Source organism: the organism of the source record quoted next, unplaced genomic scaffold (genome assembly GCF_019419815.1).
Source record: "Pyrus x bretschneideri cultivar Hongxiangsu unplaced genomic scaffold, Pyrus_bretschneideri_v1 Contig4, whole genome shotgun sequence".
In the NCBI taxonomy this organism is placed as follows: Eukaryota; Viridiplantae; Streptophyta; class Magnoliopsida; order Rosales; family Rosaceae; genus Pyrus; species Pyrus x bretschneideri.
This window is the reverse complement of record NW_025999723.1, coordinates 1,808,912-1,864,673: the sequence shown is the minus strand read 5'-3', so window position 1 is coordinate 1,864,673 and position 55,762 is coordinate 1,808,912. Positions and strand designations below refer to the sequence as shown.

General features: G+C 35.9%; 7 protein-coding genes across 9 annotated transcripts; 4 read left to right on the top strand and 3 right to left on the bottom strand.

The window, feature by feature from the left end:
• Nucleotides 1-13,006: 13,006 nt before the first annotated feature.
• On the top strand, nt 13,007-16,189 carry LOC103958191 (S-type anion channel SLAH2-like). The gene is made up of 5 exons (XM_048565792.1): nt 13,007-13,946; nt 14,048-14,533; nt 14,660-15,437; nt 15,533-15,560; nt 15,659-16,189. Exons 1-5 carry the CDS (start codon nt 13,782-13,784, stop codon nt 16,008-16,010), a joined length of 1,809 nt encoding a protein of 602 aa, XP_048421749.1. The 5' UTR covers nt 13,007-13,781; the 3' UTR covers nt 16,011-16,189.
• Nucleotides 16,190-24,382: 8,193 nt separating this feature from the next.
• Nucleotides 24,383-25,922, bottom strand: LOC103958190 (probable membrane-associated kinase regulator 6). Its single transcript, XM_009370434.3, has 2 exons — nt 24,977-25,922; nt 24,383-24,858 (listed from the first exon to the last, which is right to left on the bottom strand). Exons 1-2 carry the CDS (start codon nt 25,683-25,685, stop codon nt 24,851-24,853), a joined length of 717 nt encoding a protein of 238 aa, XP_009368709.2. The 5' UTR covers nt 25,686-25,922; the 3' UTR covers nt 24,383-24,850.
• A 7,844-nt stretch (nt 25,923-33,766) lies between these two features.
• LOC103958181 (hevamine-A-like) lies at nt 33,767-34,666 on the top strand. The gene has a single exon (XM_009370425.2). It carries the CDS (start codon nt 33,767-33,769, stop codon nt 34,664-34,666), a length of 900 nt encoding a protein of 299 aa, XP_009368700.1.
• Nucleotides 34,667-36,190: 1,524 nt separating this feature from the next.
• Nucleotides 36,191-40,221, top strand: LOC103958249 (G-type lectin S-receptor-like serine/threonine-protein kinase At5g24080). 3 transcript variants are annotated; one of them, XM_009370498.3, is made up of 5 exons: nt 36,191-36,782; nt 37,433-38,787; nt 38,868-39,048; nt 39,224-39,677; nt 39,788-40,221. In XM_009370498.3, exons 1-5 carry the CDS (start codon nt 36,523-36,525, stop codon nt 40,127-40,129), a joined length of 2,592 nt encoding a protein of 863 aa, XP_009368773.2. In that variant the 5' UTR covers nt 36,191-36,522; the 3' UTR covers nt 40,130-40,221. The 3 variants fall into 3 exon arrangements, with proteins under 3 accessions (XP_009368773.2, XP_048420992.1, XP_048420993.1); XM_048565035.1 differs by having other exon boundaries at nt 36,645-36,782; nt 37,393-38,787; XM_048565036.1 differs by having other exon boundaries at nt 36,649-36,782; nt 37,441-38,787.
• Nucleotides 40,222-40,233: 12 nt separating this feature from the next.
• Nucleotides 40,234-41,568, bottom strand: LOC103958182 (hevamine-A-like). The gene has a single exon (XM_009370426.3). The coding sequence runs from the start codon at nt 41,277-41,279 to the stop codon at nt 40,383-40,385; it is 897 nt and encodes a 298-aa protein (XP_009368701.2). The 5' UTR covers nt 41,280-41,568; the 3' UTR covers nt 40,234-40,382.
• A 3,652-nt stretch (nt 41,569-45,220) lies between these two features.
• Nucleotides 45,221-50,168, top strand: LOC103958183 (WD repeat-containing protein 91 homolog). Its single transcript, XM_048565696.1, has 16 exons — nt 45,221-45,353; nt 45,780-46,185; nt 46,269-46,391; nt 46,687-46,828; nt 46,978-47,270; nt 47,374-47,429; nt 47,595-47,689; nt 47,985-48,087; nt 48,202-48,296; nt 48,371-48,433; nt 48,687-48,762; nt 48,880-48,988; nt 49,189-49,301; nt 49,444-49,502; nt 49,621-49,729; nt 49,861-50,168. The coding sequence occupies exons 2-16, from the start codon at nt 45,795-45,797 to the stop codon at nt 49,993-49,995; spliced, it is 1,962 nt and encodes a 653-aa protein (XP_048421653.1). The 5' UTR covers nt 45,221-45,353; nt 45,780-45,794; the 3' UTR covers nt 49,996-50,168.
• A 217-nt stretch (nt 50,169-50,385) lies between these two features.
• On the bottom strand, nt 50,386-53,280 carry LOC103958247 (receptor-like protein EIX2). Its single transcript, XM_048565819.1, has one exon. The coding sequence runs from the start codon at nt 53,278-53,280 to the stop codon at nt 50,386-50,388; it is 2,895 nt and encodes a 964-aa protein (XP_048421776.1).
• Nucleotides 53,281-55,762: the final 2,482 nt, after the last annotated feature.

Genomic DNA, 55,762 nt, shown 5'->3' with positions numbered 1-55,762 from the left:
TATATATCCAATATAATTATATAATAATTTAAATATAAATAAATATTTATTCATATATTATATAATAAATTTAATTAAAACTAAAAAAAAAACAAATTAACACCTAGCGTCTTTAGAACTTGATTTTGCATACAACGAAAAATGTCTCGTGGTTGAGATAATAATAATAATGCTGCATCCATATGTTTACCACTATATTTAGGCAGGAAAAAAATTTAAGGGATATTTTAAGTTGTGTCAGCTAGCATGGGACTCGCAATTTGCAGATTGCAACTGTGCAGCTGAGTTGTAATTTGGTTGGGTTCAACAACCTTATCATTTTTAATTTCTTTTTTCTGGCTCCCTAAAAAGAAATACAGAACTATGTTATAACATTTTCTTATTTTTGGTACATGCTCAATTATTTTCTTGGGCACATATAACTGTACCTACCTTGGTGTGGGCTCAAGTTCTCAGTGTTTTAGTCTGTGTTGGAAACACAGCACGATATATCAAATGTCAAAATATAATTGATTACAGTTTTTTTTTTTTGAAGTTTCCAACCAAGCTCATTATTTTATTAAATTTGATATACCAAATGGTATTCCTTCACCCTAAAAAATCTCCCATTAATCTACACGTTTGGTTGTACATTAATGTCTATTATTAATACATGTTTCAATCAAATCTAGTAATTTAATGGACTGTAGTTCAACTGCCAAATATTTTTCGGAAATATTTATTGATATCTAGTAAATGTATTTTGATATGTAACGCCCTGTAATTTATGGTGTTTTTATTTTTTCAATTTTGGGTGCTTAATTAGCACATCCAGTTCGTAGATCATTGACGTTAATGTGTTTGATCGAGTACAACTATATACATTATCTATATTATTTGTATTGTATGTATAGTATCCAGTTTAGTAATTCTCCATTTTGTGCTTACAATTTTTCCACGATAAATGTGGAGATATTTGGTTTATTTTTTTGTCAAACAATATAATTTGTTAGATTAGTTACAGACGAAATTTGAACACACACCGTCATGCAATGATTCAACACCTTTCAACCACTGTTAAAACAGTACAATATTTATTTGTGGATTAAAATGATATTTACTTTCTTTCTTTTTAAATGATATTTATTTACAAGCTCTTGATTGAGGAAATTTATTTATTCAGTATCAGGATGAGTACATCGTAAGAATTAAGGATGAATTCTATTTTGTTAGGTCTGGGGGATTAAATACTTTAACATTTGAGCTAAAAGTAACCGACGTTGTCTGAATAAAATTTAATAAATAATTAGGTACAACGAAAGACCCCAAAAGTTTCAAAGATTACCTAACAATAAAATGTGAATAAGAATTATATAATTAATTATAATCCAAAAGAATCATATTATTAATAATCTTGTACCCTTTATATTTTTTGAAGTACTTTTAAATAGCTAAAAGCTCTTCTTGTGAAAATTTTATAGAATCAATCCGTATAAAAAATGAAAGTAAATTTTAGAAAGCACTTAAAGTGTTTCGAGCAAGAACCACTATTATGCGTTTCTTGTAGGAAAACACTTTAAGTACTTTTAGAACTCAACATTTTTGTTAAAATTATTTTTAATCATTTTAAATACACTTTCAAAGGAATTTTTAATTTTTTTTATTCACTTACTTTTTCGTACGATTTTTTATTTATATATTTTTTTACTTTCGGTCACTACTTTTGAAGGAACATGACCCAAAAAGTTATTTTGCACGTTTCTACGTTCTTTTGAAGAAATATTTTGGTTTCAGTACACGTAGTATTTAAGCTGCCACTACATGAAAGTGCTAAAAGACTAAAAAGGGGCGGCTGCCACAATAATAAGGTTTTACGTTTTGTTAACTTCGTATATCCATACATTGTTTCAAAAGAAAAAAAAAAAAAAAAAAGAGTTACAACCCCCATGCAAGCTTAATTACAATCCTGAAATCATTTTGATAGATATCATTATAAATTGAAGTATTTGGAGATATTATGTTTGCTTAATCATCAATTTTCATACATTACATAAATAATTAAGGGATCCATTGACTGTTTCTTAATTTAGTAAATTCTCAATTTATGCATGGTGACAATAAACCAGCAAAGGAGGGAGAAAAAAGCTTGATGACATAAATAAAAGTATTAAAATAGGTTCAATGATTTGTATAATACTTCCATGCAAACCATATAATGGACAAAAATTTTGCCCACAAACTCAAAGAGGATGATTTTTTTTTTTTTTTTTTGACAAACGATAGTATTCTATACTAAATTTAAGAATTTGAGTGTAGAGGGGACATCGCATTGTTCTAGTTAATTTGGCTAAATTCAAGTATGTCTAAACGACAATCAACAATGTTCAAGAATATATACGTATATATAAGCTTGCATACGTAGGTTCATGAAAACTAAAATCAATTGGTTTAGTTTTGTTTATTGTTATTTGTTAACATTAATATTTGAAGAGAAAACAATCATTCTTGATTTGAAAATCAAAGTACACATAATGGACGAACGAACAAACAGAGTACAAAACGAATAGATTGCTCAATTAACTAAACGGAATGAAACACTACAAATTTACTAAAATGACTACATAACTTGAAGGGACTACATTTTGTCTAACGTGCTAATAATAAATGAATACAAGCACTTCTAGATACAGTGAACTAAATCTAATCCTAATAGGGAAGAAAACAAACCCTAATTCCAACCCTTGGCCCAAAATCCAAACGAACCCTAATCTCACATTTTTCCAACGTCTAGAACCCTCCATATAAATTCTGCCCGTCCTACTTTTCTTGTTGTGTACTTTTTTTTTTTTCCCGTCAAACTTCTTGTGTACTTCACTGCTTTATTTTCTTGTTTTTTCTGTGATGGGTGAGTGGGGATCCATGTAATGTACTAGTGTATTGTAGCTAGCTTGTTAAAAATGCGAGATTATTCGGACTAGGATTTTCTTATTTTATTTTTCATCTCCTTCCATCCCTTCTGTTCACATTTTTTATTTTGTTTTTTTCTTTTTATAAATAATTAATATAAGATGTTAACGTGACTTAACCATGACCGTTCATATAGAAAGAAAGGGAATAAAAGATAAAAAAAAAAAAAAAAAATAATCCTACTTCAGATTATTTTGTGGCGTCAATTCTCCCATGTACAGACATGCAGGCAAAGACAGTGACTAGTACCGTGGTACGTGATCGTGTGAACTAAAAACTAAAGAAACTGATGGCTTTTACGGTTTTTACTTTTTGGTAAAGTTTTAGGGTTTTTACTTTGTTTGCACATACAATCGCCAAAAAGAAGCGTCGTGGAAAGAGCAACTGAGCAGTAAGAGCTCTTATCATCAACTTATCAACTGGGGCATCATCATATATAAGACCATCCTTCCTCGCAGGTTTTAGGGCAAAACCAATACTGCATATATGTAATACATAGGTCAATTTGTTGCAATAAATGTATTTTTGATATTTAGTTGTAAAAATGATCAATCCCCATTATATCACTATTGTGTTGTTATCATGTTATTATTTATAGCGTTGATGTATCATTAATATGTCTTCATTATTGAAAAAATATTATAAGACGGATGATGTGAAATTACGAGACAAGTCGCATAGATTCCTATGAGCATCCATCTTATCTTTCTTGGTCCTTGAGGGCCTTTACACCTCAGCAGCACATGCTTTGGTTCGCAAATCTTTTGTCAACATTTCCATTGGTGGGTTACACGCAATGCCACTTTAGCTTTTCACTACTTTTTGCCCAAGTATTCACTCAGTCACACACCACAGTCCACGCCCCGAAAAGCTGCTTTCATTGTAAAACAAAATAAGAGAAAAATATATATACAACTGGAATTGTTATTAGGATTTTGAAAATATTATTTTACATTTATTATAAGTATATTTTTCTATAAGTGTATTTTTTTTTCTAATTATAAAAAATTTAGAGTGTCAAATGAGATTTTTAGAATGCTAATAACAATTTCTTATACATTTAGCAGTTATGGTGGTCATGGTCGCGTCAACACACATTCTTTTATTGTTCTTTACAATTCAATAGGTTAATTGCCATTTTCTCCATTTTTTATGAATTTACCAGCTTTATCTAACATTGTGGCATGTTTTTTCATTTAATTATTTATTCATTCTAGATTTGACTATCTTTTCTGCAAAATCTCTCTCTCTCTCTCTCTCTCATGATTTTGCAGTTTGCATATATGGAGAAGTATTCAACTAGTCATATGACTCTGGGTGGAGAACTTTCAACGATGCATATAATAATAACAGAAGCTAATCACAGAAGCTGCCAAATGTCATTAACTTAGAGGTTGCACACAAGATAAACGAGCAGTTATTAGATAAGGATTGTGGTGTAGCTACCATAGATAGTAGTTGTACTGTTTCATTAAACAGCTAATGAGAATTGGAAACTTCTTCTTCTTCTTCGTTCCTGCTGCTTCTTCATTTTCTGCAATTCACTGATTCATAAAACCCTAGGTTCTTTGAATGTTATCATATAATTATTCAATTTCAACTCCTATATATATCTAACAAACGGATATGATTCTTGTCCTCATTGAGACAGCATAGAGTATTCCAAAATATTTGCTGGCCATACAACATTATTAAAGACTTGCGTACTCAAGTGTTTGGCCCCAAACGGCAACTATCCAACTGATTTTTATCTATAATTTGACTCGAAACTAAAACAAGCTATGGTAATTAAAGCTTGAATTGTAATATTGCTATTGACGGTTGCAAAATGATGAACCTGCTAAATCAACATAGTTTGTTAAAGTTTGTTAGCAAGCTGTAATTGGTTTAATTGTCTAATTACTCTGATACTATGTATGTTAGCTGAGGTATAGATATATAAGTCTTCTCAATTATGTTGTACAAATTATTCTGAAATCAAAGCCTTTTTGTGAGATGTTATGATTCACTAAACCTGGTATGTACGTTCTGAAAGTTCGACACATGACAGCAAAAAGTGCGTTAAGAATCTCGAGAATGCAACACTCAATAGTCAAAGGGTTCTATTCTTAAGTATCCTCAGCATACGTTAATTCCTGGATTTAGTGAAAAACGGGTTGGATCAGAGATTTAATAGCAGCAGAAAAATTAAAAGAAAATATTTTATAATGGAATCTTTCTACCTTTCAGAAGCGTAAAAGTTAAAAGACTAAATAAAAAACATGCATGCACAATTTTTCACTTTAGAAAAAAGTATTCAAAGTTCTTTTCCTTGTTGATGTTTTGTTGCATGTCACCTTTCCAATTAACTAAGTAACTATTCTGCTACCCAACCAAAAATCAAATAAAAAACTTAAATTATAAAGCTTCACTCTAGTTAAAAGGCCTTTTTGACTCAATAATATATGTTCTTTCCATGTAGGGAAGTTCCGGATCTTTATATACATGTGGACGTGAATTGGATCTTACACCAACATTAGCCAATGGAATTGCAGATCTGTCAGCTGTGCGTGCCGACAATCAATCCATTTCCTCTGCGCTTCCTTTGATATTAATTGTACCCGGGATGATGTGAAGAAATGACTTATAGTAAAAGTTTATCAATCTTGTATGTTCTTATAGTTCTAAAGAGTACTTCGATATTGTTAATTATTATTTTGTTTATGATGAAATTAATCTCAACTTCTAATATTATAGTAGATAATTAATTCACTTGTTAAGTCGTTAAATGGCCACATTTCTAATGAGTACTTCAATATTTCTAATTATTAATTTGTTTATGGTGAAATTAATCTCAGCTTCCTTTAGAGTATCAAAATAGATATAATTAATTCACGTTTTGAGTCATTAAATAGCCACACACAGTGAGGGGGCGTGTTGAGAGAGTGAATGCCGAATTGGGAATTAAAGGATCTTGTATGTCCTTAACAAAAAAAATACTGTATTACCAAAAGAATTACTAGTGATTAATTAAAGATGATACAGGGTACTTCTTCTTTTCTTGACGCCCAAGTTTGCCTTTGAGTTGGTAAAGCTAAAGCAATATACAATGATGTTGATGTAGGACTTGAGCTCCAGCACATTGGTTTAGTGTATAAGACAATGACTTTAGAGAGAGAGAGAGAGAGAGAGAGAGGGAGGGAGAGAGAGGATCGTGGAGATTTGAGATGCTCTCAGGTTCATGATATAAAACATGATTAATCAAACAATGGATTATAACCTCCAAAGGAAAGAAGCTCATACAAGAGAAAGCACTACACATCATTAGATTTAGCTAAACATGTATTAATAAAGTGGGTTTTATGCATGTGGGTGGAGAAGGCACAAATTAAAGCCACCCACAGTACTGTTAAGACGTAATAAATCTTAATTAAATAATTAGCAAAAAAAATTGCAGACCAATAATTGGCCAGGTTGGCCCAGCCAGGAAATGCCGACTGTTTTTCATTTTTGTTGTTTCTGGTGCCAAGTGACACATCCACACAGAAAGCTGGAACTTAAGATCTAAGTAGGTCTAAAAGGGCGGCAAACAACAATATGACAACCATCTAACTTTTGAAAAGAAAGAAACCTAAAAAAAAACCCTAAAACTTGCATGCAAAGCCCTAAAGAATTCAAAACAATATATATTTCATCAAGCTTAACTATCAATATTTATTTCTTCTATTAAATCTAAAATTCTATTCTTTTAGCCATCTGCCTGCGGTGTGCTCGCGTGCGTCTGTGCATGTTTATGTGCTCGAAATGTAGACCCCGCTATTTTCAGGGCCACACCTAAAAGCAAAGGGGAGAAGAAAACCCATGCAATACAGCCGTCTTTATCAAGTTATGTTACCTGTTTCGATGCCAAGTTGCAGCTGTAGCTTTCAATTAGGAGAAACAACTGTCGAGAATTTTCAACTCTTTCACACCACTTCGATCCATGATTTTCCTTACTACATGAAGTTTAATGGTCTTTAATTTTCTTTCATAGACAAGGAGAAAACGACCATTAAACAATATCGGCTCATCAAGATAAAGAGGGAGACTAGCAAATAATTGTGGATCAACACTATTTATTCTGAAATCCCATTGCAAAGCGGCAAATATATATTTAGAAGTATATATAGTTTATGCGAGGATGCATGTAAAAAGTAAAACGTCCAAAATGAAATAAGGACTAAACTTTATAAGGGGGTTTATAAAGAGTTACATTACTCTATTGTCAATTGTTTTTTATAATAAGACATCAATTTTCTTTTTAGTATTAAAACAGACTCATAAGTTTTCAAACTCTTTATAAACACATACAAGATTTGACAAATTTTCGATACGAACATATTTTCACTTTCTCGGCCGAGAACTAATATTTGATTTATTAGATCTATTGTTAGGGACTGTCTACCAATTCCTTGATCGTACCTGTTGGATGCAAAATCACTGAAAATCGTGTCACTTTCCTCAATTTTGTCTTGCTTGATTGACTCTAAATCCCTGTTTTAAATTAGTTCATGGCAATAAATTAAAGAATTAGTGGTAACAAAGATTGATGTGACAACATTTTACTTGGACACAGAAATTTTGTCGTATATTTGTTTCATTGGCTTCTTGTAGTGCTAACTAGCTAGTGCTTGGTGGGGAAGAAATCATTTGTTTTGGGAAAAGAAATATAAAGCTGCAATTTGACTACTGAACTATGCCAAGTGCAGCAGTCCGGTACTAGTCCTACAAATCAAAAGATTGAGAAGAAGTTAATTCCCACTACGTACTGTGCCTCAGATTCCAGTAGTTTATAATAAGGATGTACTATCCACTTGTTTTTTTTTACTTCTCACACATCTCTTGTTAATTTCTATTTCTTGATTTTCTTCAATTCATCTGATTCGACGATCGAAAAATAAAAGAATACGTGAGAAGTAAAAATAGATGTGTGAATATCACATCCCCTATAACAAATGTCCACAAAGCCTTGCTTCCGAAAACCTACGGCCAAATTAAACTGTTTGATTGGTCATAAAATAGTTGTGAAATAAAGAATTTTATTCTCAACAACAAATGGTGCAACACCATATGCTTGGACACCGAACCCTAAACTCTTTTTTTTTTTTTTTTTTTTTTTAGAGAAAAAAAAAGAGGGGGGGGGGGGAAGGTCAAGCCTTGGAGTAGTCCTGGACCTAAACCAATGAAAACTGAATTTCAAATAGAGTGAATATTAAATAGATCATTACAATAAATGATATTATCTACATTAAAGAAGAAATGAATGAACTTAGCTTCACAAGCCAAAAAAAGGAAAAAAAGGTCAAGACTAGGCCTGGACCTAAACCAATGACAACTGAATTTTAATTAGAGTGAATATTAAGTAGATTATTAATTTTCTTTTAACAAGTCTTACAATGACTAGCAATAATGTGGTTCAAATTCATCTTTGATGTGAATCAGACTTAAAACATCTTCACTTAATCGAACCTAAGACATTTCACTTAGAAGTGAAGAGGAACACTATTATACCTTAGTACTAAGTGACAAGTAAACTAATTTTTTAGACCATGGAAAAAAAAAGGTCAAAGTTTGGAGTAGGCTTGGATCTCAACCGATGATCACAACTGGATTTTAACTAGAGTAATGTTAGGTAAATTAATTTTTTAAACCAAATTTGTAAATTATGTGATGTGTCTCAATAGGAAATAACCACGTTACAACACTTAAGTAATATTCCAATCATTAACAACCACGTTATATAATTTACAAAATTTGATCTAAATAGTTGGTTTCTCTGATATTACCCAATTAATTAGATTGCACTATGTTTTATAGAGTTTATGCTGGCCTAATGTATAATTAAAGAAATTGATTAAACATGACCAACAAAAGAACAAAAGAGAAGAAGATCATGGCAATATTCTTTAGATTCTGTCACGTTAGATCCAATCCACACCATCTTTTATCTTGCTTAATCAGTTAAACATAATGTCATTAGCTCCACCCCAAGAAGAAAAAATGGCAATATGTCGAATGGCCTACTATGGAATCTAACCTAGCTATAAAAAGTAGCCACCGTTTGTATGTACTAACATTGGTAAGAACTTGGTGGGCATATACAAAATGATGTGAGACAAGGCATGAAGGTTTCCTACGGTGCTCTCTAGACGGAGCAGTTCTGTCATCACACACATATGCATATGCCCGGTGACCCACAAGGTTATGCTCTGTAGACAAAGCTTGTGCCCTTCTAATTTTTGGCCAGGGAAAGCACGAAAGGGTAAATTTTTTTCTTCTGGTTTTGTGACGATAGGAAATACATGCTTATATTGAATTGTGCCAAGTCAGTTGAGAGCAAAGCAAATATGTTAAGTATAGAATGAATCTACCACTTAGTATTACGATCTAATAGTATTTTTTCTTTATTTGTAAGTTGCAAGTGAGAGGTCTTAGGTTTGATTATCGCTAAAGGCAAATTTGAACCACATTATTGTTAGCCCATTGTGTAGCTAAACCCATGTTCATTCTCTTAGTGTAGATAATATCGTTTATTAAAAAAAAAAAAAGTATAGAATGAACCCAACAATAAAAAGAAGACAAAATTAAAATGTAATTAGCCCAAAAAAAAAGAGGACCCATATATATATACACAAGTGATATTATAGTTTAAACTAATTTGAATTATGGGGAGTGAGATTTAAAATTAAGTGTAAATGAACAATACATCTACTCTAGCCAATATGACTACACTAATGTTTGCATGATTTTACTTATTTAATTGCCTTAAGTAGAGTGTTAGGTAGCATTTGGGCTTAAATTTTGGGTCAGTTATTAGATTCATTAACCCCATTTCATTTTCATTAGAGATTTAGTGGGCTCTGTTTCCCTTTGGGCATAAAATTTGGAATAAGTTTTTCATTTGACTTTGGGCTTCAAATTTGGGATTAAATCTTAGTTTTGAGATGGAGTGGGCATGCAAGTTGGAATAATATGTTAATAACAGACGCCAATTGCACGGTTTGAACTTCTCACCCTCTCACCACCCATGCAATAGGATATCTCATGATTTCCGGATTTTGCTGTATTTTTTTAATTTTTAATCTGACATAGGCAAGGGGCAATAAATCAGACGAGCAAATTTACACATTAAGACAAGTTATTGGATTGATACAGGTTTAGATGTATTAATTTTATAAGGCTAAATTGGATTAATGGTCTCCGTGGTGAGAGGGTAATCGGAAGATAGTCTCTTCAATAAAAAAATTCAGATTTAAACCCTCGTAGTGAACTCTGTTGGAATTTAAATCCAAAATTAACATTTATGTACCCAAAATTAACAATCCCACCCTCCCCCCCCCCAAAGATTTCATTGAAGTGGTGGAGGAGAGATGGGTCTCTCTCTAACACAGTTTCCACGGTGTCCAGCTCCCCAAATTGTACGGCTCGGAACAGCCCATGTTCGTCGCTCTCTCTGCAACTCAACCCCTGACCCTTCTCTCTCTCTCTCTCTCCTCCCTCTTCTCATTCTCTCTCTACATTTGGAAATACATAAATGTGAAACCTTTCATTCGGCGAGCAATGGAGGCCACCATTCTGCCTTCAGGTGAAGGTGGCTCAAAGATACTGCTGAATGAAGTGCTCCATTGACTCCATTGATAACAGAGAAACAGAGGTTCAAAGACTGGAGCCCAGAACAGTGACGGTTTTTTGGCGGAGTTTTGCAATCAAAGCAGCAACATTCTTACCATCAAATAAATGGCACCAAAAAAATCCAAATCCATCTCCCATCCAAAAGAGAAACCCATTTTCATGTTTCTTCAATCTGCCGCATCCAACAGAAGAAATCCATTTCCGTGTAAATGAATACCACTATGTATTTTGGATTTTCATCGCCAATTTTCTCCTCCTATTGTTTATAATTGTAATATTCATTTTCATTTTCATTTTGCTTTTTGCGAGCAGAAAATCACAATCATTCTGTAATCTGACAATTGAAGAATCTTTCTTTGAAATCATTTTTTCTCAAATGGGCATATTTAGGGAATTCACTGATTAATAGACAAAAGATCTTTGAATGAATTCGAAGCATGGATCAAGGAATTCATAGCCTTGGATAAATAAGTTTTTTTTCTTTTGGTTATGAAGGTCGAATGGGTTAACAGATAGATGAGAAAAATGTTAATTTTAGATTTAAATCCTAACAGAGTTCACCTTAGGTTTAAATTCGATTTTTTTCATCACGAGAGCTATCTTCTAATTATCCTCTCATCACAGGGACCATTAATCCAATTTAGCCATTTTATAATGTAACCTTGGATTAACTTTAGCTGTATTAATTAGTACTTAATTCATTCCGGTCCTATTTTTCCGGTTAGTATCCGTACCATTTTTGAATTTTTTTAGAATACGCCAGTTCAGTATTATTATTATAAGTGTGTTGCATCCCCCACCTCCTTAAAAAATATATTACTATTATTATTATAAAGATTTGACGTTAAGAAAAAAGTATCAGTTGTCGACTATCTGATCTAATTTTTTTATGTTTTTATTCGGACTTAAGACCGGCAACATAAGATAAATTTTCACAACTGGAGTTTATGGCAAAATGGTTAGAGAGAGACCTAGGAAGATTTGGAAAGAGACTATTTGAACATATAAGATGAGAAAAAATCGGTTAAGATAATTTGGACACGTGAATCGAAAACTTATAGATGTTCCAGTTAAAAGATGCAACTATGAGATGAATGATTAGGGCAGAGAGGTAAAGGAAGACTTGGAAAGAGTATAAAAAAGATATTGAGTACTTGAAGCTAACAGAAGCTTTGGCACAAAATTAAGCGCAATGGCATTCCAAGATTCATATAACCGATCACACTCAGTTGGATAAAACTTGATTATTGATGTATGCCAGTTCAATTATCAGTCACCAAGTATTAGTACTTCTCAGTCACCAAATATTGATTTAGCACTAAACTAATGTTAATCTTGTTGTTCTAGCTGTATGTGGTGACTCTTTTTTCTACTTGTACGGTCCCTTTTTTTTGCGTATTTTTGCATTAACATTTGACTAACAGCTGTTGATTTTCTGATGAAAATTCTTAAGACACAACCTCATACATCCCACTCTCCCTCACCGGTGCCGGACCTTCCTCCCCAGGCGGAACCACCGGGATTATCGAACCTGCCAGCGTCCTTGAACCGTATCAGGCGATATTTCATAATTTCACGGAATTTTTGCCCCAGTAATTAGCTAGCTTGACTTTAGGTATTAAGAATTAATTAACTCCAATCCCAGTTTTGCCGTGCATTGGCAACCATGTTTGAATATATATATATATATATATATATATAGTAATGTTAGAGAGACTAAATTTGCAAACTAAATGATGTGTCACCAATAGGAATAAACATGTTTATCAACGTTTAAGTAATCAACTAATCATCAACTTCCATGTCTTTTAGTTTTCAAAATTTTATCTTCAAATTTAATCTCCCTAACATTACCCTTTTAATATATATTTGGGAGTATCTTAGCATAATTACCAGTCCGCGCCACATATTATTTGAGTGCTAAATTAGTGTTCATGCTGCTGTTCTTGCTGTCTGTAGGGACTGGTGCTTCTACTTGTGCGGTCCTTGTTTGTAGCGGATTTTGCATTAATATTTGTCTAACAACTGGTTCGATGAAACCGGATTCCGATAGCTGACTTGCAAATACAACTTGTCGCTAAAATACAAATAAAATTGAAAAACTGCATGTACTTCCGGTGTTTTGTCATTTTGCCATGCAATTTTATACGATAGCAGGTTGACGATTAACGGTGCGAGAAACCTGTGGAAAATATATCATATGTTTGTTTTTTCGTAAATAGTTCAGTTTTGTGCGAAATAATTTATTGGTTTAATATGTTTGAGTAGCTTACGTGTAGGTTGGCTCATGTGCAGGATTCGTAAAATCTGGCTTGAAAGTGACTCTTCTAGTGTAATATCTTGCTTTGCTTCTGATTTCTTCTCTCCTCTTTGATCGTTCCTGTTGTAGCATGTGTTTCTGATGCTTTCATACATTTCGAGAAGGGAATGCACTTACTGACAAATTAGTCAATTTAGGACTTCTCTTGTCTTGACTTGTTTGGCAAGTCGCTCGTCCTACAAAGATTCTTCATTTTCTAATTTCAAATTTCTTGGGCATGTTGGCCTACATGGTTTATCTACCCTTCTTGGTGTGTGATTTTCTTTTTTACCTAATATTTTTGGATTCTTTTTGTTTTGCAGCAGCTTTTTATCTTTTAGGTTTTATTTTGAAGGAGTTTGGTCTTATTCCCTCCCTTTTTTTGGTATTTTCCTTTTCAAGAAGGGTAAGATTTGTCCCCGACTCCCCTCTCTTTTTCTTTGATTTTTTTTTTTCTTCAGGAAGGGAAAGGTTTTTTCCTGAAATCTGATTTTCTTGCTTTATGAGAAGTAAGATTTAAGTCCCATTGACAAAGTGTAACTTGTCTTTTTCATATCAATAAAATTCCCTCAAGATTTAGAAAAAAACGTGTAGGTCGGCATCGGTGTAGTTTTTAGCTTGGTTTGACATATGTGTATTTACTTGTAGTGCAATTAATAAAATGAATTTTTTACTCATGAGTCGTGAAACATTTTTTTTCACATTATTTATTTGTTCAACGTTTAGTATAAAAAACTTGATATCACATTCAGAGCACACCATGTTTGATGTGCCTATATATACATGATAAATTGTTAATTACACTGCACCAGGAAAGAGTGCTCATCTGTTTATGTACTGCAGATTTAGCTGCATTTCTTAATGTTTTCTGGTTTAATTTTTTTAAATGATGGATAAAAGCAAAATTTTGGATACTGAGAAACAGAATTCTATTGAACTTCCAGCTCTCATCAAACATATATCATCAAATGAAGTGGCTGGCTTTGATAATGTTGAGGAGACTATATTTCTAAAGCCAATTGACCTTCAACCAATAAATCCATCATCTAAAGTAAGTGTATCTTCAACTTCGTCTTCGTGTCGACCACAAAGACTATGCATGTATTATTTACATAAATCTATTCTAATTTATATTATGTAATATTATGCCAGGGAATTGAAACGGCTGATTTAGAAAGCATAGTTGATGAATCTGAGCCCCGAATTCATCAAAGCGTTTATTCTGTTTCTATTAGCATGCCACCATCACCAATGGAAATTCATTTACAGAACAGCGAAAGGATGATATTCAGTGGCGAAACAAGTTTCAACAATGGAATTCCAAATTCTTCCGCTGAGACTGAGAGTGCTGGCAGCGAACTGCCAAAAGTCATAAAATGTCACTCTCAGCCAATACTTCATAGCTCTGACCTTGAGGAGGCAGTTAGCACAGGATGTATTTCTTATCATCCAGGTATTGAAAGGTTGAAAGATAGAAGGTTTGATACTTTCAAAACATGGTCCTGGAAGCTTGATAGGCAGACACCAAGTGCGGCGCTAGCAAAGAATGATAATAATGCACAAAATGTAGAAATTGAACGTTTGCCTGCAGACCGATACTTTGATGCACTCGAAGGGCCAGAGTTAGACACCCTTAGAGTATGTAATGTGTCTTTCGTATACTGCTCTTTTTTTCCAAGTTATGATCTTCAATATTAATTTTTTCTTTTCAACTGTCTCTTGTTTTATCATTATTTTTCTCTCAACTTTAATTTGATCAAACAGGATTCAGAGGAAATACTTCTTCCAGAAGACAAACAATGGCCATTTCTTCTCCGGTATCCAGTTTCTTCATTTAGCATATGCCTCGGTGTTAGCAGCCAAGCAATTTTGTGGAAGGTCCTTCCTACCTCATCCTCCACAAAATTTCTACACTTAAGCTTAACACCAAATCTAGTTCTGTGGTGCATTTCTGTTGCTCTTGTAGCTATGGTTGCTTTTATATACCTTCTAAAAGTGATCTTTTACTTTGAAGCAGTTCGTCGCGAGTATTTCCACCCAATTCGTGTCAACTTCTTCTTTTCCCCATGGATAGCCCTCTTGTTCTTAACTCTTGGAATACCACCTTCATTTGCTAACAAACTGAACCCAGCTATTTGGTACATTCTTATGACCCCAATCTTATGCCTCGAGCTTAAAATCTATGGACAATGGATGTCAGGAGGCCAACGTAGGCTTTCAAAGGTAGCCAATCCTGTTAACCATCTAGCAATTGTCGGGAACTTTGTGGGAGCATTGCTAGGCGCATCAATGGGACTAAAAGAAGGACCAATTTTTTTCTTTGCTGTTGGGTTGGCTCACTACGCAGTCTTATTTGTAACTCTCTACCAGAGGCTTCCAACAAATGAAACTGCAATCCCAAAGGATCTTCATCCTGTATTCTTTTTGTTTGTTGCAGCACCAAGTGTAGCTTCCATGGCATGGGCAAGAATCCATGGCTCCTTTGGTTACGGTTCACGAATTTTGTACTTCATTGCTTTGTTCCTTTATCTCTCACTGGCAAGTATAACCTGAACCTTGTTCCACTAAAGGATTTTATTTTTATTAAGACTAGTAATTTTAACATTTTTAATCCTCCTTTGCTGTTTGTACAGGCAGTTCGGGTTAATTTCTTCAGAGGATTTAAGTAAGATGCCACTTCCATTCATTTCTATGGCTAATCGGAAAGTAAGATTGCATATTTACACTTCAAGTTTCTAACATTTATTTGCATTTGCTCTATAGGTTTTCTTTGGCATGGTGGGCATATACTTTCCCGATGACTGGTGCTGCCATTGCAACCATCAGGTACTCGAACGAAGTCACGAATCCAGTAACACAAGCTCTGGCTGTCATACTCTCTCTCACTGCCACGATCATAGTCACTATTCTCCTCATAGTAACTATATTGCATGCCTTTGTGCTCCAAGACCTCTTCCCCAATGACATTGCAATTGCCATCAGTTATAGAAGTCCTAAACAAAACAAGAAGTGGTTCCACCTCAGACATGGAAACTCGGACACCAGGGACATTGACAAATTCTTGAAGTCAACAAGAAGTTTAGAAAATAAAGATTTAGAAGATGCCAAGCTATGAAGTTTGAATAACGATTACTTGTATGATATAAAGTCCACTACTCGAACATATAAATATGGTATTAAGTCCATGCTCGAACATGCGAGGAACATAGCTTCGAAATTTAATAGTTCCCGTGAACATATGTCGAGTGAAAAGCACATCTTAGTTAGTAAAGTAATAAGAGTATGTTAAAAATATGATTGCTGAATTGTACAATATTGTGAGAGAAGGGTGATGGTAATGTAGTATGTAGTGTGTGTGTGTGTGTGTGAGAGATAGTTTTCTGGAACCGCAAGAGAAGAAGGTCAATGATTTTGCGTAACCAATTGTATTATTGAAAACTAGCACCTTGCCACATGTGTCTGGCAATTGACTTTTTTTTTTGTCCGATAATGTATTATCTATTATTTTGTTTTTTTTATTTTTTTAACTTTACTTGTTTTAGTCATTGTTTTTTATTTAAATAAGTGCGTGACAATCAACGGTGGAGCTAGAAAAATTTTACCGGGTGGGCTAACTTAAAAATTTAAATCTTTATAAATAAAGAAATTTGATACCGTATTTTTCATAGTATCAGCTAGCTTAGAAAAAATTCACAAGGTGAGCCAAAAAATTTTGTGATTAAACAAATATGTGTTAAAATTAAACAAATCCAAACTTGTACATGTATAAAAAGCGATGAGAAAAATGAATTAAGAAAAAAAAAATGGTTTGTTTAAACCTAGATAATTCGAATTAGTGACTAAATATATGGTGGGCTACATTCGAAAATCAATCAAAGTTTTTTTTAACCTAGCTCCGCCAGTGGTGACAATTGGCATTTGTGTGTTAAATCAAAGTTTTTTTTAATTTTTTTTCATAAGAAATTAAGAAAGTCAAATTTTTTACTAAGAAAGTCAAATTTTGTTTTTTGTTTGTTTGAATTTTTATTTTTATTTTTTAAATTGAATGAGAGGAAGAGAGTGAGAGAACATGGGAGTCGGTAGAGAGGGAGAGCGATTTCTTTTTAATTTTTAATTTATTTAATATAAATTAAATTAGAGATTCATACTAAAATCACATGTAGATAAGGCTTAAACAAAAAAACAACAAAATTTTGTTTTGTAAAATTATGTTTCTGCCCTTATTATTATTATTATTTTTTTTGTTGTGATAGAAGACTAAATAGTCTTTTTACCTTCTTTTTGGTTGATAAAGATGGTTCTATTAATATACAGTTTAAATATTTTTTATTAAACCACCCACTTTTTGTTATTTTTTTCTTAAGTTTAAATTTTAAATTCATTAAAAAGGTTTTTAATTAAAATTCATTCAAAATTAATATTTATTGAACTATTTTAAATCCTTTAAAAAAAAAACACTACTTTAAATCCTTTTAATTCAATTGTAATTTTGTGATTTTATTTTTTGAAATCCTAATAGGTGAAGGACGAAGTCTCACTGTGTGTGTGATTTCCTTTTATTTTTTGTGAATTTGTTTGTGAATTTGTTTTTTCTTTTGAAATCACAGCGGGAGAAGGGCAATTTGTGAGGATGTGAAGGTAAAAGATTCTCATATTGGTGGAATGAAAAATCTTGCAAGGGTTTAGGTTGGGCTACTTCCCATATTACCAATTAATTTTATAGTGTAATCTCAATTTCTTCATAATTTTGAGATTATGAAAGCTTGATAAGGATTTGCTTTGGCTCTACATATGTTAAGTTTAGGCCTTTTATATAAAATGGAAGGAAAAAATTGGGACTTTTGATGATGAAAATTTTAAAAAGTTTGTTGACAATAGCCGTCGAAGCAACTAAGTCATTTGATTCTGGTTGTTTTGAATCGTACTAGGGACCTAGGGTTGTGGAGAAAAACTAGGATTCGTCAAAGGTTGCATCTTCATCACGAATAGGAATATACTATACAAGGACCTCTGATGCATCATCATTCGACAACCATGCCAGTCTCTTGCTGCCGGATTTCTCCCCTTTGCCCCGCCATCCCCGCCCTACTTCTCCATGCTAATTGCTATCCACCAAAAACCCTAGCTTGCTAGGTTTTCCGATTTCTTAAGTTTCGTGTGCTTTGCACTTTGCAGCAAAAATCATCCTTTTAAAGTAATTTATTATGTTTTATTTCTCTTCGTGTGGGCCACAACGCGTACGCCAGTAGATCATGGGTCTAAAAAGTCCGGTCCTGAACTGGGGTTACCCAATTGACACAAATTTTTTTACATTTGACGACATAGGACTTCATCTCGTTTAACATGGCAAGACGAGTAAATCTTACCATTTTCCCGTCATATAAAGGCCTTTTGGCCGAAAGCCCTCATTTATGATAAGTTCTAAATTTTTGTTATTTTTGCACTGGTAAATTTTATTTGAACCCATATAACTTCTTTTGACACTCAACTTATTCTTCACACCCATATTACTTTTGATTAAATTCTCAATATCTCTTTAAACCCAACTTACTACCTAAACTACCCTCACAAACCAAATTCAATATAAATTTATCTTTACACCCATTTAGAAAATAAAGACCCAAAATCAGCATTCTGCACCCCATTCTATTCGGTACATGTCACTCAATCTTTTATGAAAATAGCATTATTGAACAACATTGAACGACACTGCCAGCCAAGACATGCACTTGAAGTGTTCATTTTTTTCCTCATCACAATCAATAGAGACAAATATGGTCTTAAACTCATCTTAAACTTTTTGCCTTCCACTCTAAGCATTTCACAAAGTCACGTTCTTGCAATGCTGAGGGGTAAGAGCCTTGCAAGGCCTACACTAATTTGCAAAGAAGTAGAGGCACAGTTTCTTCTCATTACATGACCATAAGGGCACCTAATAATCTCGTACCAAAACAAGATTATGTTTTAATTGTCATAATCAAGATAAAAATTTAAACTCTAAAATTGAAGGCATATTTTTCTATGCTATGAACCTACTTGAACCTCACATTCCCATATTTTAATGAAATCAAAACATTTTCAATATCCAACAACTGAATTAAATTATGAAAAATAATATTGATTGAAATAAGAGACAGAAGGGGAAGCTTTTAGAGACTACATATATTTGTTTCACCAGATAGATGGACCTCAACACCTTCAAATTCAAGAACAGTCACTATATTGCTGCTATGCACTGCCATCAAAACTGCACACAAAGTATAGCCTCTACCCATGCACTGCCATCAAAACTGCAAGCAAAGTATAGCCTCCACCCTTCACGAATGAAACGAGAAGAAAGCATGACATTCGCACAAGTAGCTAGACTTTAAAATTTTAAATCCGATATATGTTTCTGCTAGTAATTATGCTTTAGAAAATGTGCTGATTTTGTTCCTAAATCTGTAAAAAAACTAAAATCAAACAATAAAAAAACTTGCAAAAATCGATTCATACTTTAGTTGGAGGATTTAAAAACTTCTAAATCACCATCCATCATTCAAAAAGAGTTTTTTTTTTTTTTTTTTTTTTTTTTTTTTTTTTTTTCCTTTCTCTGTGAGATCGTCTTAGGTTTTAGTTAGAATGAATGTAGGTTAAAGATTCCAAGATGGTAGGGTTTGATTATTGGGTATGCGTTTATTGATAAATTTTAGTTTTATTGTTCATTTCATATTGTAGTTAATGGTAATTATGCAATAGGGTAAAAAAGACAATTTATATTCAAAATTTAAGTTGGGTGTAGAAATAGGTTCTATGAGTTCAAATAAAAATTTCTTTTTGCATTTTGTTTCCATTTAGGGATTCCTAATGATGGTAGGGTGTGAGGTCGTTATAAAAGCAACTTTTTCTTTGCTATTAATGTTGTTATCTTTCTATTATAAAGGGAACTTTAACGAAAAACTCCCGGTACTATTCACTTTAACGAAAAATCACATTTTTACACTAAAAAGTCAATCATGTTACTATTCACTTTAACCTTTATTTTGTCCTTATTGTTAAAACTCAAAGTTTTCAAGTTCTTTTCATTAGTTTTCCTTATAAAGCAATAAACTTTGAGGCTTCTTTCATATATTTTGATGACAGGATTGGTGTTATTTTACATGTGAGAAAGTTAAAACAAGGAAGCACCATTTAACTAAGAAAAGTGATTGGATAATTGGTAATTCACGGATTAAAAGATTATTTGTTGCTGATATATCCTGAAACTGGATGTTATGGACTTTTTCATGTTGTTCAGATTAACGTTATTACTTTCATTTAATGTGTCAACTTTGGAATTGTAATACATGAATTCAAAGAAAACGACGAGATTTACAACGAGTCTAGTCGAACTTTGGGTGAATTGTGTCGTTTAATGTATTTAATTTGGGTTTTAATATTTTAAGATATTTTTGATATTTTGTATTTGTTTAATTCCTTTCCTATTTGGATTTCTAGGGTTTGTAGGGTGTAATTACATTATAAATAGGTTATCGTGGCCTTAGGTTTGTAATCTCATGTTATTATTTATTCAAAATTCAAGAGCTTTTCTCAATTTTCTTGTGAATTCCAAAATACTATCCAAGGATCAAGGATGACTGTTCGTGATCCCTTTTATCTATAGCTTTTGTTATGTCAGATAGATTTCAAACTTTTATGTTTTAGGATTCCTTTTTACTTATTACACAAAGTCCGTTGGTATCAGAGCGTGAATTTTAGCATATTGGGAGTGACTAGTGCTGGTTTTGCTTACTCAATTACATTCTTTACTCTTGATAATGATTTCTCACGTAAAACAAATGGAGCACTTTAAAGTTTTCAGCTCTTGTTAAATTACAGAGGCAGATGCATGAAACCAAAGCTTTTGATTTATGTCCGCATCAAGTATGTACAATATTATTGTTCATAATCTGCTTTAATTTCTTGTTCATTTGCATTGAATTTTAATTTGTGAAAGCCTTATCCCACTTTAACTGGGAGGAAGAGGTTCATGCACGCACTCAGTCTCAGTAGAAAACAATGTGACAAGTTGAAACGATAACGCTGCATGTAAGGGATGAAAGCTACATGTTTAGGGAATTGAATCCCAAGAATATCAACTAATCAGTGGGAAAGGAGGACACTGTCCATGTTCTGTTCACAAAAAGAGCGGTCAAAATTGAGTAGGGTTTTTTCCATTCCTCCATATACTGACATCTATATATGATTAGAATCTTCCGTGCTGAGATGGCTACATTCATTCTTTCTCTGCTAAAACAATCAAAACCAAGTTAATTGACTCCCTTGACAAGGACGCTGCCCTACTTACCTTTGCAGAAAACAAGGTCTCAACAAATACATAAGAAGTTATATGCATTTTTCGTTGCGTGTCACAAGGATGCATGTAATCTTAATATATACTTCCGACATACGGCATATAAGAAGTTTCTGGTCCCCCGGACTCTCTCTTATTATCTTAGTTATGAGTTATGATGTTTCCCTAAGTTGTTCCCAAGAAGCCTTCTTGTTTATAGGGTTTTGGTAAGTCATCAAACTCTTTACACTTGTTAGAACTTGTAAACTAATCATAGTGTTGAAGACTGACTTGTCTCTAAGCCCTAAAATTCGTCAATGATCTCTTAATAAGTTGAAGAGTGTTATGGTCAATTGTACGCGAGGATTGGTCTTAACTGTTAATGCAAGTGAACAACAATGCATCATCAACTTAGTATTACTCTATTAAGTTTTCGAAATAGTACCTCATTGAGAATGTGAGGCTCTTGTGCGTATGGAATTTTTTTTTAGGACATAACCACATAAATGTTAATCATCCACATCCTCAACTTGAGACTCGATGTTATGACTTGGGCTAGTTGATACAGTGACTGAAGGAAATAGCAGCGACAAGTAGCATGTATGGAGTTTTGGTCCCCACAAACGGCTAAGAGGAGGGGCCTAGGACCCTGGGGTGCTGTAGCAACAAGAGGAAAACAAGCTATTCAATGTCGTGCTTCCTTGGCCAACAAGGAGAAAAATCCAAAACGACGACAGAAAAATAAGTAGAAAGAAACACAGAAGCAATGTCATCCAACTTTGGCATTTCTTTTAGGCACATTTTGTCCGTGTCCCTTTATTTATCTTGCTTTGGTGACATATGCATGTGACAAACTTCTCATCTCGTGCGTCTTATCCCCATTTCTCTTACCATCCTACCTCATTACGTACCCATTGGCTAGTATTAGACCACACTCAAAACTCAGCTTCTTCAACTGATTGAAACAAATGGGCATGCATGTGCTTAAAGGGGACCAATAAGTTTTTACTCTTACCATATTTTTACTGTAAAATGTTTAGTTCAGTTGGTCAGGTTAATGTGTTTTGTTCGTCTATTGAACTTGAGTTTGAATTCTCCATTTCGTAAATAAGGATATTTTAAAATAGTATCGCTTTATTAAAAAAAAGAAAAAGAAAAAAAAGCTACCTATCTTTTGGTGTTCAATGCATTCTCCATGACTATGACGATCTCTCCAATGTGAAATTAATAATCAATTCAATCAAATTAATCATCAAACTAAGCATTTTGGTCTGTTTTTGTAGCAGCATCACTACAATATATGAGCACAAATATCACAAATGTATGCTACAATATTATTGGTTTATGGGTACAAGGGAAACCATGGATATGATTATGTTGCAAACAATCCATATGGTTTGGTATGAGGGCTGCGTGAAGAGGGGTCTACCAGACTATTGATTACTTCAAATGAGTCCAAAAATACATTCCATATGTCTCTCAAAACTCAACAAACTCTATGTCATGTTACCTCTTTCTTTCTTTCTTTTCCTCACAATAATACTTTGCCTCTATTACACGTCTCTTCACCACAGCTTTGCACCCCGAGATAAGAGAGAAAAATATACGAAGAATCTTTCTATTTTTTAACAATTGATGCACAACTTTCGTTTTATTTTTTTTAGGTTGGAAATCAAAGTTTTGATTAAGACGCAAAATGTGAATTATGAAGAATATGCAAGGACGACCAGTCGTCATATCCAATCAAATTATTCCTATATCAAAATCTCTATCTGTTTATTGTTCTTTACGGTTCCACAGGGGCATGCTTAACAAAATATTCTATTTGGCTGATGATCAGTTGGTCTAACGATATCAGTTTTGTGACATCCCACATCGTTCAGGGGAATGATTCTTAAATGTATATTCCTATCCTTACCTAGCACGAGGCCTTTTGGGAGCTCACTGGCTTCGGGTTCCGTAGGAACTCTGAAGTTAAGCGAGTAGTGCGCGAGAGCAATCCCATGATGGGTGACCCACTGGGAAGTTGCTTGTGAGTTCCCAAAAACAAAACCGTGAGGGAATGGTAAGCCCAAAGCGGACAATATCGTGCTACGGTGGTGGAGCGGGCCCGGGAAGTGATCCGCCCCGGGCCGGGATGTGACAATTTGGTATCAGAGCCTAACCCTGGTTGCGTATGTACCGACGAGGACGTCGGGCCCCTAAGGGGGGGTGGATTTTGACATCCCACATCGCCCATGGGAGTGATCCTTAAATGTATATTCTCATCCTTACCTAGCACGAGGCTTTTTGGGAGCTCACTGACTTCGGGTTTCGTAGGAACTCCGAAGTTAAGCGAGTAGTGCGCGAGAGCAATCCCATGATGGGTGACCCACTGGGAAATTGCTCGTGAGTTCCCAAAAACAAAACTGTGAGGGAATGGTAAGAGTTCCCAAAAACAAAACCGTGAGGGAATGGTAAGCCTAAAGCGGATAATATTGTGCTATGATGGTGGAGCGGGTTCAGAAAGTGATCCGTCCTGGGCCGGAATGTGACAAGTTTCCACTTGTTTGAATAAAACCTTGAAGGTACATGTAGGAAGTTCGACAGTATGTTATAATGTATCATAGCTTGCTGTAGACAGATTAATGATTTGTTATAAACGCATCTTTGTAAATATCAAAGTTAAAAAAAGAAATGGTAATATTTTGCTTGTTGGCATTTATAAAATACTAGAAGCTCCCTGATGTTAAGAGCAACCGTTTGAACGGAATCGTCGAAATCGTCGCCGTACGCCACTTTGTATTAAGTGAGTAACAGAGATAAAAGTGAGAGGAAAGAGAGAGAAGGGAGAAAGAAGAGTTGAGGAGGGTTTGGTTATGGTTGGCTTGTGATTTGAGAGTTTTAAGGTTGCAGAGAGAAAGCGAAGAGCGAGAGTGAAGAGAGGGGGAAGCGAGACGAAACACCCAGAAGGAAGAAAACTCTGTATAAATGAAATTGAGTCGGTGAAGACCCACGCGTCACTATTTTCTCCTCACAGCAAACGAACCGGCGAAGTTGAAATAACAAAAAAGAAGCAGGGGTGAAATTGGAAGAACACTGTTAATGAACACTGTTTTTTGTGTTGGGTTTAGTACAAGTATAATATAATGTGTTGTGGCACGTGGAGTAGAAGGAGAGAAAGGACTGACGAGGCATTGAAAGGGCAGCAATTGGATTTGAATTTCATATTTCTAACTAGAAAAGATTATAATTACATAATTGAAATGAAGTAGATGGATGTCGCACCAAATCTTTTGGTTCTAAAGTCCGGTGGCCTGCTCCATTCTTTAATCATATTTCATAGAATTTGAATTGAACAAAACCAAAAAAACCCGCTGTAAATTAAGATTACAGGAACAAGGAATTGTTCATGGCCACCATCCTCCAAAAAAAAATTAAAAAAAAAAAAAATTATACAATATATATATCTTTTTTTTTTTTTTTTTTTTTTTTTAACATTATCATCCAAGAAATATATATGGAGAGAGTGAGGAAGATGACAAAGAACAAGTGGCCGATGATCTTCTGGACTTGTGACCTCTCATTTCCACTCTTCCATGTGAATTCTTCTTCCTCTCCCTTTCTTCTATTAATCACTGCTTTGTTCACATCCCTCAATCCATTTATTTTCCTGAAATTAACAATGTTTCAATAGATATTAGTTAAGTGGCTCATTTTTTCTTAAAAAAAGAGAGAAAATATGAGACTGATGTAAAAATTAAGTGAAAAGAAAAAAGTAACATATATACCTATGGATCTTTTGCAATGGAGAACTGCCTCATAGATTGAGCTCTCAGAATCACAAGACATCCGCCAATCATCGGCTGAATATGCTACACTTATTCTTGGGGATTGACTAGTTTCCGATGAATGCACCCTGCAGTTTTTTACCGAATGGCTCCTTTTATCAAGATTTCCACCTTTAGGATTCGCTTTGTGATGATGGTTGTGGCCACCTCTAATCCTTCTATACAAGGGCCTAAGAAAGTTCAAGTACTTCTCGAATATTCGTCGTGACAATCTTCTACACCTCCTCAATGATTTAGAGCAATCTCTACAATTATGATTATCAGTTGGAGCAGCATCTTTTTGTAAATGTGAAGGGACTGGAGTGAAATTTGAGGCCTCGTCACAATGATATGCTTCCATCTTCATTAAGGACTCAACAGAAAGAGGCAAAAGGTAGCCGTTGGAAATGAGTTCATCGGCATGAACTAGGGTAGTGAGAGGCGATTGTGAAATGGCAGCAGGGAAGTCAAATTTGAAATCCTGCTGGGAATTCATAAAGAATCTCTGAGAGGGTGGCATTGTTGGGTCCATTTCGATGAAGGAAGATTCATCAGACCCATCAAGCGAGGTTCTGAGAGAGTTGTCAAGGCTCTCCAGAGAAGCTGGTTTAAGGTTTACTAACCAACTGTATGAAAAGCTTTCAATGGAAAGAGGCTGGGACGCTTCCATGGCTTTCAAACTTGTATGAGAAAGATATGAACATATAAAGAGGCAGGAGAATTTACTAATTTCTAGCAGGCCAGGCACTCTTACATGTGGAACATATCTTTTACTGCATATATATACATTAATATCCTCCCTCTCTCCTCTCCTTCTCTCTCTCCAACGATTGTATATGTGGTTGTCTGGCAAGAGACACTGAGTTTTGATAATTACGAAAAGAGAAAAGGAGGAAAGAAACAGAGAAATGTGAGCCCCCACGCATCTATAATGTAGTGTCTGCTTAAGTAGTTAACCCCACTTTTCGTTTTAATCATTTTTCTTCTAAAAAGTTCACAAAGAAGATGGCATCTTTTTACATATGTTTATTTTACTTTCAAATTAAATAAAAAAAATTACAAACAGGTTCATGCATGCTCGATTAATTTCTAAGCCGGATTTGATTACGAGCTTAATCAAAATAAGTTCCTAAAAGTAGAGAGTAATTACAGTAAGATATTTGTGTACAAGGCAAGCAGATTCATGCATGTATGTATAAGCTCCATTATTTATCCAATTCCAACCTATATTCTCTCACAAGTCATTCCCCATATTATATGTATTTTAGAAGATATAAAACTGTTTAGCTTTCTATTCTTTGTCATTCTCTAATTTTGAGGGTTTTTTTTTTTAATTTTTTTATTTTTTTTTCTGGTCGAGTTTTGATGATGTTATATTGTATTTATCAAAAAGTTCGCGCGGGAAGGGTTTAGACCAGTTTTGAGAGGATGATTTCAGCATGTGATGCTCACTTGCGAACCACCTCAGCACAAAGCCGAACCTAAACAATGTATAATACTATTCTATTACGTCGCAATCATTATATGCTGTATGCAACCATAGTGGTGTTCTGAATACAAAATTGGTTTCGTTGTGAAAAAATTATCAGTGTCTCAAAGATGTAATTAGGTTTTGTAGAAAGGGCTGACCTGTTATAATTAGCAAGTATTCTGGAGAGATATTACCATACTACTGACCAAGGATGCATCCCCTCTTTTTGGCTGTCTCATCATGTGCTCAGGTACCTAGTAGATACGTATCATACATTGGACCATGAGCATGAGGGAAAGATAAACCAGAATGTGAAGTGTTTCCTTTGTTAGGCTCAATACACCACACCTAGCTAGTAAAGGGAAAACGAAAGAATAGAAAAGTTCAAACATCGTGATTGCCTACGACATCTATGTATCACACTATTCAAATTTAATGCACAACTTATGAAATTTCTTGCAAACGTACCTCGAAGGGAAGGGATGTGTAACCTTCTATGTACTCGAGTTTGAATTCTCTTATTGTAGTTTAAATTAGAATATTATTTATATATATACATACAGTCCTTTTCCACTGAAGGATCTCTCAAAATAAGCTTATTTGAGGAATTCTTTGTAAGAGCCACTCTACATCATATTTTAAGATAACCATCTATTTTTAAGGTCTTCTCTCAAAAATCATTTCTACAAAAAATCCTCAAATTCGAAACCATTTGACCTTTGGACTATATATATATGGTAGTCTTAATAGTGTTTCTTTCAAGAACTATATTCGTTTATTTCCTTCACTACAATTGAATGTCTTAATGATTTTAGATTTGCATAATTTTTTGCAAGAATGATTAGAGAATGATGTATTAAAATATAAACAATCTGAATCGTTGGAAAAAGTTACAGAATAAGCACCACAAGATATTCCTTAAATAAAATTAATTATTCGAGGATGGGGGAATATATATATTTCTTGAGTAAATTACATTTTCATACCTTAGGTTTGGAGCTTATTTCAAACAACATCTTCAAAACATTTCACTTTCATACCTTAAGTACTATTTTATTTCAAAATAATATATCCGTTACATTTTCTATCTATGGATTCGTTAAGTGCTGACGTGGCTACCAAATGTGTGCCACGTGGCAATTTTTTTTTATTTTTTTTTTTACAAAAAAAAAAAAGGGTAAATTACATTTTCATACCTCAAGTTTGAAGCCTATTTCAATTCCTTACAATATCTTCAAAACATTTCACTTTCATACTTTAAGTACTATTTTTTTCAAAATAATACATCCGTTACATTTTCCATCCATGGATCCGTTAAGTGCTGACGTGACTGTCACATATATGCCACGTGGCAAAAAAAAAAAAAAAATTAATTTTTTTTTTTTAACCTGAATTTTCTAAGAAAAAAAAAAGCCATTCCCTTCCCCCCAGCGACCCACATCCCCGAAGAACCCAAAAACCTGAAGAAGAAGAAGAAGAAGAGGGAGAAAAAAAAAAAAAAAAAAAAAAAAAACTGCAACCACCCCCCCCCCCCCCCAAAAAAAAAAAAAAAAATCCCCACATGCAAGAAGAAGAAGAAGAGATAGAGGGAGAAAAAAAAAAAACAAACAAACTGCAACCTAGTTCGTCCCTACCCCCTCCAGTTCCCCACCTGCAACAACAACAACAACAACAAGAGGAAGAGGGAAAAAAAAAAAATGCAACCCAGTTCGTCCCCCAACCCCCTAGGACCCTGTGACCCACCTCCCTTGCACAGAGACCCCGAATCACACCTAATCTCGAGTGGTTTTGCGGTAGATTCATCTTGGAGAGTTTGAGATGATTTTTGAACTGGTTTTGTGGTAGATCCACCTAATCTCGGGAGGGATTTTTGAGGGTGGGTGATGGGGGATGGGAGAGAGGGGTGGCTCGGGTGGGATTTTGGGGTGGGTGATGATGGATGGGAGAAGGGGGTGGGTCGAGGATGGGTTTTTTTTTCTTATTTATTTTATTTATTTTTAAATTCAGGTTTTAAAAAAAATTAAATTTTTTTTGTTTTTTACCACATGACACACATTTGACAGCTACGTTAGCACTTAACGGATCTATGGATGAAAAATGTAACAGATGTATTACTTTGAAATAAAATAGTACTTAAGGTATGAAAGTGAAATGTTTTGAAGATGTTGTAAGGAATTGAAATAAGTCCCAAATCTGAGGTATGAAAATGTAATTTACCTTTTTTTTTTTTTTTTTTTTTTTTTTTTTTTTTTTGAGAAAATTCAGGTTTAAAAAAAAATAAAAAAATATTTTTTTTGCCACTTGGCACACATTTGGCAACCACGTGGCATATATGTGGCAGCCACGTCAGCATTTAACTGATCCATAAATGGAAAATGTAACGGATGTATTATTTTGAAATAAAATAATACTTAAGGTATGAAAGTGAAATGTTTTAAAGATGTTGTAAGGAATTGAAATAAACCATAAACCTGATGTATGAAAATGTAATTTACTCATATTTCTTTTACTCTTAGCTATTAAGATTGAAGGAAACAGAATATTTTCTGATATCAGTACTGGCTAGGCAAGCACTCCCATGGTCCTCTACTTTAACAACGAAAAGTGAAATCCTACACACAAATGGAAGGAATCAAACAAAGACCATCGTCATAAATAGCTCAAGTTTTCTGGTAGAGGAATTCTCAAGCTTTTTCATCCACTACTAAACAGTATCTTCTCATGCTCAAATTAATTTTCAGAGAAATTTGCATCCTTTTGATTCAAAACTGAACTATTTTAATAAAACAATTTGCTACGAAAGTAATAGAAGACAGGGGTCCCCAGGGCTGTCGGAGAAAGAAATCGGACATGAACCCAGGATTTAGTGACAACCCAGAAAAGGAGAGTGACTTGAAACCAATTGGTCCCCCTCTTCTGTCCCCCTTTCAAGACAATTAGCAAATGCTAAAGATTCCAAACATTCAAAAATATTATGGTAGTTACTTCTGTGAGAATACTCATCATCAATCAAAATTTCTTTAGAAATTAATTAAAATGATCATAAATCAAATCCCAATTGTTGGCTTAATCAAAATTAAATATCAACGACATATCAATCAAATATCGACGACATAACGGTCAAATATTGATGACTTAACAATCAGATATCGATGACACACTAAAATTGGAATTTGAAAAATGATATTACTGGCCAATTTCCAAGACCTCTTTTTAATAATTACAATAAGATCGCTAAAGTACACAAATAAATCAACTTGTTTGTTTCTTCTTTGTAGGCAATGCACTGACTCCATACGCCGCAGCACAAGAACATCCTATATACTTTTGGTCCCAGTACATTGTAGGGAAGGGATTAACTTAAAAATCTCATATCTGCTTAGTCAACCTCTAAACCTTTTTATGTGTTTAATTCCCTCAAATCTTTATTTGTTAAGTTCCCTCAGCCTTTGTTTCCTGTGTTGGACTCCAAATTTCCGACATTTTAAGTTGTAACAGCAAAGATGAACATTTAAACATCAGATCGGTTTGCAACAAAAAATCTGGCACAAGAACCCGAACTTTTCAATCACAAACTTAACTCGCTCGGGATCTCAAAAAAAAAAAAAAACATAAGCGATCGAAAACAATGGTTCAATTTTGTATACACACATACACATAATCCAGAACAGGTAGGAAATTTTCAAGAAATGAATCATATAGATACTCTGGTCTTCAAGAAAAGAGGAAATTTTCAATTTTGTATACACGCAACTTAGCCTACATCATGCCTTTCAATTTTTCCACATGACAGTGGGTTATTTGGATTGAGATACCGCGAGAGTAGCATTCCAGTTACATGAAAGTCTTTTTCCAAGGAAGGAGGGGCATATATAGCATATATTCATCAACCAGGTAACTGGAAAGTATTATCAATAAAAGATATTTCAGTCCGAAAACAAACTAAGAATATCCCTGTGATGAAAGAATTAATAGAATTAATGCTTAACCTGTACATTGATCTTTTCTATTCGTGGAACTGTTCACGATTATGCTCCAAAAGTACATCTAAAGCCGGAAAACTACAAGTACGTACCTGAAAACATGGACGGCTTGAGACACAATCACTCTGTTGACAGGAGAGAGCGTAGAGTTTCCCATGCAGCTCCACAAGCAGGGGTTGGATGCTCCCCGTTCCAAGTAATTTCCCAAAATATGATTTCCGCCTCCAATTTTGATCTTCGAATTGGGATCCAAAGTCGGATTGGTCTCAAGTCCATAAACTTCCTTACTCAGAAATGGTCCATATGGATTGGCACGTGGAGAGAAAAAGTGGCGTTTCTTGCCATCGGCAAAAAGAATTTGAGACCCAAATACGACACAACCCAGGGCATAGAATTCACGTAGTGCAATTGACCATTGCCTTTAGAGCAACTAGGGCATTTTCTCGGATTCTTCTTGGCTTTGGAGCAAGTCCAACATTTGGCGCACGATTGCGAACATTAAGGCAGGAATATGATGTCGAATACAAATCACTCAATTTGATGGCGTAGACAACGTAAGAAAAGACTTCGCCCTTGTTGAATTGTAATCTTGTCTTGGCTCAAGACAATTAATCCGGCCCATACACAAAGAAAGATCCATGCACATGCTAGAGAGTTCTAGCAAAGTTCAAGTTGGTGGAAGAGTCTAGAAGAATGGTGAGGATTCCACCAACATGCAAGATTAGTGTAGATAATTCTAGCTTAGGAAAGTAGTGGAATTATCTAGATATCTCTAGCATGATGGTTCCATGCTTCACCAAGGTTCCATCCATACCTATAAAAGGAGAAGACATCCACACCATTTGTAACAACCAAGAGAACAAGTAGTAAGAAGTGAGAGTGTCAAGTAAGAAGTGTGAGAGTGTTTCCTCTTGTACTAAGTTTGTGAGTGAATAAAAATTTTTGTGTAATATTTTGAGTGTTCTTTCTTTCTCTTGCCTATCAATTCCGCTGCATTACATTCTTCTTTGTGAGATAAACATCTTCAAAGTAGTGAAGCATTTTTAAACCCCAACAGCCCTTCCACTCCATGAAACATATATACAAGGACTTGTCGTCCATATTCGACTTTGTTTGTACAGCAGCATCTTCCGTGCCTTTCTTCCGCACGACCATCCCGCCATTGCTGTCGCCTTCCTCCCCATTGCCCATGCCGCCGCCATTCTCTCCCTTGTACTTGCCGCCGCGCAGTCTGTTCATCTTGCTAATTGCCATTCCCAAAAACCCTAACTAGGTAGGTTTTCCCAGGATTTTATTAGGTTTTCTTTCTTTTCGCCAGGGAGCCTAGAGCCCATTGGTCTAAACTACATGTTAACACAGTTTAGTCACCTATAGTCTTGATTTAGGGGTGTAGTCAAACTCGGATTTGAGAGGATTTTAAAAGATTTTAAAATCCTAGTGTAGTCAATTAAAAATTTTTAAAGGATTTTAGAATCTATTCAAATTTAGGTGTAGTCAATTAAAAGATTTTAAAATCCATCCAAGTCTAAGTGTACTAAAAAAATAAGATTTTGGAGGATTTCAGTAAATTGTGGATTTTGTGGGATTTGAGAGCAAAAAATATATACAACCAAGACTAAAAAGAATCCAACCTCACCCCCTAGGATTTCAAATCCTTCCACCACAATTCTTTAAAATCCATATGAATTTTGTAGGAGTCTTTAATCCTATAAAATCCATCACTTTTAAAATCCTTTAAAATCTTAGTTTAACTATACCCCCCCTTAGATTTAGGTTATTTTGATTTTGATACTCCTCCTTCTTGTCCAATTAGTTTCATCCGTGAGAATTGACTTTGGATGTTTCAGTATAGATTTATTATTTAGTAGGTTTGTTATGGGCTCTTGCTTTTAGCCCCATTTTTCAACAAAAAAAGGCTTAACTGGGCGTAATAGTCTTCGTGGTGATGATGTAGTTGGAAGATTGCTCTTGTGGTAAAAAAAAAAAAACAAAAAAAAAAGGATTTAAGCCCTGTTGTGAAGTCTATTAGGATTTAGGGTCAAAATTGAAATTTTTGTTAATTCTCTGTTAATTGTTAGCACATGAGACTCATGTACTAATAATTAACAGAGAGTAATGAAAATTTCAATTTTGAGCTTTAATCCCAATAAAATTCACCACAAGGCTTAAATCCTAATGTTTTTTTACCACAAGCTTAAATCCTAATTTTTTACCACGGGTAATAATCCAATTAATCCTCTTTGTCATCCAAAAAAGAGCGAAAAAATAAATTAGTCTTCTACCACAAAATAAAATCAAGGGTAGCAAAGTAATTTTGCACACCTAAATTTTACAGTTTTTTTAATGTCTCACCTACCTATGATGTTAATATATCTCTAAATCTAATTTAAACAATACAAAATAAAAATTTCTCTCCCTACCTACTTCCACGTTCTCACTCATTCCCCTTAAAATAAAAATTGTTCACACACTAAATGTATAGACATACGCTAGTGTAAATTAAATCGAACATTAGTCCGGCAAACTTGTAGGCTATCTCCAACTATGGGCTATAAGCATACTTTTAGAGTTTTGGGCTATGCCTTGTGAATCCACAGTTTTTGTTTTGTTTTTATTTTTTATATTTTATCTCCACAGTTATAAATTTTTGAAATGGAATATCGGTCATATATGAATTTCCAATGCAATTACTTGCACCTCATATCATTTGTTAGTTGCCACGTTTGTGAATAAATTCTCCAAACCAAGGGGTTTCTAACTTATATTTTTGTGGGCCACTTTGTATTATAGTCTAGAGTTAAGTGATATTAAATTTTAAATTTGAATATCGCGAATTGTCAATTCAATACCAACTTATTCCTTCAACTCTTAATATAGATATATCGTTGTATAAAAAACTAATATTTTTGTGGACATATTCTTTCCTTTCGTTTCCTTGAATGTAATCTTATCCTCACTATATAAGATACAAATCTTGAATAGCTCCAAAATTGTTTATAACTTTAGCTATTAACGGATACACAATGTATTATAATTTGAAGTACAACTGGACAAGTGCATATAGACAGTGCATTTCATATCAACTCACTCGTGCCTTCGGTCTACAAACTATAAAATAACTAGACTACAAAGAAAGACGCAGCTGCGTAAATGTAATGTCACGCTTCAATGAACATAATGTCACAAAGCACAATACGTACGCTACGGCAATAGCTCTCTCTCTCTCTCTCTGCCTGTATATAACAACACCTCTTTCATATAATTTCTCACCAAAACTTCCACAAACAACTTAAAACTATGGCTTCAAAGTCCACGGCAATGTTCCTAGCATTGCTCTCTTTAGTGACACTAGTTCTGGCTCTCGGGGCTAATGCCGGTGGAATCGCAATATATTGGGGTCAGAATGGTAACGAAGGCACATTAGCAGAAACATGTGCTTCAGGGAATTACCAATTTGTAAACGTGGCTTTTCTCACCACCTTCGGCAACGGCCAAACCCCTGCAATCAACCTAGCCGGTCACTGTGACCCAACGACAGACGAATGCACCAAATTGAGCCCAGAAATCAAGTCATGCCAAGCCAAGGGGATTAAAGTCATACTGTCCATAGGAGGAGCTTCAGGGAGCTACTCTCTAACTTCAGCTGATGATGCAAGGCAAGTTGCAACTTACTTGTGGAATAATTTCTTGGGAGGGCAATCGTCGTCAAGGCCATTGGGAGCTGCCGTTTTGGATGGAATTGATTTTGACATCGAGGGAGGGACTGACCAACATTGGGATGACCTCGCAAGGTACCTCTCTGGATATAGCAAGAGAGGCAAGAAAGTTTACTTGACTGCTGCCCCACAATGTCCCTTTCCTGATGCTTATGTTGGAAATGCACTTAAGACAGGCCTCTTTGACAATGTTTGGGTTCAGTTCTACAACAACCCTCCCTGCCAGTACGCTTCTGGGGATGTGACCAACCTTGAAGACGCGTGGAAGCAGTGGACTTCAGCCATCCCTGCAGATAAGATTTTCTTGGGATTGCCTGCTGCACCTCAGGCTGCTGGTAGCGGGTTTATTCCTGCTACCGATCTTAGCTCACAAGTTCTTCCGGCTATTAAAAGTTCGGCTAAGTATGGAGGCGTCATGCTTTGGTCCAAGTATTATGATGATCTTGATGGATACAGCTCCTCCATCAAGAATGATGTCTAGAATTTTAAGAACAAAAGGATCCTTCCTTATTACCTTGACTATATCAATATGTATCCTATACCGAGTTTATGTTACGTCAATATAATACAATTAATTTCGAAGCTTTCTATTAATCTTGAGAAAAACATTCTAGAAATTGGATGTTCAAAAACAACTGATTCTGCTAGAAGTGTCTTAGTTATTAATTTGGTTGAATGTAATATGAAAATTGTCAATTTCGCCAATTGAAAACGGATAATATTTCCACTTATATTTCAAAAAAATTCGGAAATTCAACACTCAACGGAGAACTTGGATTTTTCATTTTCTTCACATATCTCATCTCTCAGATTTGATTAGCCAAACTAAAAAAAAGTTCTTTAAACAGGATCAGAAATTTTTAAATGTTCCCTTAATTTATTTGAAAGGTGAAAATTGAAATATCATATTAAAAACCAAAATTATCATATCTAACAGAACAACACGCAAGGTTATTCGAAATATTCATACGTAGTGATGACACATAATGATGTCAATACCTAGAAATATTTGTGCTGGTTTTTTGAAGTTATCGCCGTCTATATACTTTTGTCAGAGAATTAATTTTCAAGAAAATGATTTGTTCATTTGATAGTTAATCATATGACTCTGCAAGATGACCCAAGGTGCAAGAAATGATTTTGTTTGCTAGAAATCCACATTAAGTTTTCCCTTGCCACAACATTAACAAAGTAACAATAATAGAAATCACGTGTGAAATATTCAAAAGAAAAAAAAAGTAATTACTTGCGAACATGCGTGCATAAAAAAGGACTTAAAACACAAAGCAATCCACCATTTGTAAGAGTCAGTTTGTAAGTTTGAGAGTTAGAAAGCTTTTTGGGAGAGTCTTCTACGTTCTCATTTGATTTTGTTAGGATTTGTTAGTGGAATTTCCTCAACATGTTTCGCCTATAGACGCAAGCTTCTATACAAAACCGCGTAATCTCGTGTTCTATTTGAGATTGTTTGTTTTTAGTTTTTATCTACGACTTTAATATCTAGTATTATTATTAAAATCATTTATGTTTGAGATGGAAAATATTTGAACTCGAAATCTAAAGAGTTAAAGAGAAAAATCATAACTACCAGGACAATCATCCACTTGCCTTATATGTGTATACTTGTCAATCTAGAATTAATATGCCTTAAGTACAAGGTCCCCCTAGATCATAATTTTAGTTCCAAAATTTCAACTAGCAATTACATCACAAAATGGATAAAATGTTTGAAAGCAACAGCAATACTCGAGCTTTCAGTGTCAAAACCTATTTACATATGAATTTCAACAAATGGCAAGACCTATTTACAGTGTCAAAACCTATTTACATATGAATGATTGAGTTAAAGTTCATCTTGCCATTGTTTATATATAAACAATATAATGGCAAGATGAACTTTAACTCAATCATTCACCACAAGTTCCATATATCCATCCCCACTGATATATGGGTGTGAAAGCCACAATTTATTCTCATGCAAATAATTAGAACTACGTGTCGATATCAGCTCATAGCCTCTCATACCTTTCGGTTGGCCACCACTGAAGAACTCTGAACTCAGAGTCCAATATTGAAGACTACACCACACTGCATTCACCACGTGCCCCAATATCCAATTGCTCTTATCAGCCGACCAAATATTGGTGAAACTTTTGTCAATATTTAGCTCACCCACCACTATTTATACGTGTCATGATTTCTCAATCGTCTTCCATGCATGAAAGTCTTCCTCTCACTCTCAGTTTAACAAATAAATAAGACGCAACCACCTTTGTTTTTCTTGTTCTAGCTTAATCGGTTCTTCAACAAATAACATTCTGGCCAATTCAGGCTCCAATGGTAATGTCCTCCACTTATTTTTCTACTTATTTGGTGGCAATGTTCTTCTTGGTTGTAGCTGGGTTTGATGCCTGCTCGGCTAGCCGGATTGATTTGGGTTCGAGGCTGTCGGCTAGAGAGAACCAAACGTTAGTCTCAGATAATGGCACATTTGCTTTAGGGTTCACTCCAACGTCGGATGAAAACGACAGACTTCAACTGGCAATTTGGTTTGCGGAGCTTCCCGGAGATCGAACCATAGTATGGTCTGCTAACAGGTAAATCATCCAAAACCTCCTTGTTTTAATCCCTTGAAAAAGCAAATTGACAAAATGAAATTTAACCAGTAGGTCTAGGTCCATCAATATTACGACGACAAATATATTTGCTCTTTGTCTTGATGTGTTTTCTTTTTCTTTTTCATTGAAACTTGATTAATAATTTTTTAACTTGTGTCCATGAAAAAGTCTTAATTAAAATGAATGAAAATGTTATGTTTGACTTACAATGATAGTGTAGTTTTTCTCATAAAGAATGAAGAACGCGTGGATTTATCTACCATGTCTGCTCGTTGTTTGCCTGCTTACCATCATCCATATGGTGGCTATGTACTTTTATATGTTGCATACTTTAACTAGTTCAAGAACAAAAAGTATCTTGAAAAATTGGTTGAAATGAACAATTTATAAATTTAAGTTGTTAAAATGATCAATTTTTGGTATGTGATCGCTATGTTGTTAATCTTTGATTTTGATCAATCATTTTGCCGAATATCTTGCATATAGAATGTTGCATATAGAGTGAATGATTAATAGACTTTGACTAAATAGAAAACAAAAATATCACAAACCAATTCTCCATCTCTAGTCTTTACATTAGCTTTTGCAGGCTACAAATTTCATTTTCTCTCAATCATCTAAATATATAGAAACTCAGCCGTCTCCAACAATGCGATCCTGGAGCTTGACACAACCGGAAACCTTGTCCTCATGGATGGAGACGCTACCACGTGGACCTCAAACACCTCCGGCGCTGATGTTGAAGGAGCAACGTTGCAAGAATCCGGAAATTTCATTATCTACGACAATGTCAACCGCCCTGTGTGGCAGAGTTTCTCACACCCATCTGACACTCTCCTCCCAAACCAACCTCTTTCAGTCTCTTTAGAGCTAACAACTTCTAAGTCCTCCTCGCATGGTGGATACTATGCACTCAAAATGATTCAACAACGCACTTCTTTAAGCCTTGCCTTGACTTACAACATGCCGGAAACTTTATACAATTCCTCCCCTGAATCATATTATAACTATTCTTATTGGAACGGACCAGACATATCAAATGTAACCGGGGATGTTGTAGCGGTTTTAGATGAAGCAGGGAGCTTTGGAATTGTGTACGGGGAGTCATCAGATGGAGCTGTATACGTGTACAAGAACGATGGCGATGATGGGGGACTATCAGCGGCATCAAACATATCAACCAGATCATTGGTTCTTCAAAGATTGATACTCGAGAGTAATGGGAATTTACGCTTGTATCGTTGGGATAATGATGTTAATGGCTCAAGGCAATGGGTTCCAGAGTGGGCTGCAGTTTCAACACCATGTGACATTGCTGGAATTTGTGGTAAGGGGATATGTAACTTGGATAGGAGTAAAACTAATGCTTCTTGCACATGTCTACCGGGGACTTATAAGGAAAATGGGGGAAGTCTTTGTTCAGAGAATTCATCACTTGCAGGAAAATGTGATTCGCGGAGTAATTATCAGCCATCCCAGTTCAGAATTTCAACGGTGCAGCAAACCAATTACTATTTTCCAGAATTTTCAGTCATAGCAAACTACAGCGATGTTGAGAATGTAACAAAATGCGGAGATATTTGTCTAGCTGATTGTGAATGTGTTGCTTCAGTTTACGGCCTTGATGACGAAAATCCATACTGCTGGGTTTTGAGAAGCATGGATTTTGGTGGCTATGAGGATCCTGGTTCAACTCTGTTTGTGAAGGTTCGGTCTAATGGCTTAGAGGGCAATGCAAAAGGATCCGGGGAGTCTTCCAAGGGGTCGGGTAATCAGCAAACAAAAGTTTTGGTTATTCCTATTGTTCTTAGCATGACCTTCCTTGTTGCCCTCCTGTGTCTTTTGCTATATTACAATGTGCATAGGAGGAGATCCTTGAAGAGAACACTGGAAAGCTCAGTAATCTTGTCTGGTGCTCCATTGAATCTTAGTTACCGCGAATTACAAATTCGTACGTGGAATTTCTCACAGCTTCTTGGAACTGGTAAGAACGGATTATATATGTAATAGTAATTTGCTATGTTCTTATACTGTTTGTTCTGTTTACAATATGCTACTTTGCAGGGGGATTTGGGAGTGTCTACAAGGGAAGCCTTGCAGATGGCACTTTGGTTGCCGTAAAAAAACTAGAAAGGGTTTTACCACATGGGGAGAAGGAGTTCATAACTGAAGTGAACACCATTGGTTCCATGCATCACATGAACTTGGTTCGTCTATGCGGGTACTGCTCCGAGAGCTCACAACGGTAAGCAATAACTCTGAGAAACCTAAAGGCTTCTCACCAAATTAACAATTGTGTATGCATAGCTTCTTAAAACGTTTGTAGCCAATGACACATGGTCTTCTGAATTCTAGTAAACATTCTTAAGATGCTACATTTGATCGATCTAAAAACTGAACATATTTTCTTGTGCTGGCAGGCTTTTAGTTTATGAGTTCATGAAAAATGGGTCGCTGGACAAATGGATATTTCGCTCAAACTATTCCCGAGACAAGTTGCTAGATTGGCAATCACGGTTTGATATAGCCGTGGGTACTGCACAAGGGATTGCATATTTTCATGAGCAATGCCGAGATCGAATTATACATTGTGACATCAAACCAGAAAACATTCTGCTAGATGAAAATTTCTGTCCTAAAGTTTCCGATTTTGGACTAGCTAAGTTGATGGGAAGAGAGCACTCACAGGTTGTTACCATGGTCAGAGGAACAAGAGGCTATTTGGCTCCAGAGTGGGTGAGTAACCGGCCTATAACTGTTAAGGCTGATGTTTATAGTTACGGCATGCTTCTTCTAGAGATTGTTGGCGGTCGAAGAAACCTTGACATGTCATTTGATGCAGATGACTTTTTCTATCCTGGATGGGCTTTTAAGGTATAACAGAAAATTTATTATAATTTTTTTTTCTTGCGCAAAATTTTTGTCAACATTAAAATCTTGCGGAAACTTTTGTTTTATGAAATGAATTTTAATCATGATTGTAGGAGATGACAAGTGGAAATCCCATGAAAGTTGCAGACAGGAGACTCGAAGGAGCGGTGGAAGAAGAAGAACTCATTAGAGCCTTGAAAGTTGCCTTTTGGTGCATCCAAGATGAGATATTCATGAGACCAACAATGGGGGAAGTAGTGAGAATGTTGGAAGGATCAGTCGGCATCAACATGCCACCGATGCCCCAAACGGTTTTGGAGTTAATTGAGGAAGGCCTGGATCATGTGTACAAGGCAATGAAGAGAGAATTCAATCACTTCAGCTCCTTCACCATCAAGAACCATCCTTCTTCATCTCAAGCTACGTGCAGTTACTCCACAATGTCCCCTAGATAGTCGACTAGAAATCGGGTTATGACGGACCATATTTGGTCAGTCTTGTACGATCCTCACAAGCTCAATTATAATTCATCAAAGTTGACATCCAATTACTGCGTTAAGTCATTCTTTTACTCATGATCATACCATTCATTCATAAAAACCTAGGAAATTAATAGTAGTGACATTGCATAAACTCAATCGATATAGACTGGCAGATACATACTTATGTAGTCCCTTTTGTTCTTCAAATAGTAAACATATTGAAATTTTAGACATGACTCTTGATGGAGGAGCTGTATCCATCAAGATCATCATAATACTTGGACCAAAGCATGACACCTCCATACTTAGCCGAGTTTTTAATAGCCGGAAGGACTTGTGAGTTGAGATCAGAAGCAGGAATAAAACCGCTACCGGCAGCCTGAGGTGCAGCAGGCAACCCCAAGAAAATCTTATGTGCAGGGATGGCTGAAGTCCACTGCTTCCAAGCGTCCTCCAGATTGGCCACATCGCCGGAAGTGTACTGACAGGGTGGGTTGTTGTAGAACTGAACCCAAACATTGTCAAAGAGGCCTGTCTTAAGTGCATTTCCAATCCAAGCATCAGGAAAGGGACATTGTGGGGCAGCAGTCAAGTAAACTTTCTTGCCTCTCTTGCTATATCCAGATAGGTACCTAGCAAGGTCATCCCAATATTGGTCAGTCCCTCCCTCAATATCAAAGTCAATTCCATCCAATACTGCAGCTCCCAATGGCCTCGACGACGAATGCCCTCCCAAGAAGTTGTTCCACAAGTAAGTTGCAACTTGCCTTGCATCAGCAGCTGAAGTTAGAGAGTAGCTCCCAGAAGCTCCTCCAATGGAAAGTATGACCTTAATCCCCTTGGCTTGACATGACCTGATCTCTAGGCTCAACTTGGTGCATTCATCGGTCGTTGGGTCACAGTGACCGGCTAGGTTGATGGCTGGGGTTCGGCCATTGCCGAAGGTGGTGAGAAAAGCTACGTTTACAAATTGGTAATTCCCTGTAGCACAAGTTTCCGCTAACGTGCCTTCATTCCCATTTTGACCCCAATATATAGCGATTCCACCGGCATTAGCCCCCAAAGCCAGAACTAGTGTCACTAAAGAGAGCAATGCTAGGGACATTGTGGACTTTGGAGCCATATCTTGAGAAGGGTTTATGTGTGGTTTGATTGTGGAAGTTTTGGTGGGAAATAATATGAAAGAGGTGTTGCATTATATAGAAGAAGAGACCGTAATGTGCTGCTGGTGACAATTTTGTTATATTCATTGATGCGTGGCATTGAAGTTACGTTTGCCCTTTCTTTGTAGTATTGCTAATTATTTTCTAGTCTTACATTGAAGCACGCTTGAGCTGATATGGTATGTATTCATTGTCCTTATGCACTTTGTCAGTTGCATTGCAAATAAAAGGAAAATGGTGAGACAACAATTATCTTCCAAAAATTATTTACAACTACTTGTGAATGCTATTATATTTATGGGGAAAAATCCATGGCACCACTTTTTTTACGTAATTTTTTACAGACGTTTGGAGCTCACACTTAATGTATTTTAACGATCCAAACAATATATTTTTATAACATAGATTATCCTAGCTAAAATTAGACAAGTTGAAAACTATTGAGACATTCATTTGTAATGTAGAAGGTCGAATACGATTTTACAAAGAAACCATAAACTCTTAATTCAACGATCATATGATTTTAAATTTGGGCAAATTTGATAGGCATGATCTTTGTTTAACCAATCAAGGAGTGGATTGGTACACACTTGTCCGCATGTACTCCAAAACAAAAGTCCTGTGGATAGGGAGAGACGAACGCTGCAAAATATGTGCCTTATAAAATATTAAGATAAATATATATACTTGACCGATCACGCTCACATTAAGGTTATTATAGACCGTGACCCTTTTTATCCTTTGGATCTTCGGACCCCTTTCTTTCATAACACCATATTTTAGATCAATCAACCGTTAGATTTTGAAGTGTACGTAAGCCATATACAACAATGCGTATAATGACATTGATCTTTGCTGATTTCCATGTGTGTGTGTGTGTATTCAATAATGCTCAACAGACACATAAAATTGATCAACAATGTGATCAATTTTGTGGTTTACTCGTAGTGTTGATTTTTAGAAATTACAAAGTCTACGTAGTGTGCATATATGTAATTATAAGCTAACTACGTCCTTTTTATGATGCAGGTGTGCCAACTCGCAATCGAGCTCGGTCGGATAAGTAGAATGGATATGGTGGTAGTGGCGAATGCGTTATGGTCAAGAAAGGCACACGTATTGGCCTTGGGTTCTAGAACTTGAAGACAAAGGTTGCCTAAATCACTGTAAAGTTTAGGATCTCTTGTCAGGCTCGGCTGTCTCGACTATTTCATTAGAATATAAATGCGCTAAATCGATTTCAAATTGTAAGGACACAAGTAATAAAAAAAGATGAGGTTTTTTTTACGGTGAACATGATTCGGCCGTTTGAATATTGAACTACAAAATGCATTTGAGAGTAACCAATCATAGAACACTCCACTTCGCTGGTAAGCTAATGAAGTGACCTCTTTCGGTGAATAAATTGAAAACCCTTCACCGGCCGAGACTTGGATAGATAACTAGTCGACTAGAAGCAGTGTTGTTAGTCCAAACTGAAGGTGCTTCTTGATCGCTTGGTTCTACTACTCTAGTGTTGTTAGTCCAAATTAAAGATGTTGTTGGTTGTCAACACAGTGTTCTTAGTCCAAACTGAAGATGTGTTGACGGGATGTGTTGATGGGTGAGTTATGATAGTTAGTGTTTTTCTCAACATTGTGAGAACGGTTTCGCGTAGAGCGTTTTGAGTTGTGAAGTTGAAGGGGCTTCTCTATGTTGCAAATCCCCTATATTTATCCTTGATGCCTAAGTCTACCGAGTGGTAAAGTTCTGATAATATTCCAATTCTTCGACGTATTCTCTGGATATACTTGGAATTATTCTCGACCGAAACTTCATCATCATGCTTCGCCTTCTTTTACTCAAACCAAGATTTTGAATCTAGTCCTATTATACTATTAATTGAAACTCCATCTAAAAGTCAATCCTGATCCTCAAGCGCTTTAAGATAATTGCCAATAACCCATGAGATAATACTATCAAAACCATTAAATATCTAAAAAAGTTATTATAAATCATCAACTTTCTTTTAATCTGACGGCTCGAAACCAATGGGCCGAGCGCAAAATCAGATACAAACACATAATCCGTGAAAAGAGGACGATCCACTTGGGCATGGTCATGACTACTGGAACTCAGCCCAAACAAAGTAACATGCCAGAGCCCAAATATCCCTCTCAAGTCAAACGGCCATGGTTTGAAAAAGTCAGAAGAAAATCACGACTTTGATTAAACTAACCAGAAGAAAACCAGGTTACGACATTGACTCACATTGAGGAAGTTACATGGCAATGAACTTGCAATTTCTCCGAAAGCACAGTCGAAGGGGCTATATATACAATCGTGTAATGCAAAAGTACTTCTGAGTTATTATATATTAGAGTTTAATTTAGAAGCACTTTAAATATCCCTCGTACATAATTAACCATGGAGTTAGAAGAGCTAGAAAAAAGCTTCAAGGAGTTGAAGGTCATCAACAGAAAGCAAGAAAAACGCGTCTGTTACCACGAGACAAGAGCTTGTAATTTAACCATCGGTTATCTTCTATTGCAAGCCCTATTTTTCCTAGGGTTTTCATCACGGCCTCCGCCGAACGGTTCGGATTCCGGTTACAGTTGCCAATGGTGGGTGCCCTTCAGCATGATACTGGTTTCTTCAGTAATATTCTTCATGGCCTTCCTAGACGCCGTGACAATGTTCTACCGGGTGCAGTATCATTTGGATGTCAACTATTTGGAGCAAGATCTCATATACAAGAAGATACAGGAGGCTAAGCAGCCACCCCCTAAGAGCCATGTGTCCATACAATTAAAGGAGTGTCATACCCCTGGTGAAGTTATCAAAGTTGATGTTTTTCATCTCTTGAAGCGCAAAGTTTACATTTACGTCACAACTTTGAGTTTGCTTGCTCTCACAGGACTTCAGTTGTATGTGTGCCGGTTGTTTTTCCACGCAGTATGACGACGTTCAGCCACTCTCATTTTCTTCTTCTTCCTTCTTCTCTGCAGTTCTGCTTCGTCGATCACCATCGGAGAAGAAGGCAAGGATGTTGAGGAGAAGGAGAGAGAGAGAAAGTTGAAGAGGAAGAGTGATCTCAGAATCATAATTTTACGTGAACAACTGAAATTATTTGGTCCATAGGATCTAGATAAAAAGAATCTGGAGGGGATCCTGTTCCATAGCAAGAGGGATAGACTTCTCTCTTTGACGCAGCAAAGAGAAATAAGTTTTCTCCACAAGAAACTGCTTTGAAGTTTCTTGCATCTTGGCATTTTCCTTTTCTCGTGATTTTTGTTAGACTTTTGTAGTTTTGTTGAGTTTGTGGACTTTTACTGAAGTTGATAGGCTTTACGGTGTTAGAGAATAATTGGTACATATAATCATATACCAAAATTGTCGACAAATGTGTCGATTTTGTATGTTCAAATAATTTTATTAAACTTTTTATCGTTCTATAAATTATAATTGATAAACTTTGGCAGAATCCAAAAGATAGAAATATTGTAAGCTATATGTCTAGTTTTGAAAATGTTATTAGATGTCTAAGCTAGCCTTTCTCCACTTCTTCGTCTCTCATTTTTTTAACTAGAGAAGACACATGATGACTTTTCGAAATTGCAAACAACTTGATTATTATATACACGAAGTTTGAACAAATTTTTTATTTGAAACAAAAAAAAAATGAACATCAAGAAGTGAGACTCCAAAAATGGAGGAATCGGTATATAATCAGGGATATTATCCCGAATTATAGTTAGTATCTTGCTTGTCTCATATCACTTGTAAGAATAATACGTCTAATTTCACGCAAGAATATGCCCTTGCAAGGTCCTCCCAATTAGAAATGGCCCAATTAACTACGTTTGGGCTCAACGCAACAAATTTGGGCTTCAACAACCACAATGATAAAAGTAGCAATAATTTAAGCGCCAAACTCACTCCACCTTCCCACCTTCCACCCTTCTCAACCTGGACTGGAAAGCTGAATCGAACTCCCCTCCTCTCCTCTGACTGTAATATACAAATCCCATCCGGTTCCTCTGCAATTCCGCAAGGTAAAATCTTTCCTTCCCCCAATTCCTGAAATTTCAATTTCTGCAAACCCTAAATCCCTTTAAACCCTCATTCCCTTCTTATTATTATGCTTCCAACTTGATACCAATTACCACATAAATACAATCATGAACTGAGTTTAAGGATTTCCTGATCACCCTTTTAGTTTCGGGCAACATGTAATGTAAAACTAATCAAAATTGAGTTTTTTTCAACTAAAAGTTTAATTCTTTGTAAAAAAATCAGTGAAAAATGCGACATTTCAGTATCCCACTTAGTGGGATAAGGCTTTGTTGTTGTTGTTGTTGTTTGAAGAACAGTGATAAGTAGTGAAAGATGCACCTTTTAGTATTTGTTATATGATCCATGTGAGACATGGATGTGTAATAACCTGGTATACAAGTTAAGGTGAATATATGTGTTTGTAGACATAGCTGGGGAAGATGGAGAATATGCGGTATGCTGAGGAGCTTGCGAGGGAGTTTCTTGTGTTTAGAGGATTCACGAACACTTTGCAAGCTTTCGATTCTGAATTATCTACTGATATCGGTAAAGGGTTTCAAGTAGATAGGATAATGGAATTAATCTTCTCAGTGTATGTACCTAAGTTTCAGGCAGAAAAATTAGTTGGTCTATTCAGTTTTTTCAAGCAGTGTCTCTCTTCATCATCGGAGACAGTACTTTTGACTACTCTTTCGAATCTGGAGGTGTCTATTCTACGCTACTACGTTGTTAATGCCATCCAGTCAGGGAGGAGAGACAAAGTTTTAGAGTTCTTTGGAATGATTGGGAATGATTTGTTGCAAAGGGGCCAGGATTGGACTGCATGGTTTGGTGGGTTTGTCGTTTTGTCTTTCTATTTTTGTATAGTGATCTACTGTCTTTTGTTGATTTACCTTTTTATATGTGTGATGCAGCCATTCCATATGTAAAGAAACCAAACTCTGATCCTGAGTTTCGTATATACTTTTCAAAGGAATGGTATGAGGCCTTGCGTTTATCTGTAAGAAATTTCTTTAGTGAGATCTTCAATGGTACTCATATCCTTCAGAATTTGGCTAATTTCATTTTTATTTATGTTGTCTTTTGAGAGTGGGCTGTTCGTTGAGCTTGGTACTTGTTGTCACATGGCACCCAACTACGTAGACTTTCGATATTATGATAATTTGAATTTCTCAGCTACCATATGGAAACCAGTTTTGTTTATATCAACCTTGTTCTTATTTTTTTTGAGTTTATATATTTCAAGTGAAAACCAGGTTAGTTTTACATTGATTTCTGCTCTTTAATTATTCAATATGACTAATTTGAAGAAAATGCCCTTAACTAAACCACGCATGCCAGCCCTTATGAAAATTAGTTCAGAAAAGACTACTGTCAACCGTCTGAAAAAAGACATCAAGCAACTCAATCTCAAGTTATCAAAACTTCAGGCTTTGTTGGAGGAAAAAGATGGTCAATTATGCCAGTTAAGAAGGTGAAGTTTTTCATTGTTTCTTCCCTTTAGACTTGAGAGTATCATGTAAATAAGTTGTATAGACTTGGTGCAAGGGATCGTCAGTATTTTGAGACTATCATGTTTTTGTCTCTTCCTTATTCCTTTATTTTACTTTTGAAACTCTGTAGTTGTTCGTCAGTAGCCGATGCAAGCACTGAACGAACAAGGAGTACATCAAGTGTAGTGCATGAGGAAAATCATCTTATATCTAAAGATACTCAGGAAACTTGCCCTCCTGATACTTTTCAAATAAGGCGAGCAGAGGTGGATCCAGATTGGGTTGTTGCTGGACACATGGGAAACAGACCAGAGTTTAACATATTCAAGTCTGATCCTAATTTAAGTTCTCAATCAACTCCTCGCGTGAGAGATGGTGGAACTGCTGACAGTATTCAGCTATACGAGGACGGCCCCTGTAATGGTAAGTAACTTCTATACTGAATTATTTTCCCTTTGTGTTGTGGGGACAGTGCAGTAGCTGTTACGGAGATTATCTGTTTAGTAACTATGGAATGTGATTACAGAAAATGGCAGGGAAAGGCATTTAGAAGACTACACTGAATTTAAGGTTGATTTCCAGGTAAATTGCTTCGAAGGCATGATTGGGTTTGATGCTACAAGCTCATATTCAATTCGTTGAGATTTTGCATTTTTGTAGCTCCTTTTTTCGTGATACTTTTTTTCAGCTTCAGTTGTTTATGTTTTATCGGAGACTCCATAACTTTCGAATCATCATTGTTTATAGGAGACATTTTTGGGCCACACAAGTCCAATCAGTTGCTGCCGCTTTTCTGCATCTGGAAATAATATAGCCAGCGCATCTGAAGATGGAACAGTAAGGTATTATTTCTAGGGAACTTTAACGAAAAGCTTCTGGTACAGTCCACTTCAACGAAAAACCACATTTTTACTCTAAAAAGTCAATCCTGGTACTATTCACTTACAGCAACTTTTTGTCCTTTTCGTTAAAACTCAAAGTTTTCTAGCCCTTTTCATTAGTTTTCCTTTATTTCTATAGTTAGTAGTTACGAAAGTGCTACATTTATTGCTCAACTCCTTGACTGTTGGCTGATTTCTCAACTCTTTGACCATCGGCTGATTTCAAATCGTAATCTGTATTTGTTCATTAAAATAGGATATGGACCTATGACTCGTCAACTCCGGCATCTAGAAATGCAACCATTTATTGTGGATCCAAGATTATGTCACTTGACTGGGAGTGTAAATCTGACCGATTGGTATGCAGATTAGATTTTCAAAATGCACTTAGATATTGCTTGGCATTGGAATCTTAACTTGATTATTTGACATTGGAATATCTAGTTTAAGTGTTTTTGTTCTTTTGACAAAAGCTTCTCATAGGCACTGCTAATGGAGGCATTAAAGCGTGGAATGTCGATGCAAAGAGAGTTGTCTGTGATCTTAGCACAAGGGAAGAATTTCCAAGGTTCTTCCTGATATTACTCGTACAATTGTGTACTTCTTGGCTCTGTTATTTACCCTTTTTTTCCCCTGCTACAGTATCCTGGATATAAAGTGCAGCCCTGTAGAGCCAATTTTTGTTACTGCGGCAGCATCCAAGGGGTACATTCTTTCTGTAATCTTATCATATTTTCATAAACTAGACACCGTGTTTGACCAAAAATTTTCCCCTATTATAACAGCTCTATTCAACTGAAGTATGATATGAGCACTTTGCTGTGAAATGATTATCATTCAAACATGAAACCATTCCTTTTACAGTTACGTACATGCATATATGCTCATGTGTGTTTTTGTGTGTTTGGGGATTAAATTCTCATGAATGTCAGAATCATGACTTTTGTTGTATTTGTAGGCACGGATCAAGTTATGTTGATAGTATGGGGTTCGCTTCATTAACTGTGTGGAATATGAAGACGTGGAAGGCTATGGTATATGCTTTCTTTGTACCAGAAGATCATATATGCATGCTATAGCAACTTATATTCTTAAGCCTTTCATTTCTGACACTTGTAATTTTAGTGCTTAACCTTTTGGGTTTCGTGAAGACAGTTCTTCCTCTTGGTAAAGATCCACCTGCAATAACATCCCTTAGTTTCAATCACAATGGGAAAATTTTAGCGGCCGCTGCAACTGATGGAATGATTCACATGTTTGGTATCCACACATATTTTTGAACACTTTTGCATTTCTTGTGTTATTTATTTTTATTTTTCCAAGGTGGTTAAATATTTGCCCTCAACGAAGGCATTTTAGCTGTATGGTTAATCCCTCGTCTTAATAGATTCATAAACTGGTGCTCCCTTCTGCATAGCTTAGCTTGCCAGCATGAGTACGAACACCTTAACAAGCCAAAGATATGTTTGCCTATCTACAAATAACCGGGTGGCCTGCGCATGACTCTGCTATAAGCTCCATTCTTTTCGGCCCTGATGAGACAAGTATTTTCAGTTTGGGAGTAGATGGAATGGCAAGTGCTTTATGTTCATTTTCGCATGAAGTTTGATTAGAGCATTTGGAATTTGCCCCCGTTATTACTTGAACTGCTGCTGGTCTTATAATTTTGTCCTCTCAAAAGTATTTGCCTAACAGAACTGTTTTTGCGGTGTCAGGTGTTTGAATGGAGCTTGCAAAACCAAGGTCAAATCCTTTGGTCAATAAACTGTAGCAGGTACTTTTTCTTTGGCATCCCATATTATTAGTAGATATTAGTTACGCTGCAGTCTTGTCAAACAAAACTATTTCGCCATACACCTGATTAACTAGCGCTGCTCTCTTCCATTCTGTAGGTTTTGTGACCCTGAGAGCTCAAAAAGTTGCAGACATGAAATGGCTTTAGATGCTACTGGGAGGAGACTATTGGTAACATCTGGTTCGGTAAGAGCGCCCATATACCAGGTTGTTCTCTCTTCTCCATACGTTTGTGTGAGTGGCTTCATTATGTTTAGGGTTTCCCTGATTGCAGTATTTAGAAGGTCTAGGCGATGCATTGTGTTGATACAAATTTTTGTTTCGTTAACTTGGTTCAGGTTCGGGGTCATGTGTATGGTTTGAGCTCTCTCCCACACAGTGCTGCTATAACTACTGTAGATTGGCACCCGACGTTACCCATCTTCTTAACAGGATCGGCTGATAACTCTGTCCTAGTAACATCTATGTCATAAAAGTTTGAAACTTTTATCTCCGTGTTCTTAGTGTGCCCGACGTTGAATGAAGTTCACTTCCGGTGTGTTCGAACTGGTTTCGTTCTGGCTTTCATCTGAGCAATGTGTCTTGTATTAGTGTGTAGGTGTAAATCATTGAACAGTTTTTATAGAGCATAGCTATTCTTTTTTAATGTCGCGTGGAATTCAAATATTTACATCATATTAGCCAGAGAAACGTAAGCCTTGAGACAAACAAGCATCATAGTTGATGACATTTTATTACAAATCGGAAAGTACAACCGAATGTCTCTGTATAAGTTCGGAAGTATGTAACGGATTAGGAGAGTAGAGCTTTACCGTTTACCTTTGAAATCTCCCCTGCAGCTTTTCCTTCACAGGCAACGGTCGTCACATAATCCGACCTTTGATATCATCCAACAACCGGAAATAGGCGTATCTCCAAGATGTCTTGAGAACTAAAGTACCACAGACACTCCAGAATCCTATGACGAAACCAAGCACCAAGCTGACATAAAATCCTAAGCTTATGAAACCATCATCATCTTGTTCGGTCTTGTCACTTCCACTGCCATTAGGGACTGCAGGATCTTCAGTTGTTGTATCTCCCGGGCATTCTGGTGTGAGCGGTTGCCCGCAAAGTCCAAGATTTCCCGTAAATGCAGAAGCATTGAAGGTTTGAAGTTGAGTGCTTAGCGGAATCCTTCCTGTTAAATTGTTGTATGACAAGTCCAAGACACTAAGATAATGTAAGCTGGAAAAGCTCGAAGGAATGCTACCAGATATCTGGTTTCGTGACAAATCGAGCGATTCTAACGTCTCCAACTGACCAAATTTGTTAGGAAGTACCCCAGTGAAACTGTTTCTTGAAAGGTTCAGAGAAATCAACTTCATCAAACTTGTTACACTTTCTGGAATGTATCCATTTAAGTTGTTGCTTGAAATGTCAATGCTTCTCAAAAGCTTAAGATTTTCGCCGAACTCAATCTCTATTCCTTTCCAAGTCAGTTGCACAAACCCAACAATAATGTTATCCTCAACCTCGGGGGACATCGAAGACAAAGCTGTTATGTTAGGGAGGCAATATGGCAAGGCCCCAGATATATTGTTCTTGGAGAAGTCCAAAACATGAAGGGCAGGAAGACTGCATAGGCTTAAGGGTATGCTTCCATAAAACTCGTTTGACCTTAAGCGAAGAACCAGCAACTTTGTTAGGCTCGGGCCTATCCATGTCGGTATCTCTCCAGATAGTTTATTGGCACCGAGATCAACAACCCTTAACTCTGTACAGTTCTCCAAAGAAGGCAATTCTCCAGAAAGGTTGTTATCGTGCAAGCGTAACAATGCAGCATTCTTTAAGTAGCCTAATGAGCTTGGAATTTTTCCGGAGAAATTGTTCTTAGCCATGTTCAAAGAGAGCAATCCTTGAAACTGCATCCAACAACTAGGAAGTTTACCATATAGCTGGTTCTCAGAAAGGTCTAGATTAGACAAGTTTGGAGTTTCTGTTTCACAAAAGGAAGATAAGGGTCCGGAAAACATGTTTTTGGATAGACGCAAGATGGCTACACTTGAAGGAAATGGCGGAAGTGGACCGTCCAAGCGATTAGATGACAAGTCAAATAAAAGAAGGGTGCTGTTTTTTGTTGATAGATTTGGCAACTTTCCATGGATTTGGTTCATCGATAGGTTTAACTTGAGTAAGCTGGAAGACAGGTCCCAAAACTTATCAGGTATAGAATCCGAAATCTCAGCATCAGACATGTAAAGTGAAGTAAGTTTTGTCTGAGTTTGAATCCATTTCGGAAAAGCAGGGCCAACCTTGCAAGAGGACAATCCTAGTGATTTGATTTGGAAAGGCGGAGTCCAATCCGAGCTCAAGTTGAAAGACAAAGGATTATGAGAAAAATCCAAAGAGTTTAAACGCGAGAGAATGGAGAAGTGTGCTTCAGTTACGACACCATTCAAAGAATTCCAAGAAAGATCCAAATTTTCAAGGCTGGAAAGTTGTCCGATACTCTCAGGTAGAGATCCGTTGAGTTGATTTTTGGAGATAAATAACTGCCTTAACAATGAAAGACCTGTAAAATCAGGCAGGGATCCGGTGAACTGGTTTAGAACTAGGCTCAAGGATCTTAGCTGGGAGAGTGGCTGAAAACTTTTTGGAAGAGATCCACTTACATTGGTGCCATCAATGTACATTTCTTTCAAGGATGAAAATCTTGTAAGGTTATCAGGAAATGAACCCGAAAATAGGTTCCCACTCAAGGACAAGGACTCTAGGGTGTCTTGAGCACAGGACAAGTTCTCGATGGAGTCTTCAAGTCTGTCAGAAAGTTTGTTTTCCAATAAATTCAACAACTCTAAGTTACAAAGGTTTCGAAAGGACTTTGGTATCCCGCCTTCAAGTTTGTTATACGAGAGATCAAGAGACACGAGAGAAACCATGTTTGCAAAAACATCTGGGAAGGGACCTTGCAACTGATCACCAGCTAAACCAATGTGAACAAGGTTGGTGCTAACATTGGCCATCCAATAAAATATCGAAAGATTAAGAAAATTATCCGAGAGTTCAAGGACTTCAAGAGATTTAGAAGAATTGACAAAAGAAAGCGAACTCAGTTCAACATTGGGAAGATTACATGAAGATAGCTGAAGCTCAACAAGTGAAGGGAGTTTGCTTATAGACTCTGGCCAATTTACAACCTCGGAAAAATTAAGACGCGACATGTTCAAGTACCTCAAAGAAGAAAGATGAGATAACCACTCGAGATTTTCAAATGTGACATAGTTCCTTGCAAGATCAAGAGCATACAAACTAGAGAGGTTTCCAAGTTGGGGAGGAATTGGTCCGCTAAGGCTAGCACCTGCCAGTTTGAGTTGCTTCAACCGGCTTAAAGAACCGATGAACTTGGGAATTTTTCCTTTGAAATTATTGAAACTGAGGTCCAAGTAAGTTAGATACGGCAATTCAAGTAGAGAAGGAGCAATGACACCACTCAAAGGAGTTTCAACATTATAAACATCAGAAGAGTTATAGTAAAGATCTAGTGTGACAACATGACCTGTTTCGTTGCTGCAAGCGATTCCTCTCCACTCACAACAATCTTTGCCGGTTTCCCAAGAGGCAAGAACATTGGACTCGTCAACAAGGCCTTGTTTGAACTGAAGCAGAGCGGTTTTTTCTGTTTGTAAGCACCTGACGTTGGAACTGATTCCGGCACTCAAACAACAATTGACAGATGTAAGCACAAACAAGACAGAACATATGACTTCGAACGACATGGTATGTGAATTTGGAAGTGAAAAGCAAGAGATGTTGCTTTAAAGATTGATCATTTGCAGTGCGTGATTGGTTTCATATCAGCACGGAATCTGATGGGCAGAGGTGAAAGGGATGTAGTTAATTTTAATACATTTTGCTAACAAAACGGAACCGAAAGTCATTGTGTTCATTTGATATAATATATGTCTATGACCATTTGTTTGTTCTTAAGCTTTCTATGGGTGGCAGAGTCAAAAGTAAACGCCAAGATAATATTTATAAATCAATAGAAAAAAAATGGGAATTTCATTTTTTTTTTTTTTAAAGGACCAGCTTGTGGCAGAGCTACGCTGGTCTATTTTTTCAAGGCTAAAAAGACTTATAAAAGTATTTTAGCATCATTTGACCATCATTGCGTGATTCAACATCGCCACGAATCAAACCCAGGACTAGCTATGTGAAGATGAGAATTTAATTGGAATAATAAGGTGGATTGAGGTGTTTTGTCCCAACTTTTAGACTTTTTTTATGGTATTTTTAACGAATTAGGTGTTAGTCTTTCGCTATTCTAATCAACAATGAGGCGAATTCGAATTTGAGTGCAAAGGAGAAGATAATTTATTTTAACCAATTGACCTAATCCATATCTACCGCTTATTTTTTTACTTATTGATCTGGATTATCAAAATGATAAGTTTTAACCCGACGAATAGACCATTAGAATAAGATGATCAGGAGAATTACATGAAATTGCACTTGCAATATTAAGCGGCTTGGTACTAGTAGACCATAATAAATGAGCATTCAAGCCAAAAAACAAGGGAGTAGTATTCTCTTCCTTCTTTTTTTTCTTCTCCTTCCCTCCCCTCCTATTTGAATGATCACGATTAATTCACGTCAACACCTTATATTAATTGTTCTATAGAGAGAAAAAGACAAATGAAAAATGTGAGAGAAGGGGAGGGAAGGGATGAACATTGGTCTATAATGACAGTAGGGGGCAAATGTGGTAGTATAAATCGCTTCATGTGAGAGAATTAATCCAAAAGTTTCATCAGCTATCCAACCTCTACAATTTGGAAAATGTGACAGTTGGGGTAATTGTGGGACTACAATTTTTAGGATGTTATCCCGAGTGGCATCTAAGGTCATCTCTAACTGAATGAGGGTCAAAAGGCTTTCTTTAGCCATATAGCTCTACAAGAAATTATATTTTAATGAACATTGATAGGTCATATTTTATACAATCTCCAACTGAATGGGTCAAAGGGCCATAGGCCAAACATAATTTATTATTTTAATTAAATTAATATGGTTAATTAAATTAAACTACCATATTAAAATAAGGTTTTCAGACATATTTTGAGTGTCACTTGTCGCCAAATGAATAAGCCTCCATATTTCTTATCTTTATATAATCTCAAAAAAAATTTGGATAGGATTTCGAGTGACATGTGTCGCTAACGTGAGTAACTCTCCAAATTTCTTATCTTTATATAATCTCCATAATTTTTCGGATAGGATTTCGAGTAACACGTGCCGCTAAAGTGAGTAACTCTCCAAATCTCCAAATTTCTTATCTTTATATAATCTCCATAATTTTTCGGATAGGATTTCGAGTAACACGTGCCGCTAAAGTGAGTAACTCTCCAAATTTCTTATCTTTATGTAATCTTAATAATCTTTCATATAGGATTTCGAATGTCACGTGTCGAGATGTAATTCGTTGTGCAAATATTAGAAAGGATTCTTATCTCCAACTTTCAATATTGTAGGAATGGTGTAGGTATTTATAGGAAAAAAAGTTTAGATTTTTTTTTAATTCCTCCAACAAAAAAAAAAAAAAAATTCTAATTCCAACGGTAACCTGATGGCGACATGACATTAGCTAGCCATTGCTAGCTGGCGTCATGCTGACGCCAAGTAGCCGTTGACATTCAAATGGGCTGAGTTGGAGAGCTGGCAAAATGTCAACTTAACATTTTGAAGCTGGGGGTTGGCAAAATCTCAAGCTTGACATTCTGGCGCTGGAGGGCTGAAATGGCTAGGTAGTTGGCTTGATTTGGGAGTTTGGGCCCAATGGGGTCCATAAACCCTTTGGCCTAGCCCTCGGTTGGAGGCAGTTTTCGTGTCATTCTAAGCTATTTTTAGCCCAATGGTCCTTTGACCGGATCGGTTAGAGATGACCTAAAGGTTTGATTGTCTAGAAGTAACCTTCCCCATCCACACAAGTCCCTTACATCGTATGTTTAAGAAAAATGAATGATTTCACCACTTTAGTAAGCTCGGTGAAAAATAATCACACTGCCATACTATAATAAAAGAATGATCCCAATTCAACAAGGTTCTTCACTTTATGAGAGTCAAAAGTACGTCCAACGTACGCAACATTTCCCGCACTCTTCAGGTGTAGCCCAAGTTTTATAAATCAAATGAAAGAGAAATGCTAAAGTACTCTGGAAAATCACGATAACGGTAAACCAGTTATGCAAGTTAGTGGTC

What these genes read in the sequence shown, in the direction of transcription:
- LOC103958182 (XM_009370426.3), bottom strand. Translation starts at nt 41,279, where the DNA reads ATGGCTCCAAAGTCCACAATGTCCCTAGCATTGCTCTCTTTAGTGACA.
- LOC103958249 (XM_009370498.3), top strand. Translation starts at nt 36,523, where the DNA reads ATGGTAATGTCCTCCACTTATTTTTCTACTTATTTGGTGGCAATGTTC. An exon ending in CTCACAGCTTCTTGGAACTG is followed by an intron (nt 38,788 to 38,867) that starts GTAAGAACGGAT and finishes GCTACTTTGCAG; the next exon opens with GGGGATTTGGGAGTGTCTAC. An exon ending in TGCTCCGAGAGCTCACAACG is followed by an intron (nt 39,049 to 39,223) that starts GTAAGCAATAAC and finishes TTGTGCTGGCAG; the next exon opens with GCTTTTAGTTTATGAGTTCA.
- LOC103958190 (XM_009370434.3), bottom strand. Translation starts at nt 25,685, where the DNA reads ATGGAAGCGTCCCAGCCTCTTTCCATTGAAAGCTTTTCATACAGTTGG.
- LOC103958191 (XM_048565792.1), top strand. Translation starts at nt 13,782, where the DNA reads ATGATGGATAAAAGCAAAATTTTGGATACTGAGAAACAGAATTCTATT. An exon ending in CAATAAATCCATCATCTAAA is followed by an intron (nt 13,947 to 14,047) that starts GTAAGTGTATCT and finishes ATATTATGCCAG; the next exon opens with GGAATTGAAACGGCTGATTT. An exon ending in AATTTCTTCAGAGGATTTAA is followed by an intron (nt 15,561 to 15,658) that starts GTAAGATGCCAC and finishes TTTGCTCTATAG; the next exon opens with GTTTTCTTTGGCATGGTGGG.
- LOC103958247 (XM_048565819.1), bottom strand. Translation starts at nt 53,280, where the DNA reads ATGTCGTTCGAAGTCATATGTTCTGTCTTGTTTGTGCTTACATCTGTC.
- LOC103958183 (XM_048565696.1), top strand. Translation starts at nt 45,795, where the DNA reads ATGGAGAATATGCGGTATGCTGAGGAGCTTGCGAGGGAGTTTCTTGTG. An exon ending in GGATTGGACTGCATGGTTTG is followed by an intron (nt 46,186 to 46,268) that starts GTGGGTTTGTCG and finishes TGTGTGATGCAG; the next exon opens with CCATTCCATATGTAAAGAAA. An exon ending in GTTTGGGAGTAGATGGAATG is followed by an intron (nt 49,302 to 49,443) that starts GCAAGTGCTTTA and finishes TTGCGGTGTCAG; the next exon opens with GTGTTTGAATGGAGCTTGCA.
- LOC103958181 (XM_009370425.2), top strand. Translation starts at nt 33,767, where the DNA reads ATGGCTTCAAAGTCCACGGCAATGTTCCTAGCATTGCTCTCTTTAGTG.